The sequence below is a fragment of the Mauremys mutica genome, chromosome 1 (genome assembly GCF_020497125.1).
Source record: "Mauremys mutica isolate MM-2020 ecotype Southern chromosome 1, ASM2049712v1, whole genome shotgun sequence".
NCBI lineage: Eukaryota > Metazoa > Chordata > Testudines > Geoemydidae > Mauremys > Mauremys mutica.
In genome coordinates this window covers 357,943,341-358,014,128 of record NC_059072.1, presented here as the reverse complement: position 1 = coordinate 358,014,128, position 70,788 = coordinate 357,943,341, and the positions used below count along the sequence as shown (strand labels likewise).

The 70,788-nt window shown below is 48.5% G+C and overlaps 3 protein-coding genes across 6 annotated transcripts; all 3 read right to left on the bottom strand.

Annotated features, from left to right (window-relative positions):
• Positions 1–5,824: 5,824 nt before the first annotated feature.
• On the bottom strand, positions 5,825–6,823 carry LOC123373796 (olfactory receptor 52E4-like). The gene has a single exon (XM_045022947.1). It carries the CDS (start codon positions 6,821–6,823, stop codon positions 5,825–5,827), a length of 999 nt encoding a protein of 332 aa, XP_044878882.1.
• Positions 6,824–20,794: 13,971 nt separating this feature from the next.
• LOC123361716 (erythroblast NAD(P)(+)--arginine ADP-ribosyltransferase-like) lies at positions 20,795–32,736 on the bottom strand. Its single transcript, XM_045001842.1, has 5 exons — positions 32,629–32,736; positions 23,479–23,556; positions 22,231–22,987; positions 21,011–21,049; positions 20,795–20,889 (listed from the first exon to the last, which is right to left on the bottom strand). The coding sequence occupies exons 1-5, from the start codon at positions 32,734–32,736 to the stop codon at positions 20,795–20,797; spliced, it is 1,077 nt and encodes a 358-aa protein (XP_044857777.1).
• Positions 32,737–35,785: 3,049 nt separating this feature from the next.
• Positions 35,786–47,580, bottom strand: LOC123374082 (ecto-ADP-ribosyltransferase 5-like). 4 transcript variants are annotated; one of them, XM_045023545.1, is made up of 8 exons: positions 46,334–47,580; positions 44,242–44,439; positions 43,183–43,298; positions 42,007–42,098; positions 40,588–41,311; positions 38,498–38,632; positions 37,105–37,137; positions 35,786–35,916 (listed from the first exon to the last, which is right to left on the bottom strand). In XM_045023545.1, the coding sequence occupies exons 2-8, from the start codon at positions 44,271–44,273 to the stop codon at positions 35,795–35,797; spliced, it is 1,254 nt and encodes a 417-aa protein (XP_044879480.1). In that variant the 5' UTR covers positions 44,274–44,439; positions 46,334–47,580; the 3' UTR covers positions 35,786–35,794. The 4 variants fall into 4 exon arrangements, with proteins under 4 accessions (XP_044879480.1, XP_044879507.1, XP_044879496.1 ...); XM_045023572.1 differs by lacking the exon at positions 44,242–44,439 and having other exon boundaries at positions 46,334–47,577; XM_045023561.1 differs by lacking the exon at positions 38,498–38,632 and having other exon boundaries at positions 46,334–47,568.
• Positions 47,581–70,788: the final 23,208 nt, after the last annotated feature.

Genomic DNA, 70,788 nt, shown 5'->3' with positions numbered 1-70,788 from the left:
AAAGAAAGTAGGTCAGGCATTTATATTTACTCTGTCTCATAACACACGAACAAGGGAACATTCAATTACATTGAAAGTCTGAACATATAACACTGAGAAAAGAAAATTGTTTACATTATCCATATTTGGCCTGTGGAACTCTTTGCCACAGACTTTATTGGGGCAAAGATCATAGCTGAATGGGATTCACAAATGGATTGGCCATTGTAGATGGTGCTGGTGGTTGTCTGACACCTTCAATTAGAAGACCTAATTTTCAGTTGCTTATAAGTTTGCCAAATTTTAACTGTTTGGACTGAAATTTCCCACACTGGGTGTCTGCTTCTGGCTGAATTGTTTTTTTGAAAGTTTCAGGCATAACAAATAAATAATAATTGGAGATATACCTATCTCCTAAAACTGGAAGGGACCCTGAAAGGTCATTGAGTCCAGCCCCTTTGTCTTCATTAGCAGGACCAAATATTGATTTTTGCCTGAGATCTCTAAGTGGCTCCATCAAGGATTGAACTCACAACTCTAGGTTTAGCAGGCTAGTGCTCAAACCACCGAGCTATCACTTGCCCCCAGTTCAAGCAACTTCTTGGATGAAGCCAGGAGAAAAGACGTCTTTCCCATGTTGAAAAATTCATATAATTATTCCAGTGAGGAGCCCTAGCACCTCCATGCTTTCTATCAGAAAGTCAGGTGAGAGCTCCCCCACCCCCCATTAACAGTCAGAGTCCTGAAATGAAAGAGAAGGAGCTGAGAGTCCCTGTGCATTAACTCACACAGAGCTTACTCAGTTCTTCCTCCAAGGGGAGCAAAGAGGGACATTTTGGCCAGTGATATTGGAGCAAACACATCCCCTGTGGCAAGGGCCCTGGCACGTTTAATGGCTCTGCAGAGCAGAAAGGACCACAGACCTATTCTCCATCCCATCACGCCCATGTTGCACTGGGTTTGTCGAGCAGGTGAGTTCCTCAGCAAGAGCTGGGTACCTGTGAATTCTGAGACAGATGTGTCTTACCTGGAAATCCCCGACAGGCAGCCGTTTCCCACACCTTTCTCACCCCAGCATCTGCAGCAGCATCCCACGCTGAAAGCTGACACAGAGGGATGCACCGTTTATAATACAGCTGTGAGCAATCCCAGGGGGGTTTGCTCTGCCTCTAGGGGAGATGCTGCAACTGAATGGAAACAGGCTGGACACAGGAGACACTCAAGACAATGTCTCTCGTTCAATGTTTGCGCTTCTCTGCTATTTATCCAGCTTTAGGAATAAACAGTAATTAAGGATCCTTCCCAAAGGGAGATGAGAACCCTTGGGCTCTCCGCTGAGTCAGAGAGGAATTGGCTGCTCTGTGTATTTGTGTATTTTTTAAAAATAGTTGCTTAGTAAGAAAATTAGGGATAATTCCCAGCTCTCCATAGGGTCTGATACCCTGTAAAGGCCCAGGATTAATGGGCAGATAGTAGACAGAGATATCTGGAGAAAGGTGATTGAGGGGAGAAACGAACACTTTCTGCAGGCACACGGGGAGATCAGTAATTCTCATCAGTAACTATCATCATGCTGTGTAGCAACTTTCATTGAAGGATTTTCAAAACATCTAGCAAAGGAAAGTGACTATGAACATATACCCATTATACTGATAGGTAAAATGAGGTGAAGGAAGATGTGACTTGGTGAAGGTCACACAGAGAATGACAGACAGAACCCAGGAGTCCTGATTTCCCTGCTGTAACCACAGTCTTTCCTTTCATAACTGAGGGCATGACAAGAAGGAAATGGATTCATGGTGTAGCAGGGCTTGTTCGTTAGGCGGATGTGACAGTCTTGCTTAGGATGCAACCTGGAACGGAGGTACTACTGAGCCCTCTGGCAAACCAACCTTGGCTCCCTCTCACACTGTGAGGCTGTGACAAGCTGAAGACCCCTCCAGGTCCTGCACTCACACAAACATTCACAGGCAGGGACACACCCGGATGAGTGACATGAATGCTTTCGCCAGCCACTCATGAACCAACAATAGAGAGGCTCCAGCCAGTTCCCCCCCAGCTCGCCAGCCTAGGACCCCAGAGCTGTACCGTCCTGCCTTGGTCAGAATCCTGAACAGAGTAAGTTTATTACCCAGTCTGCCCCTCCCTCAATGTGGCGAGGACAATGCACCAGACCCTGTTCCTGAGCAGATTTCCCTTTTGCATTTCAAACAACACACTGTATAAGGTGAAAAACATAAATTAGATTTATTAACTACGGAAAGATAGATTTTAAGTGATTATAACTAATAAATGTACAGATCAAAGTAGATTACCTACGATTTCTCCTTTCCAGCCTGGGACCAGCTCCCCAGTCAAAATCTTTTCCCTCTATCTGTGATTTGAGGTTTTGAGTTGTGGGGGAAGTGAAGCCAAGTGATGATGTCACTTCCCCCTTTTATAGCTTCTGCCATGTGGGGGGAACTTCATTGTCCCAAGCAAAGCCCCCAGCACAATTAGTGGAAAACCACAGGCACAAGATGGAGCCCAGTGTCACATGAGCAGGTCAAAAGACTTTGCATGCTTCAGTGAGTCACAGCAGGGGCCGTTACCCATATCCTGGCTAGAACGTCTTCAGGAAAGTCCATGAGGTGGGGATAAGTTTCTTCCATGGCCCACTGTGCTCATTGATGGGCCATCAACATGAATACTCCATTCACAAAGTGCTGGCTAGACTGGATGTAAATTACCTTGTGGGAGTTACCACAGGAGCAAACACAATTGAAATACAGGTCCATAGTCAATATTCATAACTTCAGATACAAAAATGAGACATGCATACAAATAGGATAATCAAGTTCAGCAAACCATAGCTTTTCAGTGACACCTCACATGACAGTTTCTACAAGATTTGTGGCAACTATATAACAGTGGTGAATATGGGGGTGCAAGAGTGTTGCTTTGGGGTACAGCATGTCACAGCAATATATCTATCAACTACAGCTCTCTAAGATCTAATTTTGTGTTTTCATGTAAGACATTCATCCATGTCCTGAAAAAGACTACATTCTGGTCTGTACCACAGGAGAAAACCAAGCCGAGATACAGAGCAAAGGAAAATGAAATAGTGTTTTCGCCGGTACTCAACACACGCGCAATATGTGACCCCCCTGAAAATGTCCCTCTCACTTTCATTGTTCAGCAAGTGTCACCTGCACTTTATGTTTGTCAGACCTCAGCCTTACATACATTGCTGGATCAACCACTCCTCCCTCAATTCCCTCTTCTGGGTAGCTTCCATTCCTTCCAAGCCTACCCCTCAGCAGAGAAGCTGGAGAACACTGGTTTTAGCTAGAATGCAGTTACTCCTTTCTTTTATATGGGTTAGATTTTGTAAGGGCTATTTATACATACATGCCTCTGCCCTATCCTCCTGCCTCTGAGCACAAGAAGCCGGAGCGAAGAGTACAGTAGCACCCAAAGACATAAGGATACAGATGGTTCATACAATCAAACGTGAGTTAATAGCTGTGACACAGGCTCAGAAAGGGTTATGCAACTAGCAGGCTAATTCACCCAAAACGAACCTTTAAAGACATATTAGAGAAGTATATCAATGGTAATTAGGGCCATTCCCTATACATAGCAACCTAGCCATGGTAAATGGACTAGAGCTTTGAAATGCAAACTTGAATTGTTAGAGAATTAGAGGTAATGCCAATTGTATGTGTTTACTTATATTGGGTTAGATGTTAACCATGTAAACAGATGGTTCCTGTCTGTTGGTATATCTGTTGATTCAAAGATCAAAAGAAAATATTAACATTTAAATTAAACTTGGATGTAAAAACATCATTGTCTCTACTTCTCTTTGAAATTTGTAGTAAACTACCTATGAATCGCTTAAGTGATAATTACCTGATGCTGATGAATGGAAGAGTTACCTGGGTATACGTAGGAAATAGGTAATTCTACTTCAAAGCAACTATTCATCATTATAATAGCCTGCCAGTGATCTATAAAAGAATTCTTGGGTCCTGATCCTGTCATCTCAAATGTGCTTAAGCTTCACCAGGGGAAGCTCAAGTCACAAGACTGAGGTCTCCAGTTTCATTCTGGATCACCCTGATATTGGACACTGGCCTGCAACCGAAGGATTAATTCTGAAAGAACTCTTTGCAACTTTAAAGCTCACCATCTCTACCATGAAACTGACTTAAACATTCTCTTAATATCTCTATGTATAGTGATGTCTGGTTACTTCAGGGTGGAGGGAAGCGTTGGATCACCCAACACGACAGCACGTGGCACCAACACCCAACTAAGTTACCTGAGTGCTTTACCTAAACCACTCATGAACCAACAATGGAGGCATCAGCCAATTTCCCAGCTCCCCAGCTTTGCACCCCTACTGGATCAAAAATCCAGAATTAGACCATCTTGTACTGCACAGTGATCTGTACAGCGTAAACTCTTTAAATAGTTTGCTCCCCCCTCGATGGAGGGAAGATATTCACCGGCCTTTGTTAACAGAGCTAAGATTCCCAAACAATTGACTCAAAAATGCGCTGGTTAAGATAAAACATAAAACAGGTTTATTAACAACAGATGGACAGATGTTAAGTGATTATAAGAGATAACAAACTGATCAAAGCAGGTTACCAAGGAAATCAAACAAATTTGCAATCTATGAGTTGTACACACTAGATAGGATTTGAATCAGCAATAGCTCACCCTGACTGATGGTACAAGGAGTCTTACAGATTCTTGAGGCACAGGCTGCATCACCTTTGCAGCCTGGGTTCCTCTCCCCCATTCAAAGTCCTTGGTCTTCCTGAGCTTCTTGCAGGTGCTGAGTTGTGGGGGAGTGAAGGCAAATGATGATGTCACTACCCATCTTTTATAGTTTCTTCCAGATTGCTGGAAAGTCTATGTATGTGACGTGTGTGTGTGTGTCCCCATTGGCCAAACATTCTCCATTGTCTCCGTACTCCCTCTGAGAAGGCTTTCTTATACAGACTTCCTGTGCTAGTGGATTCTTCCCTGGATGAGTGTTGACAACAGCAATTAACACTGTCTGGCTACTCCTTTGACATACCTGAAAGGCTGGTTTTGGTGTTTCCAGCCTCACATCACACTTTAGTAACTCACACATAGCAAGATTTCATAGCTTGACATACAATGACAGCGCATACAACCCAAGGGGATATCAATGTTTAACAGATCAAGACTTTTAGAATGATACCTCACAGGGCATACTTTGTACAAAACATACCATAATTACATCACCATGGTAAATAGGAGGTGCTTTGGAGTGCAGAGTGTCAGGGATGATCCAGAGAGTGACAGGGGGTGGGAAGGAGAGGAGTGAGTGAGGGGCGGAGCCTTTAGGGGAAAAGGCAGAGCAGGGGCAGAACCTGGGGGAAGAGGCAGAGCACTGGGGTGGGGCCTGAGGATCCCAGTTATCAGCAATTAGAAAGGTGGCAACCCTATGAGTCGTACATAGGCAGATTCCCCAGTTTGTCCCACTGACACATCACACTAAGGTCAGGAAAGGATTTAATGGCTCTTTTATCAGCCAGTCAGTGATTCAGGGAAGACGACCCAGCACCATGTCACCAGTCAGAGCTGAGAATGAAGTACATCTGGGTGAGGCAGGCACTGAAATTGATCTTCCTGGAATAGAACCAGAAGATGCTCAGCATTTTGGGCACGATGGATGTAGACAGGACCAGGTCAGTGGTGGCCAGCATGCAGAGGAAATAATACGTGAAGTTCCCAAAGACGGCTATGGTGTACATTGTACAGAAGGGGATGGACATCTGCATAGAGCTCAATCTGAGAGCCGGAGAACCAGGAGAAAACTTTAGGTCCCTTTATGAGCAAAGAGCTGGAGCAGCCTATCCCGGATCTGTTGGATCCTCACCCCATAGATGATGGGGTTTAGCATGGGGGGCACCAGGAGGTAGATGTTGGCCATGAGAACGCGCAAATGCAGGGGCACATTGTGCCCAAACCGTTGTGTGAGGGCAGCAAAGAGATGTGGGATGTAAAAGGCTAAGATGACACAGAGGTGGGAGCCGCAGGTCCCAAAAGTCTTGAGCCGGGCATCCTTTGTTGGGAGTCTGAAGATGGCCCTGAGGATCTGGGTATAGGACAAGGCGATAAAAAACACATCCAGACTGATCACGAAGAATGCCACAGAGAGGCTGTAGTAACTACTGACGCTGATGTCGGTGCAGGCCAGCTTCACCACAGCTATGTGCTCACAGTACGTGTTTGGAATGATGTTGGTTCTGCAATATGGCCACCTCCTCGCCAGGAAAGGATAGGGCAGTATGAGCATGATGCCACGCAGCACCATGGCCAGGGAAATTTTGGCAACCATAGTGTTTGTCAGGGTGGTGGAATGTCTCAGGGGATCGCAGATGGCCACATAGCGATCAAAAGCCATGGCCACGAGGATCCCAGACTGTATCAAAAAGAAGCTGAGAATGAAGTACATCTGGGTGAGGCAGGCACTGAAATTGATCTCCCTGGAATTGAACCAGAAGATGCTCAGCATTTTGGGCACGATGGATGTAGACAGGACCAGGTCGGTGATGGCCAGCATGCAGAGGAAATAGTACATGGGCCCATGGAGGCTTGGCTCCGTCTTTACAATGAACAGTATGGTGAAGTTCCCCAAGACGGCTATGGTGTACATGGTGCAGAAGGGGATGGACATCCAGACATTGTCTGTCTCCAGGCCAGGAATGCCCAGCAGGATGAAGGTTGTGGGGTTTGTGAAGTCAGTTGAGTTGGAGTCTGACATGGTGTAGGAGAGAATGTTTCCAACGCTGAGGCAGAACGGTGTTTCCTGCATGAACCGTACTTTCCCCTGACTTCCTGTATGTGCCCAGGATCTAGAGTGATGGTCGCAGGACAAATACCTGGATGGAGGGAAAATATTAATATGGGACACTACATGCACTACTGGAGGCTGTTCTCATGGATGAAGCATATTGGTCTCTCTTCACACACTGAAAAATGACATTTTCATTATTCAGATAAATGAATTATGAACAACCCATCCTCCAATGCCAATTCCATATTTTATGGTGCTCCCTTCGTCAATAATTCCTACACATCGTGCTGTGGGAAACCTTAACAGGCACCAGCAGGAAACACAAGTGTATACTGGTTATCCCTTATTGTTCTCTAGGCCTTGTCTACACTGTCAAGTTTTTTCTCCAAAAGGCAGCATTTGGTGATGATATACTGGAGGTGTAAAGACTATAAAGCCACTTTCAATTATGGAACTGCTCAGTTTCAGTGACATAATAAATCCCCTTGATGAGTGTTGGAAGCTTTTTTCACCAAAGTACCAGTGTAGACACCGTACTTGATTTTATCACGGTAATTGGCCCATTGCTTTTCTTCCACGCGCACCCTGGGAACACTCACCATACTTCCAGTGTTCTCCAGCATGTGTGCTTGTCAAGGATCAGCGGGAAAGTGACTGGTGTGTTACCAGCAGTGTATCTTAATATAGTGTTTCAATGCTGTATGTGTACTTAACAATAATGCTTCTGTTTATTCTTACTTGTGCTTCTCCAGATATGTCCTTGTAAGGAGGCACCCCCTCCACTCCAGCCGAGTGTCTCCGCCGGATAAGAAAGTGCTCAAGACGGAGCAAGGAAGATATGTTCTGGGAGTTGCTGCAGTACTCTGCTGCAGACAAGACAGAATGGAGGCAGTAGAGGGAAAGTGACAAGCAGGAAAGAAAAGAAAATGAGGCATACACTAGGGATGCAATGGAGAGGCTGATAAAAGTTTTGGAATGGCAGAACAACATACTGCAGTCCCTCCTGATGCTTCAGATTGAGCAGATGGGTGCCCACCCTCCCCTTCAGCACATTCAGAACTCTTTCCCATGTCTTCCCCAAACTTCACCCGCACATTCCTTTCCAATTACTGGAACTTCTCACTTTACTGTTCACTCCACCTCCACAGACAGCTTTTCAAATGAAAGCTGGACTTAAGCTCAGCTGTGTGTGTGTGTGTCGTGTTTTGGGGGTTTGGGAAATAAAAGGAAATGTATTTGAATAATAAGCACTCGTTATTTGTTTCTGTTGAAGTTATGATAGCAGGTGTCATCAGCAAACAGCAAGCCATTTCATCATTTCCTTACATTGAATCCTGGGCCTGAACAATCACAACTGCTTCGTACCGTGCCAAAACTGGACTTCATTATGCATTATAATCCCATGCATAGCAATAAACATTACTCGTTATCATTTTCAGTGTTGCCACAAAGCCTCCCTGATTTGAATTGCTCCCCATTGTGCCCTCTAATAGCCTTGGTATCTGGGTGCTCAAAATCAGCAGCCACGTGTTGTCTCTGAGCAGGGCACCCCTGAGCAAACTTTTCGCCATAGCTTCTGTCATAAACATACAGCTAAGGGTAGCCTAAAATCCCTCTTTACTCTGTAAAGGGTTAATTCCTCTTTTACCTGTAAAGGGTTAAGAAGCTTTGATAATCTAGGGGCACTTGACCAAAAGGACCAATAAGGGGACAAGATACTTTCAAATCTGTGGGGGAAGGTTTTTGGTCTGCAGCTGTCGGAACCAGCCAGGAAACAGGGCAGGGGGAAAAAAGCATCTAGTCTTGCAGAAATAGTTAAGTAATAGCAGAAAAGAAATGTGTTAGATTACCTTATGGTTTAGCTTGTGAATTTTCCCCTGTGCTAAGAAGGAGGTATCCCTGTTTTGTAACTTTAAGGTTTTGCCTAGAGGGGAAATCCTCTGTGTTCTTGAGTCTCTTGTTATTCTGTAAAGTACTTACCATCCTGATTTTACAGAGGTGATTCTTTTACCTTTTCTTTAATTAAAATTCTTCTTTTAAGAACCTAATTGATTTTTCATTGTTCTTAAGATCAAAGGGTTTGGGTCTGTGTTCACCTGTAGCGATTGGTGAGGATATTATTCTCAAGCCTCCCCAGGAAAGGGGGTGTAGGGGCTTGAGGGGATATTTGGGGAAGGTAGGGCTCCAAGTGGCCCTCCCTGAATGTTTGTTTAAATCACTTGTTGGTGGCAGCATATTGTGCAAGGTAGAATTTGTGCCTTGGGAAAGTTTTAACCTAAGCTGGTAAAAATAAACTTAGGGGGTCTTTCATGTGGGTGCCCACATCTGTACCCCAGAGTTCAGAGTGGGGAAGGAACCCTGACACCTTCACAAATATTATACAAGGTGCAACACATGGCTACAACCATGGGAATATTTTCTTCATTGAGATCTAACCGATCAAAAAGGCATCGCCAACGCGCTTTTAATCTGCCAAATGCACATTCCATGGTCCTCCTGCTCCTACTCAGCCTATTGTTGAAATGCTCCTTACCGCTATCCAGGTTTCACTTCTACAGCTTCATGAGCCCTGGCATTGAGGGGTATGCCAGGTCTTCCAGGATCACTATTGGCATTTCAAGATCCCCTGTGGGGATCTTCTGGTCTGGAAAGAAAGTCCCCGCTTTCAGCTTTCTGTAAAGGCTGTTGTTACTAAAGATTCATGCGTCATGCACTTTTCTGGGCCACCCTGCACTGATGTCAATGAAACGCCCATAGTGATCCTCGAGTGCCCGCAGCAGTGTGGAGAAGTACCCCTTCCGATAGATATATTCCATCAAAAGGCATCCGATGACAAAATTGGAATATGCGTGCTATCTATCGCCCCTCCACAGTTGGGGAAATCCATTTCTGCAAAGCCATTCACAATGTCATGCACGTTGCCAAAAGTTATGGTCTTGCACAGAAGGATGTGATTAATGGCCCTGCATACTTGGGTTAATGCAGCCCCAACAGTCGACTTCCCAGCTTCAAACTGATTTGCAACCGACCAGTAGCAGCCTGGAGTCACCAGCTTCCACAGTGTGATCGCCATGCGCTTCTCCACTGACAGTGCAGCTCTCATACGGCTGGAGTGAGACACTACTTACAGCGACAGTAGAGGTTCTCCTGTCAGCGTAGGTAATTCACCTCCCCGAGAGGTGATAGTGAGGTTGATGGAAGAATTGTTCCATCGACCTCATGCAGTTTACACCGGGGTTAGGTAGATATAGCGACAGCTGTCAGGGGTGTGGATTATTTTGCTGTTGCAAAAAAAAGGAAATGCAGGTTTGGGTTGCATTAACAGAGGCATAGTGCACAAGTCATGGTAGGTGATAGTACGGCTCTACTCAGCACTGGTTAGGTCTCAGTTGGAGTGCTGTGTGCAATATTGGTCACCGCTGTCTGGAAAGGATGTAGAGAAACTGGAAAGGATCCAGAGGTGAGCAAACAAGATGATCCAAGGGATGGAATGCAAACCACATGAGCAAAGGCTGAAGGAACTGGGTATGTTTAGGTTGGAAAAGAGGCGATTAAGGAGGGACATGATAGAGGACTTCAAGTATTTGAAAGGCTGCCATAAAAAAGATGGAGAAAATTTGTTCTCTCTTGAGACAGAGGGCAGGACAAAAGGCAATGGGTTCAAACTACCTGTACCAATGCTGCCCATGGGAGGCAGCTTAGATCACTCAATTAGGGTGAACTGCAGAAAAAACAGAGCAGCCAAACCCCAAATGCTGGTGGATATTCCAATATTGAGATTTACCAAGGAAGCCCAAAACAACCTCACTGGTTACTCAGAAGTCCAAACAATGAAGTTCCCTTAAAAGTGCCCAGGCTCAGGCCTCCATCCAGACACACACGTCAAACATATGATGATAAATTCTGAAAATCTTAATTTGTCATATAAAACAAAAGGTTCTTCCAATCCCAAAGGATCAGCCACTCACTCAGGTCCAGTTATAATTTAGATCGTACCCAGAATACACGCTTATAGTCAATTCCTGTTAACTAAACTAAAATGTATTTAAAAAGAAAAGAGAGAATGTTGGTTAAAAGATCAAAATACATACAGATTTGAATTCAATTTTTGAGGTTCAGATACATAGCAGAGATTAGCTTGTATTTGCCAAAAGTCCTTTTAGAAATAGTCTACAGGTTATAGTCCAATGTTCATATTCAGAGTGACTCCAGTCAGTGACTGGGGACCTCAGTTCTTATGGCTGAGGGTTTCCCCTTCTTGAAAGCCCAAGCTGATCTGAGATGAAGAAGGATCTTGTCCCAGGGTTTTTACACATTTCCAGAAGCCTTTTGGCCTGAGAAAACAATAGGCTTAACTTTTCTTCTCCCAAACATCAAGGAAATTAGCACAGGGTCATTTATCCATTAAATAGTTCAGATACGGGTTACCACAACCTTCAAAGAGACATATGGACAATAATACTATTTCACTCAAGTGTCTTCCTAAATATTAATACTCCTATTTTTTTTATCTTTGAATCAAAGCCATAGTAATAGACAACACTTGTTTGCTTACGTCACAAGACCTGAGCAAACATGTACCCTTCTATCTCTAACAACGCAGGCTTGCATTTCAAAACTCTATTCATTTACATTTCTTCCTAACAAGTCTTTAAAGTTCGGCCATGGGTCATGTCAGTCTCTGAGTCAATTAACTTTTTCTGGCCCTGTGTCACCTTTCAATGAGATATTATATTACACTTATAACATCACACTACAGCAGAGCAGATTTAGATTAAATCTCAGGAAAAACTCCCTAACTGTAGGAACAGTAGGACAATGGAACAGTCACCTAGGCAGGTTGTGGAAGCTCCTTCACTGGAGGTTTTCCAAAGGTGGCTGGAGTCATCTGTCCTGGATAGTTTAGACACAACAAACCCTGCATCTTGGCAGGGGGTTAGACTAGCTGACTCTTGCAGGTCCCTTCTCACCCTGTGGCTCTATGATTCTACAATGTCAAATCCTAGTGTAGACCAGGTCTTTGTTAAACACAAGTTTTGGAGCTACATACAGGGTAACTGGGTTAAATTTAATGGCTTGTGTTATACAGGAGGTCAGACATGATGATCTTAAACCCTATGAATCTATTGATAAAGAAAGTAGGTCAGGCATTTATATTTACTCTGTCTCACAACACACGAACAAGGGAACATTCAATTACATTGAAAGTCAGAACATATAACATTGAGAAAAGAAAATTGTTTACATTATCCATATGTGGCCAGTGGAACTCCTTGCCACAGACATTATTGGAGCAAAGAGCATAGCTGAATGGGATTTACAAGTGGATTGGCCAATGCAGGTGGTGCTGGTGGCTCCACCACTACTTTAGGCTGTCTGACACCTTCAGTTAGGAGACCTCATTTTCAGTTGCTTATAAGTTTGCCAAATTTTAACCGTTTGCACTGAAATTTCCCACACTGGGTGTCTGCTTCTGGCTCAATTGTTTTTTGAAAGTTTCAGGCATAACAGTTCAGCCGACTTCTCGAATGAAGCCAGGAGAAAAGACATCTTGCCCATGTTGAAAAATTCATATAATTATTCCAGTGAGGAACCCTAGCACCTCCATACTTTCTATCAGAAAGTCAAGAGAGAACCCTCCTTCCCCCTGTTAAGAGCCAGAGCCCTGAAATGCAAGAGGAGGAGGTGAGAGTCCCTGTGCATTAACTCACATACAGCTGGCTCCTGAGGTCTTCGCTCAGTTCTTACTCCAAGGGGAGTTTTGCCTCAGTGGGGCTTGAGAACATACGGGCAACGGCCTCAGAATTTGGCCTTGTATTGTCCATCTACTAACACCTTTCATCCTGAAGGATCCCCTGTGCCACTGAAATGCAGCCACCTTGGGGCTGGAGCCCATCAGCCAGGGGCAGAGCAAAGAGGGACATTTTGGCCAGTGATGTTGGAGCAAACACATCCCCTGTGGCGAGGGCCCCGGCATGTTTAATGGCCCTGCAGGGCAGAAAGGACCACAGACCTATTCTCCAACCCATCACGCCCACATTGCACTGGGTTTGTCGAGCAGGTGAGCTCCTCAGCAAGAGCTGGGTACCTGTGAATTCTGAGACAGACGTGTCTTCCCTGGGAATCCCCCACAGGCAGCCGTTTCTCACACCTCTCTCACCCCAGCATCTGCAGCAGCATCCCATGCTGAGAGCTGACACAGGGGTGTGCACCGTTTATAATATAGCTGTGAGCAATCCCGGGGGACGGGGGTCGCTCAGCCTCTAGGGGAGAAGCTGCAACTGAATGGAAACTGACTGGAGACCGGAGACACTCTAGTCAATGTCTCTCTTTCCTTGTCTGCGCTTCTGTGCTATTTATCCAGCTTTAGGAGTAAACAGTAATTACGGGACCTTCCCAAAGGGAGATGAGAACCCTCGGGCTCTCTGCTGAGTCAGAGAGGAATTGGATGCTCTGTGTATTTGTGTATTTTTTAAAAGTAGTTGCTTAGTAAGAAAACTAGGGACAATTCCCAGCTCTCCATAGGGTCTGATACCCTGTAAATGCGCAGTATTAATGGGTAGATAGTAGACAGAGGGATCTGGAGAAAAGTGACTGAGGGAAGATAGGAACACTTTCTGCAGGCACAGAGAGCTATTGCTAAGGGATCAGAGATCAGTAATTCTCTTCAATAACTATCATCATACTGTGAAGTATCTTTCATTGAAGGATCTTCAAAACACCTGTTAAAGGAAAGTCACTATGAACATATCCCCATTATACAGATAGGAAAGTGAGGCCCAGGGAGAGGTGACTTGGCCAAGGTCACACAGAGACTGAGTGGCAGGATGACAGATAGAACCCAGGAGTCTTGACTTCCCTGCCATAATGACAGTCTTTCCGTCACACCAAGAGGGAAATGGACTCCCACTCTGGCAGGGCCTGTTCATTGGGTGGGATGCAGAGGAAAGGTGGGAAAAGGGAGACGGAGCTTTTGCCATCCTCTCAAGGTGAATCTGAGGTTTTCAAAACTAGCAGGAGTTTGTGAGCTTCCCGCTTCTGTGAGGTGTGAACTCTGTTCCCACTCAGAAACTTCTGCTTCCACTCAGAAACCTGCCAACGCATAACAGTCACTGGGGCCGTTTTGTGGGAACAGACTTAGGAAAAGCAACACCAACAGAATACTCCTGTGGACAGAGAGCTGCCAGGGGCCTGTCCTGGGGACAGAGGCCTTGCCTCCCGCCCCCACAGCTGCTGTGATACAAAGGGGCCCTATAGGCATGATAGAGACTGGATTAGTGTTTGCATTGGATTCGTTCTCTTCCTCTTGGTTCATTTCCTCCCAGTGTCTCCCAGATGGAATTGAAATCGAATGTCCCAGGCTGAGTCAGACTTTCCAGGAGTGTCCCGGCTGGAGGGCGCTTGGATTCTCACAGCTGAATCTCTGCCTGCTCATCTGGCCCGTTGGGGTATTTCTCCAGTGCGGAGCACCTGGGTTTTTAAGCCTTGGAATGAGACTGAACGAATTCTACTCTCCGAGCCCAGCAGGGGCGCCATGTCCACCTGTATACAAGTTACTAACACTCCGTAGCTGGCCAGCGTGGTTTGACCTTTGTCTGTAGCTAAAGGCAAAGGGGGGCTGGGCCCTGATTTGGCTGCATTACTGTGTTTATAATTTATTATTGTTATTTGTGTTGTGGAAACCTCCAGAGGCCCTGCTCCAGTTCAGGGACCCCTGTGCTGGGCCCTTTGCAAACACCGAAGGAGAAACAGCTGCTGCCCCATGATGCTTAGAAATCAAATTAAGACAAGACAAAATTACTGTGTGTAGCAAACCAGAAATGGAGTACGGGGGGAGATGGAGGAGTAACAGCACTAACACTGGGTAGTTATTTAGGCTGCTGGGTGGGCGCGAGACAGCTCAACGGCACAGCCCTGCCCTGGCTGTGAGAAGTGTGTCCTGGGCCTTTCAGATCAGAGCACATGTTCGGTGGAACTAGATTGGGGCTAGCGAGAACGGGCCATTGGCTGGCAGACACACAGCTGGGAGCGCGTGACTCTCCGTTAGCTTTTGTAACTGCTTTAGTGCTAATCACCCCTCCCTTCTCAGAGGCCACAACCCCTGGTACCAGAGGAGAGGGCAGAGAACAGAGGCTGTGGTGCACAACAAAGGAGTCATCATGGAGAGGGAACAGTTGAAAGCCCCCAAAGAGTTGAAACTCTCCGGTAATGCAGTAGACTCCGGGAAGGCATTGAGGCAGAGTTTTGAGATAGATCTATGCAAGCAGCTGGGTTTGATGATAAAGGAGACCAGCAGAAAGTTGCAATCTTCTTAACCATTACAGGACTTGAGGCAGTGGGCGTCTTTACTGTCATGTAACTCAGGCTTTGTCTACACTAGCACTTCTGTCGGTAAAACTTTTGTCAGTCAGGGGTGTGAAAAAACACCCCCTGACTGACAGAAGTGCCGGTGTGCACAGTGCTCTGAGAGTGGGAGAATGCTCATTGAGGGGTGGTTTAATCATTCAGGCAGGAGAGCTCTCTTCCATAGGCATAGATCGTCTACACGGGAGACCTTACAGCGGCACAGCTGCAGTGGCACAGCTGTAAGGTGTGTAGTGTAGACATAGCCCCAGTCAGGCAGAGAGAGCAGGTTATTACACACTTTTCCAGATATTTGAAGAGCCTTGCGTACCGCAAAAGAGTGAAACATTTGAAGGGTAAAAGTTTCACCTTAGAAGAGAAAAGTAAGGCGAGTCCTTTGAACAGATGTAAGCAGGGGAACAGTCCCACTCTTGTGGGGAACTTTTCTGGCTTATACACCACCCTGGTGAAATGGGCTAGCAAAAGGATCTGAATCCTCACTCCCACTCCCTTTACCCAGATGCCTGCCTGACCTCGAGGACTCCCTTTCCACTCTCCTCTAATTTATTAAAGAAACATCTACAAAATATAGCCGCAAATACAGGTTTCCACACAGCTCAGTCTTCAGCCTTGTCTTGCTTGTTTACCAGGGACCACACACTGCCTGGAACTCTACACAGTGCATAGAGCCCAACAATGTGCTGCAAGGAACCAAATCAGTGCAGCATGTGACTCTACGGCCCTGATTAGGGTCTTTCGGTAGCAGCACACTAGAAATAATAAAGAATAATCTCCATTTAATGCATGGAGAGGCTGTGCCCAAGGTCATCCAGCGAATCTGTGGCAGAGGTCGGCCTCTCTGCTCCCAGCTCCCTGATCTCTAGTGATGTTTTATCTCTAGTTAAATGACTTGGACCAAATCCTCTGCTGGTGTAAGTGGGTGCAGCCCCACTGAAATCGGGGGAGATCCCCTGCACTAGAGAAACCAGTGGAAAGAGAGCACCAGGATTCTGTGCTGCTGCATGGACCATACAAACCCGGTCTGAGAGAGACTAAGCCCTTCCTGTTGCCTCAGTTTCCCCATCTGTAAAAGGGGTATACCTCCTGGGCGTACTAAGCAATAGTCTGTGAAGCACCTATCAACAGTCAACTGTGTGACCATGTGTCATGGTGCCTCAGTGGGACATAGCTGAGGATGCCAAATTCAGTATAAACTGCTGAGAAATATTTCAGAGCGGTAGCCATGTTAGTCTGTATCAGCAAAAACAATGAGGAGTCCTTGGGGCACCTTAGGGACTAACAAACTTATGTGGGCAAATATATGCCCTAATAAATGTGTTAGTCTCCAAGGTGCCCCAAGGGCTCCTCGTTGTTTTTGCTGAGAACTAGGGCAGACTCACCCCAAACCGTGGTTATTCTATCATTAGATTATACCAAACCAGTAACAAAAGTAAACTTCTGTCTCACCACACTGGGAAACAAGAAGCCCAAAATGCAGTGTCTTGAGACACTGGACTGTATGATGAGGGGTTACTGAAAACCAGTTTAATCAGATACAGGGTCTTTCCAATCCCAAGAGATCAGCCACATAGCCAACCCTGTCTATAACTCAGATCTTACCCAATCATCACGCTGCTCCCAATCCTTTAGCAATTAAAAACCAATGGTTTAATAATAAAAGAAAAGGAGAAGAGATATAAATGATTAATACATCTGCTACATACAAGTGGTTTTTCAGTGTTCAGAGAGCAGGATCACAGCAGCGAGGGAATAAACTGCTAGTTTGTAAACGTCTCTCTGGAATCATTCAGACAGGTTGGAGATCATCGTTTATTGTTCAGAACTTCCTTGTTAGAAATCCAGTCCAGAGAAATGAAGCGGGAAATGAAAACAAGATGGAGCTGTCTCGGGGTCCTTTTATATCCTCTGCCCTGTGCATGGAATTTTACTGTCCCGAACAAAGCCCACAGCATCTGTTTGTGGAAAGTTACTGGCCCAAGTTGGAGTCCAGGGTCACATGAGCATGTCACATGTCCTCACATGCTTTGATGACTCACAAGGGCAGCCATTGCCCATATTCTTCCTGAGGCGTGTTTCTTTTCTGGCCCATTGTGAGAGCTAAGTGTCCTGGAAGGGCCATCAACTCATAGCTGTCTGGCCTTAATGCAAATTCTACCTGAGGGGTGTTACCCAAGCATACAACACTTGTATAAGATACAAGTCCATGGACAATAATCATAACTTCAGATACAAAGATGATACATGCACATAAACAGGATAATCATACTTAGCAAATCGTAACTTCCCCATTGACATGACATACTTTGTACAAGAGTTGTTGCAATTGTATAAACAATGATAAAAATGGTCATATTCAATCGGACAGTATCACACCATGTTCTCGTCCCATGACGGAGCTACAGCTATTAGCCACCTAAGGAAGGGGCATTGCCCGGGTTTTAGCGGGGTAAGCAGCTGGGACTAGAGCCAGAAGGATGGGAAGAGCAGATAAAAACCTCTGTTAACCTCTGTTACAAAGAAAAGAGGAAAGAATTCTTTAAAAGTGAGAGGTGGATGTCTGTGAACTTGGCTGTTTCTGCCAAGCGTCACCATCCAGCCCCCTTGGCTCTGAACAACCTGCCAAGCCAAGGGGCCTTTTGAGAGCCCCTGTGTTTTCTGGGACTAGCCCAAGGACAGAACTCCCGGGATGGGGTCCCCAGGGTGCAATGTGGACTGGAAGCACTGAGCCCTCTGTCTCACCAACCTGGGGTGTTCCTCTCACACTGTGATGCTGAGTCAAGCCACAAACCTCTGGCAGGTCCTGCACTGACACAGCCATCCACAGGCAGGGACACACCCAGCTGAGTTACATGAATGCTTCTCCCAACCACTCATGAACTAACAACGGGGAGGCTCCAGACAATTCCCCAGCCTTGCACCCCAGAGCTATACTGTCCTGCCCTGATCCGAAGCCTGGCCAGTGTAAGTTCGTTACCCAGTCTGCCCCTCCCTCGTAGGGGAGAGGACACACACTAACCTTTGTAACCTGGTGGAGATTTCCCAAGCACATCAACCAAAACACACTGTTTTAGGTAAAATATAAAACAAATTTATTAACTACAGAATGATAGATTTGAAGTGATTATAAGTAGCTGGCCTAGAGATCAGAGTTGGTTACGTAAGAAGCAAAAATAAAATGCAAAATAAAAGATAACGTTTATTTACACAAAGCGGTACAGCTCCACCCAGAGAGACTGAGAGCCCCATCCAAAATAGCCATTTGCCTGGTGCTCAGGGCACTCACGTGGGACATGGGAAATCTGTGTTTAAGTCCCTGCTCCAAATCAGGTAGAGAAGAGATCTTGAATCTGGGTCTCTCGTGTCTCTCTCAGGCCTGGATGCCTAAATAATAAGATGGGTGAACTAGAGTGCCTCGTATTAAATGAGGCTATTAATATAATAGGCATCACAGAAACTTGGTGGAATGAGGATAATCAATGGGATGCAATAATACCAGGGTCCAAAATCTATCGGAAGGACAGAACAGGTCGTGCTGGTGGGGGAATGGCACTATCTGGGAAAGAAAGCATAGAATCAAATGAAGTAAAAATCTTAAATGAACCGATTTGTACCATAGACTCTCTATCGATAGTAATTCCATGCTCGAATAATGAGAATATAGCAGTGGGGGGTATACTACCAACCATCTGACCAGGATGGTGATAATGGCTGTAAAATGATCAGAGAGATTAGAGAGCCTAAAATAAAAAAAACTCAGTAAAAATGGGGGATTTCAACTATCCTTAAGTTGATTGGGTACATGTCACCTCAGGACGGGATGCAGAGATAAAGCCTTAAATGACTGCTTCTTGGAGCAGCTAGTCCTGGAACCCACAAGAGAAGAAGCAATTCTTGATTTAGTCAGGATCTGGTCCAAGAAGTGAATATAGCTGGACTGCTTGGTAATAGTGACCATAATATAATTAAATTTAACATCCCTGTGGCGGGGAAAACACCACAGCAGCCCAACACTTTAGCATTTAATTTCAGAAAGGGGAACTACACAAAAATGAGGAGGTTCGTTAAACAGAAATTAAAGGGTACAGCGCCAAAAGTGAAGTCCTTGCAAGCTGCATGGAAACTTTTTAAAGACACCATAATGGAGGCTCAACTTAAATGTATTCCGCAAATTAAAAAACATAACGAGAGAACCAAAAAAGTGCCACTGTGGCTAAACAACCAAGTAAAAGAAGCAGTGAGAGGCAAAAAGGCATCCTTTAAAAAGTGGAAGTTAAATCCTGTTAAGGGAAATAGAAAGGAGCATAAACACTGGCAAATGAAGTGTAAAAATACAATTAGAGAGGCCAAAAAAAGAATTTGAGGAACAGTTAGCCAAAGACTCCAAAAGTAATAGCAAAAATTTTTTAGGTACATCAGAAGCAGGAAGCTGCTAAACAACCCATTGGGCCACTGGACGATGGAGGTGCTAAAGGAGCACTCACGGATGATAAGGCCGTTGCAGAGAAACTAAATGAATTCTCTGTGTCTGTCTTCATGGCTGAGGCTGTGAGGGAGATTCCCAAACCTGAGCCATTATTTTTAGGTGACAAATCCGAGGAACTGTCCCAGATGGAGGTGTCAATAGAGGAGTTTTTGGAACAAATTGATAAATTAAACATTAACAAGTCACCAGGACCAGATGGGATTCACCCAAGAGTTCTGAAGGAACTCAAATGTGAAATTGCAAAAGTACTGACTGTGGTTTGTAACCTGTCCTTTAAATCGGCCTCTGTACCAGATGACTGGAGGGTAGCTAATGTGACACCAATTTTTAAAAAGGGCTCCAGAGGTGATCCTAGCAATTACAGGCCAGTAAGCCTGACTTCAGTACTGGGCAAACTGGTTGAAACTATAGTAAATTACAGAATTATCAGACACAGAGATTAACATAATTTGTTGGGGAAGAGTCAATATGGTTTATGTAAAAGGACCTCATCTGCAAGATACTCAGTGGCCCGGGGACTCTCAGACCCTAAAGTTCCAGCAACTGCGTTTCTCTGGCACAATGGGACTCTCGACAGCAGGGGTAAAGCTCATTGTGCAGGAGACAGAACTTTCTCTGGGGACCAGCGCAAGGCTGACCCAGGAACTCGATGAGCTCAGTTTCTTAACAAGGAGAAGGCTATGGAGTGACGTGATTGCCTTCTATCAGCACTTATAATAGGGAACAGGAACTTGATAAGAGTGGGCTCTTAAAGCTAGCAGGCAAAGGTCAAACAAGACTCGTTGAAGGTAGACAACTTGGGACTAGAGACTAAATAGAAATTTTTAACGCTGAGGGTAACTGACCATTGGAACAATTTAGCAAGGATCAGGGTGTGTCTCCATCACTTGCCACGTTTCAATTGAGATGGGATTTTTTTCTCAAAGATCTGCTCTAGTTCAAACAGAAATTAATCTCAGGCAGGTCTAGGGCCTGCACGATGCAGGAGGTCAGGGCAGATGATCACAATGGTCTCTTCTGGCCTGAGACACCAGCAGATGGGCTCCAGGGTTTCTTTCTTCTCCGTGTCCTTTTTCCTCAAAGCAATTTCTACAGAGTTTTAATGATGGCTCAGGGAGAGAGCGAGCATGCTGACTAGGACATCAAAGGAAGTCAGGTGTTCCCAAAGCACTTGGCACCAGAAGAACTCCACCGAGGAGGTACAGGCACTGTATGCCGGAGGAGAAACTGCTCATTCCTGAAGATGCCAAGAAAGAGAATAAGAAAGAATTACAGTGGGGGAAGGGTGGTGGGGGCAGGGGTGGATGTAAGATCTGTGCTGCCCCCTAGAAGCATCAGATTGTCATGAATGTTCTTACCGGAGCTGAAAACGCATCTCCGGGTCTTGCATCTTTTCTCTGCCAAAGAAACCAACAACATTAAAACAAAAACAACCCAGCATGTCACTTTCACCTCCTTCGCCATGCCAGGCCAGGTGGCTCTGGCATAGGGACCTCATGGGGTTATGGGTATGGTGCCACCATGCAGACATACGGATGACCCCAGAAGAACTGGGCTGGGTGGAGAACCAGCGGTGGTTGGGAAAGGAAAGGGCCAATCTGCTGGGCATCAGGGCTCCTTCCCCTGGGGGAGCTGTTTGGATTGAATTCTCCCATGCTAAGCTGCCTCTTTTCAGACCTCACTGGGGGTGGCACGGAGGGACAATGCAGGGAGGGTCACGTGGAAGAAGAAAGCGTTTCCATCCCTTGCTCTGGGCCATAACTACATCATTCTCCTGGAGCTCTGCGGGAGGTACAAGCTCAGGACCCACCAGGCCATGGGGGTCAGTGAATTTCTCGTCCACCGGGCATGCTATTATTTGTATTGCGGTAGAACCTAAAAGCCCCCAATCAAGATCAGGGCCCCATTGTGCTGAGTAGGGCTCAGACGCCGTCCCTGGCCCAAAGAGCTCAGCCTTTCAATAGCCTACGAGAGGGAGAAAGGAATTGCTCGTATCCCCCTGTTACAGGCGGGGAGTTGCTCAGAGACATGAACTCACTCGCCCAAGGTTGTACAGGGCGTCCACAGTGGTATAGGGCCATGAGCTCAAGCCTTCGGAGTCCTAGTTCGGTGCCTTGCCTACATGACTGTCTGGAGGCTCTGGGATAAGACCATCATCTCACATTGGACTGACCACCCATAGCCAGCTTATCTCAGAGGCAGCTGCCCTCACCCCCTCCCAACTGGCGCTAAGCAAAATGGCATCAGCTTCATCCTGGTCCCACTTGAGGCCCAACTGAAACCACAGAACTGGAGTTGGCCTGGGCCTGCGGCTCAGCTGGTGTTGCCTTGGAGCCAGTTCACACCAGTTGGAGATCTGGCCCTGTTTCCACCCGCAGACTCTTGTCTCTGACTCTCCTTCCACAGACTGAAACCCCAGCTCCAAACAGCTCTGACAGCAGAGGGAGTTTGGAGCGTATAATTCGGCCAAACCATCCCCCCAGTTCTTAATGCCCTCCAGGCCGGTGGGAAGCTCAGACCAGGATCCCCGAGAGGCCACAGGGAGTGGGAGGCTGCTATCCCTGTGGGTAGACATTACCTTTCACATACTCGCAGTTGTAGTTGCTGTAGCTGTCCAGGGACAGGAGCTGGATGAAGGTTCTGTCCTGAGACCTGGTCAAGTTGGTGACCTTGAATTTCTCGAAGGGGGGGATCAGCACTTCATCCTCGCCGGGGAAGAAGGAGAAGTTCTTGATGTTGACCCCGTAGCAGGTCTTTATGGAGAAGAACGTGTCCTGCCCGAAATGCAGGGCGCTCTCGTTCTTCAGGGACGTGGAAGTGAAGTGGCCGAACCGGACGGGCTTGCGACTCTCGGCTTTGAAGCGGATGCCCCGGACTCCGCGGTACACCTGGTGGCACTTGGTGGGCTCGGAGGCCTTTAGGATGTGAAGGGCTCTGGTTAGGAGGAAGTGCAGGGTCTTGAAGTTGAAGTTGTTGAGGTAAAAGTCCCGGGTGCGGCCTGCCTCTCTCACGGCTGCATTGAACTCCTGGTGAAGGGGCTGTTTGTGCAGGGGCCCCTGGCTGGTGTAGGCCAAGATGGCGATGGCGTATTCGGGCTTGAAGTCCCGTGGCAGGTAGCTCTTGTCCTTCATCTCTTTCCAGCTGGAGGCTGCCTCCAGCCAGGTCTCGGCGTAGTTCCTGTTGTTGGCCAACTCGGTGCGGTTCAGCTCCCCCAGCTCGGCCTCCATCATGCTGACGCAGTCCTTGTACTGGTCGTCGAAGGAGCTGACGGCCATGTCCAGTGGTGACTCTCTGACGGAGAAGAGGTCTCTCTTGCGGAGGGAGAAACACTGGACCTGAGGGCAGCAGGAGAACAAGGTGGCAGGTGCTGGCAACAGATGGTGGAGCAGGTCTTAGCCAGGCTAGAGGGACAGCAATAGCCAAGTGACAGATGTAAAGTGTTGGGGGAAGGGAGCATGAGGGGAAGGGTGGTCCAGTGGTTAGGGTGGTAGCCTGGGATGCTACCTACTCTGCCATAGACTCCCCGTGGGAGCCTTGGTCAAGTCCCTTGGTCTGTCTGGGCCTCAGGTCTCCATCTGTATAATGGGGATACAACTCGTCCCTGCTGCCCGGGGTGTGCAAGGGTAAAGGGTCAGATCCTCAGCAGTTGTCAATGAGCCACAGAAGTCAATGGAGTTAGGCTGACTTATGGCAGCTGGGGATCTAGCCCATAGAATTAGCCCTACACCCCTGCTCATCTCAATGGAGTGTTAATGCTGAACCCTAATGATGACAACATTAACTGTTTAACTGCAGCGTGTTTTTAGCAGAGCCACCCAGGACGTACCTGAGGGCTTTCCATGAAGATCTCAGCCAGCAGCAGGACAAAGACTGGTCTGAGACGCTCCATCTTCGCCATCCACGTCTGGAAAAAAAATACACTCAGTCCACAGCCAGTACAGACCGCGGCGAATCAGTAAGCGACTTACTCATACCAAGCTCCAGTCTGTGCAAGAGACAGGGGAAGAGCCACAAAACACCTGGGAGATAGTGGGAAGCGGTGGGGAGGTGGAGGCACACCTGTCCAGCCCATTGTTTTCTCCTGCAGACTACAGATTTCTGGCCCTTTCTACAGGGATACTAGAGCACTCTTGTTTTTCACTGTGAGGCCCCATGCAAGACTGCAGCTTCTGTGTGCTAGGTGCTGTACGTACACACAAAGCAAGAGAGAGATCCCGCCCTGGGGAACTTCCAGTCTCAAGACACAAGGCCAGAAGAGTGGAATTATCTATATTTTACAGATGGGAAACTGTGGCTCAGAGAGACTCAGTGAGAAGATCCCACGGGACATGTGAGGCTGAGATTGCAGTTGATCACAGATCTTCCCAGTCCTAGCCCGGCGCTTTAACCATAAAGCCGTCATCTTCTGCTAGGAGCCTGCTCAGAATTCATTGCTATGGGAACAGCACTGAAGCCAAGAGTCTGGGACCAGGGATACCTTTGGTCCCACAACAGTTGGTTCTTTTACTCTCTCTCTGTTTCCAATCATGCCAACCAATCAAGAGAAGCAAATCTGGAACCAAGAGAGGGAACAGCACCCTTCACTGGGTCCCGCATGACAGCAGAAATACTCAGGGATAGCTGAGCCACTTTGAGCAACACAGGAAGCAACGTGGCTATTCACCTAGACCGCAATTTAGGCCACTTAGAGCAGCCTCAATGTGCAGCCACCAACTCTTGCTCGTGGCTGCTCTGACAATTTTTCCTAAAATCAGCAGGTCTGAATGAGCTCTCCCCTGACATCTGTGCTTCTGTTTGTCTTTATCTCCATTCAAGGGAGTTAGACTAGATGACCCTGGCGGTCCCTTCTGACCCTGTGGCTCTATGATTCTGTGATCGAGTGATGCACGGGGGGAAAAGACTTCAGGAGCAGACCGTATGTGCACAGACACACCCACTCTGCCTAGGTGTTCAGCAGGCAACCTGCTTTGTCAAATTGATCTGTTTTGGTTGGTTTTGGATTACAATTCGCTTTGAATAAGAACTTAAAAATGGCCTCACTGGGTCAGACCAATGGTCCATCTAGCCCAGGGTCCTGTTTTTCAACAGTGGCCGGTGCCAGGTGCTTCAGAGCGAATGAACAGAACAGGGCAATTATCCAGTGCTCCATCCCATTGTCCACTCCCAGCTTCTGGCACTCAGAGGCTAGGGACATTTCAGAGCATGGTTTTGCATCCCTGCCCATCCTGATTAATAGCCATTGATGGACCTATCCTCCATGAATTTATCTAATTCTTTTTTGAACCCCATTATAGTTTTGCCCTTCACAACAGACCCTGGCAAGAAGTTCCACAGGTTGACTGTGGGTTCGTAGAATCATAGACTCATAGAATCATAGAATCTCAGGGTTGGAAGGGATCTCAGGAGGTCATCTAGTCCAACCCAGTGCTCAAAGCAGGACCAGTCGCCTGTGTGTGAAGAAATACTTGTTGTGTGAAGAAACACTTCCTTATGTTTGTTTTAAACCTGCTGCCTATTCATTTCATTTGGTGCCCCCTGGTTCTTGTGTTGTGAGAAGGAGTAAATAACACTTCCTGATTCACTTTCTCCACACCAGTCATGATTTTATAGACCTCTCTTATATCGCCCCTTAGTTATCTCTTTGCCAACCTGAACAGTTCCAGTCTTTTTTAATCTCTCCTCCTATGGAAGCTGTTCCATGCCCCTAATAATTTTTGTTGCCCCTTTCTGTACTTTTCCCAATTCTAATATATCTTTTTTGAGATGGGGCGACCACATCTGCCCGCAGTATTCAAGATGTGGGCGTACCATGGATTTATATAGAGGCAACATGATATGTTCTATTATCTATCTCTTTCCTAATGGTTCCCAGCATTCTGTTCGCTTTTTTGACTGCCACTGCACATTGAGTGGGTGTTTTCAGAGAACTATCCACAATGACCCCAAGATCTCTTTCTTGAGTGGTAACAGCTAATTTAGCCCCTATCACTTTGTATGTATAGCTGGGATTATGTGTAAGCAGGGGTGATGAGATGTTGTTGGCCTTACTGTATGAGTAAAGGGCAGCTGAACTGGGCTTAGCCTGCCCTGCTTGAGAGGGTGACTCTAAACTTAACCTCACTTGTTGAGCCAGGGGTAGGGATGCGAAATCCCATTGAGGATAGGAAGGGGGCAGGGACAGGTGTTCCTATCTGACAGGGTGGAAGCTGTCTGAAGAGTTTCAGATACCCTCTGATTCTTTCCTCGACAGCATTTAAAGTGTCAGCATTCCCTCTCCATTCTGAACTCTGGGGTACAAATGTGAGGACCTGCATGAAAGAACCCCTAAGATTATTCCTAGCAGCTTAGGTTAAAAACTTCCCCAAGGCACAAATTCCTCCTTGTCCTTGGATGCTATTGCTTCCACCACCAAGTGAGTTAGACAAAGATTCAGGAAAAGGACCACCTGGAGTTCCTGTTTCCCCAAAATATCCCCCCAAGCACCTTCACCCTCTTTCCTGGGGAGGCTTGAGAGTAATATACCAACCAAATAAGTAACCAAGCTGCGCACAGGCCAGACCCTTGGGTTTTTAGGACTCTAAAAACTAATCAGGTTTTTAAAAGAAGAACTTTATTATTGAAAAAAAAGAAGCACCTCTGTAAAATCAGGATGGAAGGTAATTTTATAGGGTAATAAAAAGACTTAAAACAGAGGATTCCCCCCTTTAGGCTCAACTTTAAAGTTACAAAACAGGAATAAACCTCCCTCTTGGCATAGGGAAAATTCACAAGCTAAAAAAAAAGATAATCTAATGCATTTCCTTGCTATTACTTACGATTTCTGTAATTTTATATGTATTATTCAGGATCTTTTAAGGAGATGTTTTTTCCTGCCCTGGTCCTCTCTCTGTCTCAAGAGGGAACACACACACACAAGAGAGCAAACAAAGCCCCTCTCAGGATTTGAAAGTATCTTCTTTCCTCATTGGTCCTTCCGGTCAGGTGCCAACTAGGTTAATTGAACTGATTACCCCTTACAGGTAAGTGATTCTGTACCCCTGGCCAAGAGGGATTTTATATTACTGCATACATAAAGGTTGTTACCCTTCCCTTTATATTTATGACATGAAGACAGAGCTGACTAGACTCAATGGAGGGTCCTTGTTACTCTTCAGTGATTCCTGGAGCTGCTGTCACTGATGGGCAGATCTAGGGACCGAGCCCGTCCACCTGGTATGGGGATGGTGCTGGAGTGAGAGATGACTAAGAGGCAGTAGCACAGACGTTCCCCACTGCCCAGCGAAATCCCAAAGTGCTGGGCTGGGTGGAGGAGCTGCGGAACGTGGCATTGCTGAAGAGGCAGCAAGCAGCAGCAGAGGTAAGAGCAGCAGCCGTGAGTCAGTTGCAGAGGAGGCGAGAGCAGGAATGGCTTTGCTCTATATCCCCTTTACAGGGGCGGGAGGCGGAGCCATGTGAACGCACCTCTGGGTCTTCATGCAGGACAACCAGCTGTGACCGGGGTGCAGCGGAGGGAGAGGGGAGTGACGTGTTCAAGGGACATTCATTCGTCAGACTTTCCCAGCACAAGGGTGGGAAACCGAGGCACAGGACCCCGCCCAGTGTGCTGAGGGGTGGGTGTTTGCTTATGATCACATGGAATGCGTGGGTGGCGTTGTCCCAAATTAATGCTCCGTTCCCTTTCCCTGTTAATAAAAGCTCTCTCTAGTAGTGCACTTGTAACACCGACAGACCCCGGGTTGTCAGTGGGCAGGAAGGATCGAATCTGGGACCTCTGGAGCTTAGTGCATGAGCTGCTACAGCATGAGCTAAAAGCCAACTGGCTGTTAGCTAAGGCTGTCAAGCAGACTCGTGTAACTCTCTCTAAGTGGTCTCAGTGCCCTAGATGGGACAGAGCACTGCACCCAGGACGTGTGTTGGTTACACACTGACGTGCAAGAGGGGAAGTCTTGCCTCTTGGAGGTGCCCAGGGTTGTATTTAGTTTTCCCAGATTCCTTAGCTGGTTGCGCTTTGTATTGTGAAGAGGAACCCCCTAGTCACTGAACCAGGCCCTGGTTGCTGCCGACTCCACCCGGGAAAAGGGCAACATCACCCGGGGGCAGCCCCAAGGGAAATGTTCAGGAACGAAGCCTCACACAGGGTACGTTTGAGCTGGGAGGTGAGTCCCAGCCGGCGTAGATGTACCTGGGTACCCCTTGGACATAGCCGTGTGCCTGTGCTGGCAGGGGCAGCAGCTAGGGCTGGCTGCCTGAATACATACCCCGGGGTCGGGTGGGATTGTACTCAGGGCGGCTAGTCTGAGCTGCTGCGAACATGCTGCTATTTTTAGAGGCTGGCTGAACCAGAGCTAGCGCAGGTATGTCTAGGCCAGCTGGCAATCGCGCTGCCCAGCGCCATGTGTCCATAGCAAAGGCCGTAGCATGTACCACACTTTACTTGCACGCTTCATCACAGGTAAAGTTTGGGGCTTGGCCCTGAGTCCCCAGCCCCCACCCTGAGGAGTCTGATCCCCTTCTCCTGGCTGCGGATGGTTCTCAGTTTCAGCAATGGACTTGATTGCCAAGTGTTTTCCTGCTGGGCCTCTCTTTGTCTTTAGCACTTCAGTGCAGACAGTTATTCACCCCCTCCACCCCCCCCCCCCGCGGCACGGCCTGTGTGTTCACAGACGGCAGTGCAGTGCTTAGAGGGGCTGGGTGAGGTGTGGGGCAGGCTGGTGGGGCAGGCACGGGGCTGCCGGAGAGGAAGCTCAGCTTCTCCTCCCAGCTTTGCCAAACTCTTCTCTGTAGCCTTGGATAACTCACTCCCTGTGCCTGTTTCCTAACCAGTAATGTGGAGAGAGAACAGCACTACCCCAGCTCAAGGGGCTGCTGTGAGGGTCAGATCCTCAGCTGTACCTGCCTTGACAAGCACAGAGCATCGTTCGCTCCACTATAACGCACCTGGCTGCAGCAGCGATGCTGCTCAATGCCTAAGGTGCGTCTGCCCTGGGTACCAGGTGAGCACAGGCTGTACAAATCCACCTGCAACCCTGGGTAATTCCTCGCCTGGCCAGCCTGTGCTGCCGCCGCTTCTCTGCTCTGAGTTGGCTAGATTCAAACTGGCTCAGGTGCTGGGGCAGCAGGTTTGTATAATTTTTGGTGGTGCCCAGAACAAGTCCAAGTCCCACCCCCCCCACACACCTGCTTTATAAGCCAATATATATTTTTTAAATAATGTAAAAATGTGAGGGCTCTGGGGTGGGGCTTGTGATGAGAGGTTTGGGGTGTGGGAGCGGCTCAGGCAGAGGGTTGGGGTGTGGGCTGAGGGCTGTAGGGTGGGGTTGGGGATGAGGAGTTCACAATGCAGGAGGGGGCTCAAGGCTGGGGCAGAGGGTTAGGGTGCAGGGGGATGAGGGCTCTGGCTGGGGATGAGGGGTTTGGGGTGTTGGATGGGCTCAGGGCTGGGGTATAGGGTTGGGGTCGCGGGGGCGGGTGAGGGCTCTGGGGTGGGGCTGAGGATGAGGAGTTCAAACTTTGGGGTGCAGCAGGCAGGCTGCCCCGGGGCTGGGGCCAGAGAGAAGGGCTCCCCCCAGCCCTCTCCTGTAGCGGGGTGGTCACCCCGCTCCTGCCCCGAGCCTTGGGGAGGGCTGGGGCTGAGAGAAAAACCTAGGCTGACTGGGGAAGCAGCCTCAGCTGGGGCCATGCCCCAATCAGGCCGCAGCTGGCCCTATAAAGGGGCTGCTGGGCTGGAGCTCAGAGAGTCTCTCTCTAGAGGTTGAGAGGGACGGACCTGGCTGCTGGGAGCTTAGCAGGGGGCCTAGCCTGGAGCAGGGCTGGGGGAAGGCCAGAGGAGCTGGGGAGCTCCGGCCTGGAAAACCCCCAGGCTGCGGCCTTGTTAAAGGCCCAGAAAAGGTACTGGGGTTGCAGGGGGCAGCCCAAGGGTGGGCAGAGGCAGCAGGTCCAAACCCTCCTTGCCGATGATGAGTGGCAATTACACTGCAGTCCGCCCCAGTGAGCGGGGGCTAGACGGCACTGGCAGTAGCCAAGGACTGAGGCAAGGTGGGGAGAGGGGGCTGGGGGTTCCTCCGAGAGGGGAGACCCAGCGAGACTGTGGGGTACTGCAGGGGGCAGAACCCTGAGAGAAGGGGCACCGGGGTCCAAGAGGGACACCGGGACCAGCGGCAAGCTGAGACATCGGCCTGCAGAGGGCGCTCCGGAGGCTGGCAAGCTAATTCCCTGGATGACCAGCAGGAGGCACCACACCGGTGACTTGGCGCACCGCTACATCTCCCCACCGGCAGCAACGAGCTCTGGGGCAGGGGCCCTCCTCTCCCTCCCCCACCGCACCACACTCACCTCGCACCCCTGTCACTGCACGTGCTCCTAGGGCCCCCTCAGGTCCAGGAAGTCCCCTCGCCTCCCCTGCAGTGGGTGCCGGGGCGGGGGCTGCCATCACATGTGCGCCTCTATCCCTGCTGCTGCCCCTCACTGGGGGCGAGGGGTGGGGCTGCCCCTTGCCCAGCGTGGGGCAGGAGCGGCGACTGTGGGCGGGCGGGGGGGCCCCTGTGCTGCTGGAGGGTCCCGTCGGAAAAGGGAAGGGTCTGAGGCGGAAGGGCAGGGTCAGGTTCAGCCTGCCCTGGCACTAGTGGTTGGGGGGCACTAGGACCCTGCAGTTGATGCCAGGAGCTAGCAGAGCGGAGCGCAGCCCGGCACTTCGGGGGCAGCCGCCCGCTTGAGACAGGGACGCTCCGGGGCCCGGGGGAGGCAGGCAGGGCCCAGGGAGAGACCGGGCACCCAACATTGGTGAAGGCTTCAATGGCCCATATAACTCACCACCCCACACGAGCTGCGGTCGCTCCCTGGGATCACAGTGTAGGCGTCCCCTGAGGACAAGAAAACAAACAACCGCTGCTGCATTCCAGGCAAACTAAATAATAATAACTGGAGATATGCCAATCTCCTAGAACTGGAAGGGACCTTGAAAGGTCATCAAGTCCAGCCCGCTGCCTTCACTAGCAGAACCAATTTTTGTCCCAGATCCCTAAGTGGCCTCCTCAAGGATTGAACTCACAACCCTGAATTTAGCAGGCCAATGCTCAAACCACTGAACTATCCCTCCCAGAGACAAGGTGAGAGAGGGAATATCTGTTATTGGACCAACTTCTGCTGGGGAGAGAGACCAGCTTTGGAGCTCCACGGAGCTCTTCAGCAGGTCTGGGAAAGGAACTCCCAGCATCACCGCTGAACGCAAGGTGGAAGGGCTTGTTTAGCATAAAGAGTTAATGCATGTTGTAAGGATCTGTTAACTCTCCTGCAGTCACAGGACAACAAAGAGGGGTTGAGGGGCGGTGGGGGCGGGGGGTTAGTGGGTTACAAATTGTTGTAATAAACCCTAAACCCACTGTCTCTGCTCAGTCCCCGACCACTATGCTCTCAAATGAACTCGCTCAGGAAAAGGAACAAAGACAAAATCACCCGATCTATCACCTGTGGCCAACACTCTTCACAAAGACCAGAGAAGAGCAACAAAAATGATTCAAGGTCTAGAAAACGTCACCTAGGAGGGAAGATTGAAAACATTGGGTTTGTTCTGTCTGGAGAAGAGAAGACTGAGGGGGGACATGATAACAGTTTTCAAGTACATAAAAGGTTGTTACAAGGAGGAGGGAGGAAAAAATGTTCTTGTTAACAGATAAAGGTAGGACAAGAAGCAACGGGCTTAAATTGCAGCAAGGGAGGTTTAGGTTGGACATTAGGAAAAACTTCCTAACTGTCAGGATGGTTAAGCACTGGAATAAATTGCCCAGGGAGGTGGTGGAATCTCCATCATTGGGGATTTTTAAGAGCAGGATAGACAAACACCTGTCAGGGATGGTCTAGATAATACTTGATCCTGCCTTGAGTGCAGGGGACTGGACTAGACGACCTCTCGAGGTCCCTTCCAGTCCTACGATTCTGTGATTCTATCACTCTCTAGCTGACCTTTCAGTCCTTATCCTCAAAGGAAACCTGCACAACACTTTCAAAAGACAAGCCTGGGAGCTTAAATTCATTACTCTGCTAGACACTAAAACTCATGGCCTGAGCAGAGATGCTGGATTTATGGCTTATTACAACAGTCTGTAGCCCGCTCACCCCCTCTTTGTCCTGTGACTGCAGAGGTGTTAACGGGCCATTGCACCTTGAACGGGGCCTTCCACTGTGTGCTAACTACTGCAACCTTTCCACCTGCTGTGACACGCTGAGGACCCTTCCCAGCCCTGAAGATCTGTGTAGCTGGAAAGCTTGTCTCATCAACAGAAGTTGGTCCAATAAAAGATATGACCTCACTCAGCGTGTCTCTTTAATACCCGGGGTCAGCATAGCTACAACTACACTGCGTACAGGAAAACTCCCATGCCTTTGCGTCTCCTGCACACATTCTATTGTACAGCCCCTTCGTTTAGAAAACTCCGGTTTTACAAGTGTGTTTGGGCGTTCTCCAAGACTCTGATCAAATTGATGTCCATCTGCATTAAACACTTCCATGCAAGACAGACACATTTCCTCAGCTAGTGCACAACTGTACTTCATTGGGCTGCGAAGTGCGTGGGCCCTGTGCAACCGCGATATTTGCGTGGCACACAAACAGTCAGCAAGTTGGAATACAAATATTCCACTTGCGGAAAGAGAGAGATGCAGCAGCAGAGTGCTCCGAGAGCCTCTCCATAGAGATTAAAACCCTTATCATGTCACGCTCCCCTGCGACCCTAAATAACACCCTGGCAGGTACGGAACAGTCGGAACAACCGACAGGTTGATTTCTGTCTTAGCTGGCCCAGGAAATACTTACAACAGTTTCTTGGACAAGTGGAGTCATAAAATTAAAGCCCTCATTTAATACTGTCCCTCCCCGGCCGTTAACAAGTTCACTTTTGGCAGGGCGCTGCCCTCTGCTGGGGTTGAAATTGACAAGATTTCTGGTCTGGCCGGCTGAGTTGGAAGAAGTGAGAACTTTTACCTGGGTTCTCCTTGCCCCAGAAGCAGGCGGGGAATAATTGGGGCGTCTCTGCTTCCCCCAGCTCCTGTGGAGTAGCGGCTGCTCTTCACTCTGGGGCCTTGTGAACATGACAGCTGAGAAGCAGCTGGTTTTTCTTTTTATGGCAATCACCAACTGCATTAGCCCAGGTCTGGAGCTGATCCACCCCTTCTGCTAGGCTATTTATATCCCTGCATGGGCTTCACGAATAAGGTTTGTTGACATATTGTGTCTCTAAGTGGGCTGGGATAATACGGCCAGGCAATGCCCTTGCACAAACCGAATGCGCTCTAATGGGCTTAAGGATCCCCAGCTGCGTGGTTTAGCCAGCAGATGAGCGGCAGTCACAGTCATCTCCCTGAGATTAGGCGAGGCAGCCCTGCCTTTTGCTGGGGAAGAGAGCAATTATCCCTCCCCCTGCAAACTGGCTTCTTTTCGAACCAGCGATGTCTCCTGACTTGGTGTTAATGCTAATAGGGATCCCACACACCAGTCACATCCCCTGTCACAGCTGCCATGTATATTATATGTATTACGGTAGCGCTCGGAGGCCCTCAGTTGAGATCAGGGCCCTGTTATGTCGGAAGCCGTATCTGGTGCATGCTGTAAGCGACAGTCCCTGGCCCACCGTGCTCGTGATCTAACTAGGCCCCGGCAATGCTATCCCCATTACACAGCTTGGGAACATTGTGGACCTTGCCCAAGAACGTCCCTGGCGGCTGGGGCAGAACATTCAGACCATTAGCCCCCCCAGTCTGACCTGCTGCGAAGCACTGGCCAGAGACCCTCACCCAGTGACCCCGACATGGGTTAAACTAAAGCATTTCAGTCCTCCGGAGACTAAACTGTTGTAGCTGCAGGTAGCAAACAGGAGGTACTGAGGGACCACCACTGCCAATCAGATGAGAGATGCCCAGATAATCCCTGCAGGTGACCAGCAGCCCAGGTCCCCGCCAATCTGACCTGGTGGAAAATTCCTTTCTGACGCCAAATCTGGTGACTAGTTAGATCCTGAACACGAGCCAGACCAACTAGCCAGGCATTTAAGAAAGAGGATTCTCTATACCACCCTAGGGCACTGGTCTGCCCTGTCTAGTATCCCTTCTCCAGCTGTGGCCAATCCCTGAAGCTTCAGAGGAAAGTGAAACACATCCTGCCCAGAATACATCTGGTACATTAGGCAAGAGAGATGAGGAGGAGGAAGAAGATGGAATTCCTTCCTGACCCTGCAGGTTGTTGGCTGAAGCCCTGAAGCACGAGATTTGATTATAGTCATTGTCTTAATGCAGAGCTGCTAGTGTTATCGTATGCTGATGCTAATGCAGGCCATCCTGTTCTCCCCTCAACCTAGGAAGGAAGGGGATGAACAAGGGATTTACAGATTCCAAGGCCAGAAGGTGCCACATTAGTGGTTCATAGAGCTCCTCAGCCAGTTTCTTTATGAGCCTTGGGTATAAATTTTCCAGGCCTGTTGATTTGAAAGTGTTTAATATGAGCAGATGCTGCCACACATCCACTTTGGTTACAGATGGTAAATGTTCTATTCCAGCCACATCATCATCTGGGATGGATACATCCACCTACTTCTTTCCAAACACAGATCAGAAATACCTACTGAACATTTCTGTATTTTTAACCTTGTTTACCATCTGTATCTAGCAATGGACATATGCCTGTCCTCAGGTTCCTTTTGTTCCTAATATGTTTAAGAAATACCTCAATATTATCTTTAACTCTTGGCCATTGAGAGGTCACTGATTTCTTTAGCTTCCCTTATCAGTCACCTACATTTTTGAACTTACCATTTGTTTCCACTTTTTTCTATCCTTTATATCTATATAGTTCATTGCCATTTCTTCAGCTCCTTTAAACCAGGATGGCTTCTTGCCCAGTTTTTCATGTGTGTGTAATTGTGGATTTTTTGGGTATCTTTTAGGATATTTTGAACAATGCCCAGTTTTCAGCAACATTTCCCACTTTGAATTTATGTTCTTAGTCAGTTATGCCAGCAATGGATTTAAACTTAGGAAAATTGGCCTTTTAAAGTTGCAAATGTACAAATGACTTGTAAGTGCCGCTTTCCATTTGCACAAGGTAAATGCAACCAGATCATAATTACTGGTACCTAGGCAACTGCTAATTTTTAGGTCAGCAATTAACTCTTCTTTGTCAGAATGAGATCCAGTATTGAGTTACTCCATGCTGGGTGCAAGACTTTCTGTGTTAAGAAATCATTATCTATTATGTTTAGAAATTCCAAGGAAGTTTTGTTACTGGCTGCAGTAGGTGTCCAGTGAGTGGCCTCCAGATTGAAGTCCCCATGATAAAATAGTCATCTCCTGAACCCAGAACCCAGTATAGTGTCTCAACCATACAACCACCCTATCTGAGCCTGTGTATTCCTTATTGCTGGTCTCATCTCACATGGATTTATCCAGCAAGGGGTGTTATGCATCACATCCTTGAGGGGGACTCTGTGCACATTCCCAGCATCACTAAGTTGTAGAGATCTTCCTGAAGCTTTATGATGTAGATTTGCCCCTAGTTTTAGAATTAATAATTGCGGGAGAAAATACACCCAGGGCTCACGCAGGACCTGAGTGGTTTCTGGGCCTCTGTACAGGGGGAAACTTCACCCATAAAGCTCTGCACAGTCCTGGATCCTCCTTCATATGGCAAGAGGAAAGGAACTCAAAGATTCCAACCTGACCACAGCCAGTTGTTGCAAATAATGGACAGCCCAATGTCTCAGTTAGGATGTGTTCGGATCGTATAATAAAAAACCAAGCACAATTCAGAGACGCTTAACAGACAGGTTCCTATGGAACTTTAACAGTGCAAATTCTATAACCTTTTGTAAATGGTAGGAATGTCCAACTTAAAAGGGGACACAGAATGGAACACTAAACTGTACGATACTGTTCAGCCACTAGATGGCGCCACATGAGACCAGCCCGCCTGGCAGCAAAGTCACTTAAAGGGGCTTCCTCTGTAATGGAAGCTGTGGGTCCAGTCCAAACCTGGTACAGAAGCCTGACCTGCGAGTAGCAGCCCTGCTACCCACCGTGTTCAAGGAGCACACAGCACAGCGTCCAGTAAAGGACCCCACCTCCATTTATTTTTATGAGACATTTTTTTAATTTGTTTTTTACAAAGTCAAGATGAGTTTGAAATTGGCGAAGAGTTTCGGAGCAGCAATGTTGACCAGGACAATTCCACCAACGAACACAGGGCTCATGTTGCTGGACACCCTGACACTCCTTCCTGCAACTAAGGAAAGAAAATACGTGAGCTAGTGCATTGAATAACCTTTCAGAGTCCAGGAGAATATTCACAGGCCTGGTCTACACTAAAAAGGGGGTTCGAATTAGGGTACGCAAATTCAGCTACGGGAATAGCGTAGCTGAATTCAAAGTACCCTAATTCGAACTACTCACCCGTCCAGACGCGGCGCAGTCGAACTCCGCGGCTCCCCCGTCGACTCCACCACCGCCGTTTGCAGTGGTGGAGTACCGGAGTCGACCGCGGCGCTTCTGGAGTTCAAACTATCGTGTCTAGATCAGACGCGATAGTTCGAACTCCGAAAAGTTGAACTCACCGCTTCGACCGGGAAGGTAAGTGTAAACGTACCCTCAGTGGTGACCCAATGGATGCTAAGGATGCTCAGCACCTCTAAAAACCAGGCTTCTTATTTACCTAGGTGCTGATAAGCTTATCAAGTATGAAGAAATCATATAAATATCAGGCTTGAAGGGAGCCCGCGAGGTCATCAAGCCCAGCCCCCTGTGCAGAGGCAGGGCCAAGTAAATCAACCAGCCCAACAGGTGTTTGTCCAACCTGTTCTTGAATACCTCCAGTGAGGGGATCCCTTGGAAGCCTATTGCAGAGCTTAACTACCTTGAAAGTTAGAAAGTTTTTCCTCATATGTAACCTGAATCTCCCTTCCTGCAGATTAAGCCCATTACTTCTTGTCCTGCCTGCAGTGGACATGGAGAACAATGGATCACTGTTCTCTTTATAACAGCCATTAACATATCTGAAGACTGTTACCAGGTCCCCCTCAGTCCTCTTTTCTGAAGACTAAACGTGCCCAGTTTTTTTAACTTTTCCTTCCAGCTCAGGTTTTCTAAACCTTTGATCATTTTTGTTGCTCTCCTCTGGACTCTTTCCAATTGGTTCACATCTTCCCCAAAGTGTGACGTCCAGAATTGGATACAGTACTCCAGCTGGGGCCTCACCATTGCCAACTTAGCAGGACCATTGCCTGCCTTGTATTACATATGGCACTCCTGATAATAGATGCCAGAAGGATATTAGCTTTTTTTGCACCCGCATCACTTGCTGACTCATATTTAATTTGTGATCCACGGTCAGATGTTTCAAGTAATGTATCAAACTAAAAGCATCTGGCCTCTCCCTGGGTCTACCAGAGATCAGAGTGGAAAGGAGAATTCTTACCTATGTTGTCAACACATTCTGGAGACTTCTCTCCTAAAACACAAACAGAGACTTCCGTTAAACAGCTGTCTCCTCCAGGGGGAAATTTTCCAAGACTGGCATGGACAAACATCAGCTTTGCATCTTCGTTGGAATTGTTCAAACTCACAAAACAGAAAGCTAGACCCAGCTGCGATGTTTGCATTTAGGTCTAGATTTTTAAAAGTATTGAGATGCCTAAAAATGCAGTTAAGCACCTTGTGGGATTTTCAAAGGTGCCAGCCACATTTGAAAATCCCACAAGCTGCTTAGCTGCATTTTTAAGCACCCAAATGCATTTAAAAATGTGGTATTTATGCCTGAGGCCGGCCTATAATAGGTGCTAGATCTCTAGGGGATTCCATGTCCCTAGTTCAGAGAAGGTATCAGAACAGCCCTGCTGAGCAACTCCCATGAAATCTATACAAGCAAGAGTTTATCTGCACACCACAGACAGTTGGCAAGGGCCTGCCAGCACTCCAGAGTAGATCTAGAAAAAGGAGAGGGAGGAATTACTTATCTGTCTCGTAAAATAGCTTTTACACCCTACATTGCCCTTCCAGCCCTGATCACAGGGACAGCAAGAGGGTCACAACTATCAAGAAGGCCAAGGGTCTGTCTTTCTGGCTGGTACCACGCCTCAGCTGGGACAGTGTAACAGTGAGGCAAACAAGGAGCAATGGCCTCAAGTTGCAGTGGGGGAGGTTTAGGTTGGATATTAGGAAACATTATTTCACTAGGAGGGTGGTGAAGCACTGGAATGGGTTACCTAGGGAGATGGTGGAATCTCCTTTCTTAGAGGTTTTTAAGGCCTGGCTTGACAAAGCCCTGGCTGGGATGATTTAGTTGGGGTTGGTCCTGCTTTGAGCAGGGGGTTGGACTAGATACCTCCTGAGGTCCCTTCCAACCCTGATATTCTATGATTCAAACTATTGTATTGTTCTAATGCAATGCTCAGGGCTGCCAGTAGATGTCGCCGGAACCTGCATCTTATTAGACTTAGGGAAGGGTCCTGTTAGAGAGAGGGACGTGTGTCAGGGAACTGAAGTGGGTTATGTGCCTGTGGGCCCCATTCTGCTCTCATTTACACCTGTGTGAATCAGGAGTGACTCCTCAGTGGAATCTCTATCCCGTCAGACATCAGCTGCTTGTCTTCGCTTTGAAGGCCTGTCATGGTCGACCCATCATCTCTCATTCACTATGGAGGTGTCAGCTCCCCTCTCTGGTCAGCCCATGAACCCAGCCTCCGTCGTTACATTTTCAAACCAGCCCCTTCCTGCTTTCTCCCCTGCTCCCTTCACGACTGGGCGGAGCTTCCCCTCAACACCCACAAAACGACCCCATCATCCTGCTTCAAATCCCTCCTTAAACTCACCCTTGCCATGACGGCTGCAAAGAACCAGAGCTCTGCTAGGCTGCCGGGGCGCTGAGCCCCTGCTTGATCCCGCTGACCGCACTGTCTCGTTGTTTCCTTGGGCTCCTCTGCCCGTCTCTTTCCATCTGTAAGCTCCTGGGGGCAGGGAACGTGTTTGTCCAGCGCCTACACCAGGCCCCTGGGCCGTGCCTGGGGCTAACAGGTAGGCAATACGAACAACAACTAATGAGCGCTCAGAACCAGGCCAGGCGTGTCTGAACAAAGGCTAGAGGGAGGACGCTCTCTCGGACTCCTTGACCGGATTCTCCAGCGTGGTGCGGTTGCTGTGCACTGCAGAAGGTGGCCCTAAAGCCAGCGTATCCAGCCCCCAGAGGGGCAAAGGAGTGGTGGTCCTCTGGTAGCCTATGAGCTCCTGCTTTGCTCTGTCACTCCCCCTCCCCGCTGCTGGCGGAGCAAGGAAAAGAGGGTGCAGCCAGGACAGACCTGCATCTTGCTGCTCCTCTGCTGTGTTTTCAGCCCCTTGGGGTAAATGACAGCAACCCTCAGGCTGCTCCAACATGGCCCAGGGGAAGCTGGCCCTGCACAGAGACTGCAGCAAGCTCGGAGAGTACACAGGTGGGCTTTGCACACCCCTGTCCTGACTTGTGTAGTCTGTGCTTTGACCGTAGTTGCGGTTTGGTCCCTTATTCCTAGTGCCTTGGCCTCATATTTGATTATGCATTTGTAGGGAGAGATGAACAGAGTGCAATCCCCCAAACTAGCACTAAGCTGAACGCAAGGAAACTGAGAATGCCCCAGTTCTCTTCCAATGAGGAGACTGTCTCTAACCAGGAGAAGCAAAAAAAGATTATGACTCATGAGGCTAATTCTGATCTCACTACCACCAGTTTCGGGAACTGATGTCACTTGAGTTGCAGCAGCGTAAACAAAGTCAGAATGAGGCCCCCACAATCAACTTTAACTCTCAAGTTTGTTTGGTAGGAAGACAACTTGGCCTGCGGAAATGCATGGCAATGCATTGCATCAAAAGGATCCATACGAGAGAACGGCCCAGCCGTGCAAAGACTGGCGTGGTTATAGATCAGCATTACAATCCAGCCACCAGTTTTAAGACAATCTCAGGGCAAATTTAAAAACTACATTTCATTGGATGCCAAGGAAGGGAAAGAAAAGAGAATCGGTAATTAACATGCAGGAGCTAGAGAGGCACGGAAAACTAAAACCAAAGAAGCAAAATTATCCATAAATTAAGCCCGTGAGGATTATGCTGCTGCTAAACTGCACTGTTGAGTCTCCAAGCTGCTCAGGCCTGGGGCTTTGGGGAACATTGAGATCCTTGTGTTCCGAGGACATCGTAAACCCAAACTGGGGGCAGCTGTTCAGAAGGTATTTGGAAAGGTTTCAGGCAGTGCCCCTGGCATGAGCCATAGATTCCCCGGCCAGGAGCGACTGTTGTGATCACCAGTCTGACCCGCATAGCACAGGCCAGAGGATGTGACCCAGCCACTCCTGCATCGAGGCCGATAACTTGGGTTTGTCTGCAGACCGGGCAAATGACGAGGGGGAGGGAAGGAGATATTCTCGGTGACCAGACTGGGCTCCTGTCAGAAGGACTGTTTAATGCTGCCGGGGTGATGCTAAGGGGCAGGGCGCCTACCGCTTGTATTAGGGAGCCTTAAAAACGATTTAAAAGGAAGTAAAAAATTACCCTTCCAAGCTTCCGTAGGCTTCTCGGCTTCCTTATTGGGGGCCCAAGTCTGCAACCCTTGCCCACCTGGGATGAAGCCCCCTGGGCAAAGGGGCCAGCAAAAGCCCGAGGACATGACTTAATTCCCACGTAAGCCCTATGGCTTTACGGATGAGCACTGAATAGCAATAATGGGCTTATGTGGGACTGAAGCCGTGCAGAGGGCTTGGTGCCGGCCCAACGCACAGGACCGAATTTCACCCTTAGAAAATAAATTAGATTAACCTAAGATGTGGGTCACATGTGAGCCACCCATTTAAAGGCTTCCTCTGCGATTGGATTGTCCCCGTTCCGCGGTGGCCGAGCCTGGCTTGCTCCCGTTCCAACGCGGGCCAGCACTCACCCCCAAGGTAGGCGCAGTTGTAATGGCTGCAGGTCCGGTTCATGCTGTGCAGGAGGAAGACGCTGCGGTTCCCCTCCCGGGAGAAGCTGGAGACGTTGAACACTTCGCTCATGGGGATCAGCACTTCTCGCTCGGCAGGGATGGCGGAGAACGCCTCGATGTGGACGCCGAAGCAGGAGCGCAGGGTGAAGAAGGTGGCGTTGCCGTAACTCCGAGCTAAAGCCAGGTCCAGCGAGGAAGAGGTGAACTGTCCGAACCGGAACACACCTGCCCCGCTGGGCTCGAAGCGGATGGATGGGACTCCCCGGAACAGCTGGCGTCTGAACAGGTGGCCACAGTCAGCCCGTAAGAGCTGCAGGGCTCTCGTCAGATAGTAATGAAGAGCTTTGAAGTGGAAATTGCTCATGTAGTTATCTCGGGAGACCCCAGCCTCTCTCACTGCCTTGTTCAACTCCCAGTACAGTGGCTTAGAGGAATCAGTGTAGACCAGGATGGCTATGCCATGTTCATCCCTAAAACCCTCGGGCACAGAAAGCCTTTTCTTCTTAATTGCCCAAACAGCCGATAGGTTTCCCCACATCGAGCCCAGCAGCGGATGTCTGGCTTTTTCCTCCTCTAGCAGGCAAGGTGCAATATCCGTTTCCATTTCTTCAGTGCAGCCGGTGTATTGGTCATCGAAGGAGTCGGGTGCCATTCCCAGCTGCATAGACTGCTGGCATCTCACCTGGAGGGAGACAAAACAGGTTGCTAAGGGAGTGGTTGGGGGGTAGCCAGGTCTGACTGGCAGCTCACCCCTCAGCCATCCTGCCCTGCAGTGGCAGAGTAGTTCTCATGCTGAGCCATGCAGCCAGCAATGCTCCCGCCCCATAGCTCCTGGGCACAATTTTACCCAATGGAGGGAACTGTTCTTCAGTGACACTGGGCTCCAACTGGATAACCGCATAGTTCTGCAGACATCACCGTGGTTCACTGGCTAGAGAACTGGACTAGAACTCAGGAGAGCTGGGTGTTCATCCCACCTTTAGAAAGTCACGTCCCCTCTCTCTGCCTCAGTTTCCCTGTGTGAAATGAGGGAAATGATTTTTCTCGTGCTTTGGAGTCTGGAGCAAAGCATTCTAGTACTTAGAGTGCCTTCCCATCCGAGGGGTGTGTTCTACTGACTGGCAGTCACATCATGGCAGCCACATCTCCATCGGGACTCCACCACAGATTACAGGATATTCCCCACCTGTACACAGCAGCACTAATACTTACACAGTGAACAAACAGCCACAGTCGCGGGGTGGCTCTCTACAGATGGGCCCTCCTCTCTCCTCCCACTGGCTGTGACCCTCTGAGACGCCATGTACCTGAGCTGCTGGGACAGAGACAGGTTACGGGAAGACGCCGGAGAGAATTCAGCTGGAGGAATTCAGTTACCTGAGAAGTTTCCAGCAAGGCGAGAGCCCAAAGAGAAGCCAAGGAGAGAACCACAGACCTCAACGTCTTCATTTCCCAGCTCACCTGCAAGGCTGAAGACAAATCCAATGTGCAGATCAGTGGATGTCGGCCAGATTTCGACATCACGCGCAGGGGGATGTAGCCTCCCCAGTCAATGGGTGCACCGTGCTGATCTGCTGGGAGGGTACCACTCTCCACCCTGGCACCAGCACCCTAATGCCAGCCTGGTGTGGAGGACAGGCCTGTGGGGGCACAAGGATGTTTGGGGAGCCAGCCCACCCCACGCTCACCCTGCAGCGGTGGCTCTGTCCCACAGGTCTAGGCCTCACTTCTAACTCAGGGCATAGGGCCACCGGGAGCTGGTGCGGCATCCCCCCATCATGATGGAGCAGGGAGCCAGGCTCAGCCAATGTGGCAGTCTTGTTCTCCACACCCTCCCTAGGCCTCCTCCTTTCCCACAGCAGGCTGGGAGAAGTGTAGGTTTGCCTGGCTTTGCCCCTTTGGTGCCACAATTTCTGTGGGTGCAACTGACCCCACGAACCTACGCTGCCATCACCCATAACTGCCAACCGTCTCACGTCAGTCTCGACACAGCTCCCGCAGTGAGGACATCCCGTGCGCACGGCAAGGTTTCAGAGGACAGAATTCCTGAAGCAGAGGAAGCCCGGCCCTGAAGACAGGTTGTTGACTATCTGGTATATTTTTAGTAACCCTAATTTCTACAGGAGCCAGCTGGACAAGGCAGGGTTCGGTCACAGTCCAGAGGACGTGGCTAATAATAAAGGAACGGAGCTTTGCATGGAGACACTGTCTATGGCTCACAGGGCAGACACATCAGCAGAGACCGCGGATTTCTCAGCCGACAGCCTTTAGGCCTAGAATCATGCAGGAAGTGAGAGATTTTAGTGGGGGTTTCCCGGAATGTAAATTAATCATGCAGAAGGTGAAGTGTTCCACTCCAGGGACGCTGCGCGTGGTTTCAATTTCAGACGGCGTCCCAGCAACCCACCGCCAGACGCCTGCAGACCCGGTGCACGGACAGGGACAGATGGCATTTGTACCAAGGCCAAAAATCACAGGGAAGGAAGCAGCTTCCAAGAGTTACGTAGGAGCACTGTTCACAACAAACACAAGCACGGGGAGAGGGGGCTGTACCTGATTTCCCCAAACAGATCACTGTTCCCGGCAGGCAGAATCCCAAACCACACGTCTTATGTTGAAGGGTCCAGCTGATTCCCTGATCCCACTGGGGCTTCTTCAAAGAAAAAACTCTACGGGGAAAAACATATTTCCAAGCCCTTTCCCTCCCTGCAGGAAACAGCTGAAACTAAGTTACAACACGACACTCAGTCCAGTTTATCTTCGTTATTTCCATATATTTGACCGGAGATCCCAGAAAGCAGAGCACAGCCAGTGCCGTGTAGGCTACATACAGCTCTCAGGTGCCCAAACACTGCACGTGTAGCCACTCATCTAGCAAGGGATCAGCTGACCCGCATTCAGTTCCCGTAAGTCGAATCAAGCTGGAGATACCTTCGCCCTGCCCAGATCTGTTTACACAGTGGAGAGATTTTGGTTCTAAGCCATGACCTTTGCTGACTGAGATAAACAAAGCTAAAACTCCAGCTAAACTGCCCAGCACATGGGCCAAGAACTGCCTCTGGCTCACAGTTTTTCTTCATTCCAGAAATAACTAGGGGCAAGAAGGAGAAATCGCCTGTAAGTGTAACCCATCTGCCAGGGGGCGAGGGCAGGGACAGGGGCCGGGTCCAATATCTAGGGGTTCCTCTTTACAATACAAAACAGGCCTGGCTGATGGCCCACCCAGTAACCAGAGAACACGAACCACTGCCCCTGGGGGCCTCTGAAGAGGTAATACTGCCCCTTGAGTTACACACAACCTCACAAGCACCGAGTCTGTGTGGAACAAGAGAAAACTGTTATTAAAGGAGAGAAGGAACTCCCTGCAACACCACTGCAACAACGAGTCAAAAGCATGTAAACCATAAGTACATCCCCACCCCCAGAGCACGTTGGGCAGTGTCCTTTGCCTCAGTTTCCCACCTTGCGGTGTGAAAATCCAATGGACGAATGTCTCTTTAAGACCCCGCTCCCCTTTCCCTCTGCTGCCCTCCACTCACAGCTGGTGATTCAGAGCCTGGAAGTGTGGGGGAGGAACAAGCCTCTCCCACCACTCAGCACTGCCACGGTTACCTCTGCCACCACTTGCCACTGCAATGCTGCATTCTGAGAGTCTCCTACTTGGTGATTTCAGCTGCTAATGATTTCACCGGGCAGGGAGGAACCTCACAGCTGCTGCAGCCTCTCCCCTGTTTTTCACTGCAAGACTGTCCCAACACCAGGTCTAGGTCCAAACCTGCTTATCAGTGGCAGCAGCGAGTCTCATAACCACTGAAGAGAAACAAGAACTCTGCATCAAGTTTAGTCAGCACTGTCACGAAGCACTGGGGAAGAGAAAGAGGCTTAAATGCTACCTAGGAGTTTCGGAAACAGCACCCACAAAATAGGAACTTATCTCCCCCCCCCCCCCCGGCTTTCATTTGGCAGTGGACACACAATATTCTCTGCTTAGTGGGTGACATTCAGTTTAGGGTGACCTCTCATTCAGAGCAGATTACACATGGTTCTTCTGCCCATTACTCATGCAATAGGAATAACACTATTTCATGACCCCGGCACTCAGTACAACTCAAGTGAATTGTAACCCAAAGGGATCGCTTTGGCAACGCAGGTCTGGCTGTTGCTCACTTAGGCACAGGAGGTGTGTCTATGCAAATATGGCCAGCTCCTAAAGTCTATTCCTCCAGTTCATCACTAGATGTTGTGGTGGGGGCAGCTCATTCTGGCCCTGCTTACATCAGCACCGGCCCAGGGCCAATGATCAGGGAGAGAGGTGTGTGATACCTGTGCTCCAGCAGCACCCCGGCCCTGCACCCAGAGGCCAGGATCCCCAGGCCCACCTTGCAGCACTCAAGCAGGGCAGCCTATGGAGGTGGAAAGTGGGGTTCTTATTGCAATAGGGTGGGGACAGGGACAAAAGAGGATGGCTGCCTGCCTGCTTGCTCTGGGGTAGCCAGGTCAGCTGTGGTCAGCACTGAGAGCATGTACCCCACCCAGCCAGCCTGCCCTGGCACAGAATTTCAGGCCAGATCTCTTGTCTTTGATGGACTCATCCAGCCATGTAGGAGGGTCCTGGCCCAGGTAGACTCCTCCAAATGCCACTGGCTCCTGGTATTTGACCCTAATTCTGTGCTGCCTTAGGACCCTGGTGAAAGCCCAGTGTGGTCAGTGGGACTGAGCAGGTGGGGGGGTCTATACCAGATCACTCAAGGGCTCCTCACGTAGGTATGAAATTGCAAGGTTCATGCTCCTGTGCCTCCTTTGTAGCCTAGCTAGTCCACGGGGACCACAACCGGAGCATGCCCATTGCTAGCGGCATGCAGGGTTCCTCCTCCCCAGCCCACCTAAGGAGCAGGTGGGGAGAGCAGAGACTGTCAGCTGGGCCAGGGGAGATTGAAGACCCTGTGGGAAGGAGATGCAGCCGAGCAGGGAGAGGTTGGGGAAAGGCCTGGCTGGCAGCACATTGTAGATCCCAGGCTGGAGTGTGCTCATCCTCTGATGAAGTGAAGATAGTCCCTGCACCTTCCCTTGTCTCCATGTTTATTGCTATGAAAACAGAAGGGCCAGTGAGCCGGGACAGCTTCTTTACTGCACCAAGGAACCCACAGTGTGTATGTGCTTTCACGGGTCTAACTGCACCTCTGCACGCCCAGGGTGGGTTTAGAAGAACTCTGCTACTCTCCGAGGGCCAGATTCCAGGCTCGCGTAGCTTCAGTGTGCTTGCGGGACTGGGATCCAGGGCAGAAATCAGGATCCTGGACATCCTCTGAGGGGACCCTGAGCTCAGTCCAAGGAATGCACCAGAGTGTGAGCAAACTGAGACAGGGAAATACATGCAGGGTTTATTCTTTTTGTCGAGATCTGTATATTTCTTGTGCTAGTAAAGAGCAATGGTGGTTTAGAATCCTGTGCAAAGTGTGTGTGTGTATCAAATGCCCCTGAAGAGTTAAACTTTAAACCCAGAGCTTCCACATGTCTGGGAAGGGTGTGCATAAGCTACAGTGGAGTCTGAGGGGTCAGCACTAATCCAGGAGCTGGGCAGTTGGACCACAAGAGCTCAGCTCTCAGGCCTGGTCTACACTGGGGGAAGGGGATCGATCTAAGTTATGCAATTTCAGCTACATGAATCGACTTAGATCGCATAACTGAAGTTAGATCTACTTACCGTGATGTCTTCACTGCAGTGAGTCAACTGCTGCTGCTCTCGTGGTGCAGGAGTACAGGAGTCGATGGGAGAGTGCCTGGGGATTGATTTGTCGCATCTTCACTAGACGTGATAAATGGATCCCTGCTGGATCAATCGCTGCCTGCCGATCCGGCGAGTAGTGTAAACATACTCTCAGGAAAAGCTTCTAGAAGGAGGATCTGCATAACACGACTGTGCCCAGAGACCTCAAGCCAGGGGCAGTGCCTGAACTGTCTGCAGACTCCAGAGTCCTAAATCACTCAGGCCTGCTTGTGACAAGAGACTTTGCCTCAGTTGCCTGAAAAACCTTATAACACTTTAAATTGAAGATTTGCAAAAGAACCTCGGGAAGGGGTCTAAAATCGGGAAAATGATAACTTGCTTAATTGGATATAAAACAAATGGTGGCAGTGTCAGGACACTTTGGAATGCTTAGACTAGCAATTAGGTTCCCGAATAAGGCTTTAATTAAACAGAAATGAATAGTAGTTTAAATTAGGAAAATCCAGTAATGGCAGCTAAAGGGTGATGTAATGTAGTGGAAGATTCCATTTCTAAGGCACAGAGGAGTCCATTGCCTCTGATGTAATAATTCCACTTCCTGGGATGCAATGGTAAATTCCACTTCCCCTGGGGAATGACTCCGAAAATCCTATAGCGATACACTGTAGCCCATAGGAATACATGGGACTTTCAAACAGGAACTAGCTAGGGTTCATCCAAAGGTCAGCTGAAGAACTCCATAGGGATACATTTAGCCCATAGAGAAAGATGGATGTTCCTGTACACGTGACAAATTAGCATATCATCAACATATGCTAATCTCTGGAAACTCTGATCTTGAGTGTCACGTCGATACCCATGACATAAATTAGCATATGCTAATCCCTGAAGGCTGATTGGCTGAATGATGATAATAAATTATAGCTACTGAGCTGCAAATTGTATATAAAGGTGACAGCCAGCAGGCTAAACCTGGTAGGGGACTGGGGACCTTGATGAGAGAAGGACCCTGGAAAAGAAGATGCCTACGGAGCAACAGCATCAATGAAACTCTGCTAGGTAAGAAAACTAACCAAACCCAGCTATGACCTTACAGCAGCAGAACAGCTAGTAACTAGCATCAGACAGTGCTCACACACATCAGACATTAGCATCAGACAGTGCTCGCTAGCATCAGACAGTGCTCAATGGCACCTGAGAAGAAGCCATCTAAGCAGCAGCACCATACAATTCTACGGTCACCACAGCTACGGCTCTTGTGAGTAGCCCAGCTAAGGGCACTTTTACCCCAGCAGCTACAAGCACTAGCTACCTCAGTAGCAGTAGCAGCAGTCCACCCAGGGTCTGAGGCTGCCCCGGGTAATGGCTGTTTCCAGCCAGCAGGAAAGCACCAGAGCAGCTACCAAGCGGGATTCTGACTCTCCTGCCTGAGGAACCACTTTACCTCAGGAGAAGGCAACAGAGCCGCACCACACTCAGCAGCACAGCACAACAGCTAGCCAAGCATCGCCGCACAACGCTCACGAGCTTCAGGCAGAGCAGAAGGACCTTTGAGACAGTCTCAGAGGGAATTTAAAGAAGCTTTTTGTGGGTGTAATTTCCTTGTGCTTAACATCCTAGAGCGTATCGGTTGCGATTGTAAATAAAGATGAGGGACTGAAGTCTGAGTGAGATCTTTCGCTACCCATTTAGTAACCGCCCGGCCAGTGCTTACTGGATGTTTAGCTTGAAGTGGTTAATATTGAATGTTTAATTGATATATTGTTATGAGGTATAAGGTATTGAGTGAATCGTTATATTGTTCTCTGTTATGGAGTTAATTGAAATTATTATTGTAGGGTTGCATCTTTATTTGCCGCGCCGCTTCATTCCCTTTTCAACTGTAACCCTATTATCTCTATCTCTACCCTTTTACTGTAACTACTCGCTTCTAAATAAGTATTATTATTGTTTTCAAAGTTTCAAATATTGTTTTGTCAATGTGGTGGGATTTTTAGCCTCATTCTGAGACCTCCAAGAACAAACTCCTGTGAGCACTGGGCAGCTCACCCTGCCTAGACATGGCACCGCAAATTAATGGGGTTATAATCAAGGAATACTGGAATTAGCACAATCTAGTTGATGGGCCAGACTTTAAAAAAAAAAGACAGATTCTTGGAGAGAAATGCCAAGTGCTTCCAGTGAACGACGAACTGCATTGGGCACCTACATTGCATTTAAAGGTCTCTTGGCGTTTTCATGATAAACCATCGGCTCCTCTCCAGCAGGGATTCTCAGCACTGTGCAGTTTAACAGCAATTATAGTAAACACAGCAACACTATGGATCATATTTCTACCCACCCACCCCCCAAGTCTTTTGGGTAAATATAATCACCATGAAGTGAAAGCAGGATTCCACACAACTACTCTGCACCCCCCCCCTCCAGCTGAAAATTGTATTCCAGAGTCAAACCTGCCTCTCTCATAGTCAGGCTGCAATCCGTGAGAGAGCAATTCCTGCCTGGGAAATCCCAGTTACTGAAATAGGAACAACGGATCACAGTGAAACAATGGGGAGGATGTTTGGTTTTGATGTGTTCTTTCCCCCCAAATCTCCACTGACGTTCCTAATGGATTCTCCTACAGCTGCACAGGGGAAGTTGGAATCATGATGAAGCCTCTGCTGATCCTCTTAAAATTCTTCCATCTTCAAACCTTGCTGGAAATCCATGAGGTAAACACTTGAGCCTTGCCAGTTAAGCACTCTGTATTTTCTGCTCAAGGCTATGCATGCAGCCCTATTGTTTTAGGATCCTAGAAATGTCGAGCTGAAAGGGATCTCAAAAGGTCATCTGGTCCAGCTCTCTGGATTGTGAATGTTGATAGGGCCGCCCAGAGGGGGGGCCAAGTGGGGGGCAAGTGGAGCAATTTGCCCCGGGCCCCGGGCTCCGCAGGGGCCCCCAAGAAAACAGCTGAGGCTCCTGCCTCCGCCCCTCTCCTGGAGCCTTAGCGCATCAAACGGAGTCCTCAGACAGTGCCACAGCGTGCCTCCGGCGGTGCCCCTGAGCCCCGCCCCGCTCCGAGACGCATGGTGAGGGGGCGGGACTGCAAGCTCGGCGAGGAGCTCGCAGCCCCGCCCCCTCCCCACGCGGCTCGGAGCGGGGCGGAGCTCAGGCCCCGCCGGACACACGCTGCTGCTGTTCAGCGAGGTGCTGAGGCTCCAGGTGAGGGGGGAGCCGGGGGGGGGTTGGCTAAGGGGCAGGGATTCCTGGGGACAGTCAGGGCACAGGGAGGGGGCAGAGGTTGGGGGGCCGGTCAGGGGGCAGGGACTGGGGGGGTTGGATTGTGGGTGTTCTGGGGGGGGTCTGTCAGGACTCGGGGGGGTGGATAGGGGTTGGGGCAGACAGGGAGCAGGGATGGGGTCCCGGGGTGGTGGGGGGTGGGTCTCTGGGGGACGGTGAGGGGACAAGGAGCAGGATGGGTTGGGGATTCTGAGGGGGGCAGTCGGGGGGCAGGAAGTGGGTGGGGGTCGGATAGGGGGCAGGGCCAGGCTGTTTGGCAGGCACAGCCTTCCCTACCCTGAAGCTCATTCAGCAGTTTGAGGCTTGCAGAAGAGCCAAGCTGTGAGCTTTTCCATTAGGGCTCCCATCCCTTTCACTTCTCAAATGCCAAATTATAGTCTACATGTAATTTCAGTGCCATAGGGAGATTCATGTCAGGGGAGGGTAGTAGCTTCATTTAAAATTAGCCACTGAGGGGAGGGATCACATGAGAAGAGCAATATCCTACACCACCTACCTCCTTCCCAACCCTACCAAGGGAGACCCCCCCTCCCCTGCATTCCCTGAGGCTCCAGAGGGGTTAATTCAGTGGTTCTCAAACTTTTGTCCTGGTGACCCTTTCACATAGCAAACCTCTGAGTGCAACCCCCCCCCTTATAAATTGAAAACACTTTTTTATATATTTAACACTATTATAAATGCTGGAGGCAAAGCAGGGTTTGAGGTGGAGGCTGACAGCTCACGACCCCCAGTAATAACCTCGTGACCCCCTGAGGGGTCCTGACCTCCAGTTTGAGAACCCCTGGGGTAATTTAATTTTAGCACCCTGTGTCCATTCACGTGCATGTGCTATTTTGAGCATTTCAGTTTTGACAACATAGGCTCATCCCAGATTCTGGAACAAGCTCAAATGCTCAGTTCGTGGAGTATGTACATAAGCTATACTAAAGACAAACCCACAGTAACCGTCTCCAGTTTGTGAGGGACCCCATGGAGCCAGTCTCTATGAAACAGATACATTCATGGAGGTTAAGTCCATTAATGGCTATTAGCGAGGATGGGTAAGGAATGGTGTCCCTGGCCTCCGTTTCTCAGAGGTGGAGATGGATGGCAGGAGAGAGATCTCTTGATCATTACCTGTTATGTTCACTCCCTCTGGGGCACTTGGCATTGGCCATTGTCAGTAGACAGGATACTGGGCAGGATGGCCTTTGGTTTGACCCAGTATGGCTGTTCTTATGTTCTAACCTAAATGAACCCAAAAGTTATGGAGACAGATATGAGTCAAGGAAGCCAGCAGAGTATTAGAAACCTGGAAAAATCTCTGCCTGGATGGGCTCAGGTGTTTGGTTACAAGCTGAGGTGGTTCAAAAGTTTTGGATTTTTTTTAAGCAGAATTTTTTTATTGTTTCTTTAAACAATCAAACACAGCAAGCAGCAAATATTTGGCCGCACACTTCTGAAACCTCAAACCATGTTCAGGTTTTGGCAGACTAATTTCAGCTTTTCAAGTAAAAAAAACAACAAATTTTGAAGGAAAGCAGACATCGTCCGTGATTTTTTTCTGCTTTTTAAACCCCCCTAGTTTTTGATCCAGAAAAAATTTTGATGGAAAATATTTGTCCAACCATTTTAATGAGCTTTAGTGTCTTTTAGCACTAACTGATGCTGAGAACCAGTGATACCTTGTAAAGAAGTTTTCTCAAAACTGGGTTTGTGCTGAAATGCGGAACGTTTATTTTTCCCAGGGGCGCGTGTGGGGGGGAGCATGTGGGGCAATTTGCTGTGGGCCCCGCAAGGGCCCTCAGGAGAATATAGTATTGCAATTTTTTTATAGAAGGGGCCCCCAAAATTTCTTTGCCCCAGGCTCCCTGAATTCTCTGGGCGGCCCTGAATGTCGATTCCACGAGCCCCTTTGGAACCCTATTGCAGCGCTTAACTGCTCTTATAGTTAGAAAGTTTGTCCTAGTATTTAACCTAACCCTTGTGGCAGATTAAGCCCATTACTACTTTTCCTACCTTCAGGGGACATGGAGAACAATTGATCACTGTCCTCTTTATAACAGCCATTCACATTCACTATTTTTGTGTTCACCCTTAGTCTTCTTTTCTCAAGACTAAATATGTCCCAAGCCTCTGATAATTTTTGTTGCTCTTCTCTGGACTCTCTCCAATTTGTCCACATCTTTCTTAAAGTGTGGAGCCCAGAACTGGACACAGTACTCCAGTTGAGGCCTCACCAGTGCTGAGTAGAGTGGGACAATTATCTCCCATGTGTTGCAAAGGACACTTCTATTAATACACCCCAGAATGATATCAGCCTTTTTCATAACTGCATCACTTTGTTGGCTCATATGTTAGAGATTCATAGTTTCTAAGGCCAAAGGGACCATTCTGTTAATTTAGTTTGACCTCCTGTATAGCCTAGGCCAGAGAACTTCTCCAAAATAATTCCTAGGTCATGTCATTTAGAAAAACTTGTGCTGAAGTAACTTCAGTGCTGAGTCTAAAGATTTTAGTTTCCTTACTCTTGGTGTCAGGGCTTTTTTGACCAGCGTCCTCATTTACTAACATGCCCTTTTCACAGTTAGTGTCACCATGTGCATTTTTGGTACCAATCCATCCTTGAACTTAATTCTATTCTGCTGACTACCACTTAGTGTTCTGCTAAAGTTATACTTTGAACCAACTCATGTGCGTTACTTAGGACCGAGTCGAGAGCCGCCTCTCCTCTCGCGGGCTCTAGAACTAGCTGTTCCAACAAGCAATTGTTTACGGTTGTACAAGAGTTGACTCACGGCTGGAGCGCCCCCTTACGGCTGGGCATGGTGTAGCAGCTCTTTCCTGTCTAGCGCCTCCTGTCATGGTCTCTTGGGTCCCACAGTAGTTTCAATTCTCATCACTAGGCCCTCCAGCCAGGCTACATTTTTAGTCCCACCCCTTGCAGCATTGACTTCAATCCTCATCCTTGTATTCAGTCCCATCAAGTGGGGTTCGCTCTATTAATCCTCTCCCTGCAGAGTGCTCTGTTCAGTGCCATATCCTCTATCACATCACGTGCTCACATGATGTCCCACCACTTCTTCCTGGGTCTGGTTTTCTCTTTCAATCCTGACCTGTTGGACTCTTACCCACATAGTTGTCAGGACTGACCAAACCATCGGAGGCAGTGCTCCCGCGTCTTTTCATTTATGGGTGTTACTTTGAGCATGTCTCAAAGATACACATTCCTCTAGTGGCCTTTCTCGGCTGCGTCACTTTTCTATCTCAACTCTTGCATTGCTGTGGAAAACAACGTTTGCTCATGTTTCTTCTTTGTTGCTCCACACTCAGAGCTGTGCACTAAAACTGAACAGACCCTCGACTTGTAGACTTTCCTTTTTTAATCTTCTGAGTATCTTCCTATCGCATTCCACCATTTGAGCCAGGTGCTTAATTTCCTAGCTCTCATTTTATCCTCCATTTTCCCGGATTCTGGAACCCAGAGATTTGACACTGCATTTTTAGTATCGTCTGCCCATCTGAAGATAATTCTTCAGTGTTCCCACTGAGATTACGTACCATATGCAGTGTTGTCGTCAATGTCCTGGCCAAATTCCAAGCTAGTAATTAGCCTCGATAACAAACCTTAATTCATGTTGCAGTTTCATATGTCTACAACACTGACTTCCATCTCGTCCTAAACCTGAATTTCTTCTTAAAGCTGCTCCAGTTCAGTGTTGGATGAAAACCGTCTCTCATCAGGGCTTGTGATGTTTGCATTCATAGTTATAAAGTGCTTTGAGATCATGTTATGAAAGATGCTGTGGAAGAGCGAGCAGGGTCCTAAAACCTCAGCTTCTCCAATGGATGATCTAATAACATGAAAACTGGCCGCTGGGTTTGTGATCATAAGGGTCCCTTGTCATAATTACATAAGAATGGCCACAGTGGTTCAGACCAATGGTCCATCTTGCCCAGTATCCTGTCTCCCGACAATGACCTGCGCCAGATACTTCAGCAGGAATGAACAGAACAGGGCAATTATCCAGTGATCCACCCCATGTTGTCCAGTTCCAGCTTCCAGATAGAAAATGTCATGAATCATTACTAGGCCTGTTTGTCAAACGATGTAAGCTCTGGCTGTCGCACCCTCTTCTGGTTTGTCCTGTGCTCTCTATCATCCCACCTGCTTGGGATGGAGCGAAGGCAGGAGGAGATGGGGTGGGGCCATAGGAGAAGGGGTGGAGTGGGTGCGGGGCCTGGGGCAGAGTGGGGTGTCAAGCAACCCACAACTAGGGGGGAAGTTGGTGCCTATGCCCTCAGCCCCAGCCTGGAGCCCCCACCTGCACCCCAACCCTCATCCTCAGACCCACCCTAGAGCCTGCACCCCCAGCTGGAGCCCTCAACTCCCCCCCTCCACACACTGCAACCCCCTGCCGGTGAAAATGAGCGAGTGAGCAAGGGTGGAGGAAAGCAAGCGACGGGGGGGGGGTGTGGAATGGGTGGGGGGAGGGGTCTCAGAGAAGGGGTGGGGCCTTGATGCAGGGGTGGGGCTGGGGGGCGGGACAAGGATATTCTGTTTTCTGCAATTAGAAAGTTGGCAACCCCAGCTCACGCTTCCAGGATGAGCGTCAGGTGCTACCCAGCTGGGAAGGGGCAGTGCTGGCTAAGAGTCCCCCCAACCCAGCCCCAGCCGTCTCCCTGCCCAGGCCTCAGACATCAGTGATGAATTTCTGATCAGCAAAATGCTCTTCAGCTCCTGTTGAGCTTCCAGCTTCTGCTCTGCCTCAGCAAGAGCCTAGATGGTGCCACTGGCTCCCAGTATCCCTGTGACCCCTCAGTACCCCCAGCCCTGCGTCACCCCGTGCTCCCCAGCCATTGCCCCTGGTGCTCTGCAACCTCCCGCTGCTGAGCAGGATGAGGGGGTGGGTCCCTGCCTCCCCTGTCTGCAGTGTGCAGAGGACCCAGAGCGGGGCAGCCTCACACCCATGTTGACTCCTGCTCCCGGACTGAGTCCCTCAGGGCGCGGTTGTGCGTTGAGGCCTCTCTGCGCCATTTGTCCTGTCCAGGGCCATCCTTAGCAGTGCCCCATGCCCTGGTGCCCCTATGCCCGACAGCAGCCTGGGCTCAGAGCTCAGGCAGGGAGGAATGAGGCAGCAAAGGATACCGAGCCGCCCGGTCCGCCTCACAGTGGCAGAGACCCATGTACCCTCTCCCTCATGCAGAATGTGCAGCGCTGGCACATTCAGCTCTGTGAATACGGCCCCTGCCTAAGGAGACTGCAGCGTGCGCTGGGTGGGCAGGAGCCGACCTGCTCTTACCTGCTGTCATGGGCGGTGGGTGAAGCTGCCGCTTGGGGAGGGTAGCGCCCCAGCCCACCTCTTCTACCTGTGGCCTCACCCATACTCCACCCCTGCTCCACCCCAAGGCCCGCCCTCCCTCCTTTTCCCTTCCCCACCCTGCTCACCCCCTTCCAGCCAAATCCCCGAACCCAAACGAAGCAAATGACATTTGAAAAAGAACATTCTTCTGCAATTTCTTTCTAAAGAAAATGGAGCATGTTTTCCACAGCACACCAGATGGGTGAAGACTGGACATGCAGAAGGTACCTAATTAAAAGCACTAAACTTGGAAATAAAAAATGTCAGTCACGGGTTTTTTGATATCTCCTGAAGTTTGTCAGAGATTTATTTGCAAAAACTTTGTAGTAAGGGCAAGTCATCTGTCTTGCTGATTCCAACATTAAATATTATGGAATACATGATGCAGCTCTTCTCTGTTTTACATTTTCTTAATCAGTATTTCTAAGCTGATTTAATATTTTAAATGTACTCTTAAGATTTCATAAAGTAATGATTCCAGCTTACTACATATTTCACTCACTGAAACAAAGACATTATTTTAAATTAATCAGTCATAGAGGTATAGTGTGTTCATAATAATGCTTTTGGAAAAAGGGAACACTAATTTACTTGGTGTGATCTCCATAACAACAGACACGTTTATGAAATGTCACCAACTTTAAAAAATATGTTTCCAAAGATTTTAGGCATAACAAAGCATTTTATATCTTACTAGGTACTGATTTTGCTGGAGGGTTCACTTAAAACTAGTTAATCAGATAGTCAGAAGTAAAGAAAGGGAAACTCTTTGTCCAGTTATCTGGAAGGAAAGGGGTGTTGTCCTTAAAGGGCTCTCTTCAAGGGGAAAAGGGGGGCGAAGGGAGAAAGGGATGGACAGAAAGGACAGGAAGACTTTAGGAGCAAGTTCTTTTTACCCTAGTAGTTAAAATTAAAATGTGTATTTTAGATAAGGGTGGTAACAACTCAGCTGCACTGATTTACCTTTTCAGCACAGCCTGCGGGGACTCAACCTGCAGGCATGTGGCAGCAGCCTATCCCTGACCAGAGCCCAGGTCAGAGACTCCCAGGCTCAGGTATTTACCCAACCCTGCCAGAGCTGCAAGTCACTGTGTGAACAGCACCACCTGGCCAGGAACCCTCCTGCCTCCCAGTGTCACAGACTCTCTAGCCTCCCAGTCTGCTCTTGGTCTGGTTCCTGTTCCTGCACCTGCCTTGCCCGAGCCCTGTTCCAGCTGCGCCAGACTTGTCCCTGCCCTATTCTGGCCTTGCTCCAGCCCTCTTACTGACCAGCTCCCGCCCTGTCTCCGCCTTCTGGCCCCTCTCCTGGACCCTTGGACACTTACCGCCCAACCTTGACCTTTGGCCTGTAGCTGGACTCCGGCTAGGATATTGCTTTGGCTTGTCCATGGACTCTGATCTCGGTTCTGGTCCTGGCCTGACCCTGAACCCTGGTTCCATGGCTGCCCTTCGCCTAGTCCTGACCCTACCACCAGCTTCTCATAACACAAGAACCAGGGGTCACCCAATGAAATGAATCGGCAGCAGGTTTAAAACAAGCAAAAGGAAGTATTTCTTCACACAAGGTACAGTCAATCTGTGGGACTCTTTGCCAGAGGATGTTGTGAGGGACAAGACTGTAACAGGGTTCAAGAAAGAACTGGCTACATTCATGGAGGATAGATCTGTGACTGGGGCTCCAGGGGGGCACACTGAGGTTAATCAATTAGAGCAAACTGCCAAGAATCAATCCCTAAAACTGATGGTCATTCCAGTACTTAGATCTCTGAATCAATAGCTATAGTAATAGACAGGAACTGTGTTTACATGGCTAACATCTAACAAGATATAGGTAAACACACAATTAGTGTCACCTCTCATTTTCTAACAATACAGATTTGCATTTCAAAGTTCTAGCCTATCTAACATGGAATGGCCCTAATTACCATTTATGTACTTTTCTAACATGTCTCTAAAGATTGAAACTGGGTCATTTAGCCTGCAAGCTACTTAACTCTTTCTGGCCATGTGTCACAAGGTCCATCAATGGCTATTAGCCAGGATGGACAGGGGTGGTGTCCCTAGCCTCTGTTTACCAGAAGCTGGGAATGGGCAACAGGGGATGGATCACTTGATGATTCCCTGTTCTGTTTATTCCCTCTGGGGCACCTGGCACTGGCCACTGTCAGAAGACAGGACACTGGGTTAGATGGACCTTTGGTTTGACCCAGTGTGGCTATTCTTATGTTCTTATGACCTTCACTGCAGCCACTAGGCTAGACTACCAGGAACCAGTTCCTGACACAGACAAAGGCTCAAAGAACCACAGTAACTAAGGTAAGCAACCGTTCTTTTCTTCCAACATTCCCTCTCTGTCCTAACAGCTAAATCTCTCTTCCATGCTTTGATCATCTGTTTAGATGACTTCTCTTTCTCCATCACTGTACCTCCTTTGCCACCCAGCTCATACATTAAGGCAAAAGATCATTGCATTTTAGCAGCACATTTTCCAGGCCAGTTACCCTAACACTTGCTCTGCTGGCTGAACGTCAGTCTACAGGCACACCTGTGTGATGGGAGTCTGAGACTCAGGGAGGCGGCAGCGAATAAAGAGGCTGTTGCAGAGACACTTCACAGATTTTGTGCATCATTTCTCTTTGCAAAGCTAAGTGCAAACAGACAGCAAGACTGGTTCTGGCAGAACTAGCTTGCAGAACTGGGCCATCTCTATGCTAAGGGTGAAATGTTTGCTCCAGGGGAAGAAAAAAAAGTCTAGAGTAACTAACAGAAGTAACAGGAGAGGATCATGGGTTGGTGTGAATCTCCCAGGAGATATTCGTCCAGTTGAGTACCTGGAAACCGCTTAAAAGTTTTCATATCTCTATATCTCAGCCACAAGATACAGAGCTTGTTTGTCACAATGCACAGGAAGGGAACAGAGAAACCAAAGACTTCTGTTATTTAAGTGTGTGATCTGCACTTCCTCTGCACCCTGCTTAACCTATTACATCTGATCCCTAAGGTACAGGAAGTTTCTGTCCTATGCACAGTTGGGCTGGTGAGATGTCTCTTCTTATACATTCACTTGGCTAGCCACAGATCTGCCCCCCATTAGACTCCCGATCCATCCAACCCCCCCGGTCCTTGTCCCCTGACTGCCCCCTCCCAGGACCCCCAGGACCCCACCCCCTATCAAACCCCCCCCCCCCGACTCCCTGTCCCCTGATGTGGACTTTTGTAAGGTGTTTGCAGGGAATTCTGATTTAAAACTAGCACTGTACAAAATCAATGGCACATATTCAATGGGTAAAAATCTGGCTAACTGATAGATCTCAAAATGTAATTGTTAACAGTGGTAAATCATAAATGTGATGGGGTGTTTATAGTGGGGTCCTGCAGGGACCATGTTTTCAGCCCAACATTGTAAATTATTTTAATCCATGGTCTGGAAGAAAATACAAAATCTTTACTGTTAAAGTTTGCAGATGACATAAACGTTGGTTGGATGATAAACAACAAATAACAGAGACAGTGATACAGAGTTATATGGATCCTTTGGTAAGCTTGGCACAGTCTAATAATGCACAGTTTAACCAGTCAAATGCAAGGGTATATGTCTAGACCAGGGGTTCTCAATATACCTGTTTATGGAATTAGTGAGACCATTACTGGCTTTGTAAAGGGACCACACGGTGCAAAAGAAACACAGTTTACTTACAGCACTGCAGGCTGGGCCTGTCCTGATTCACTACATAACAAACAGAGTGTGGAAAAACACCCAGCAACTTAACACCATCCAGGCCAGGGCCTTAAGATGAAGCCCCTACTCCCAGCTGGGAGTATCTGGGCAAAGTGCTCTGGTAGGATTTTTTCAGCCACTTGGACCCCATCCTGGCTTCTGGTTTGAGGTACCAGTAGCAGGAGTCCTTCAGTTTCTGTAATACACCCAAGGGCTGGGCTCAGAGGGGATACATCTGTTCCTGGAGGTGCTGGCAGAAGGTCTTTTCAGAGATCACTAAATAGTCCAAAATGGCAACTTAGATTTGTAGATAATTCTGCGCTGCTTCAGGATCCAGGCTACCATGGTTGACCTGGGCTGCCCCAGTCAATTATGGGGCCACCAGGACCACCCAGTGTTCTGGCAGCCATTGCATTACTACCACTGCCCATTCAAACATCTCAAGTAAGGCGTCTGGGTCATCTTCGGAACTCATCTTCATTGGAGCAGTATGGCTGAAGTCACCAGAGCTACATCCATCGGACCCCAGCACAAGACCCAGTCATTGTGGGAGGTCGCAAAAGGGCCACCATGTTGTGTATGAGCTGCTATTGCTGGACAGACCGTTCCTGGGTCAGCTGCTGGCTGGGCATTATTTGTAACAACTGCGGCTGCTGGAGCTGGGGGGGCGTGTTCTGCTACCCATTTCAACATGTTCTCTGGATCCATAATGTTGGGAGAAAGCTTCTTTATTCCTTTGGAAGGGTTATTTTTCCTCTCCCCTAATTCTCAACCTGCTCCCTTCTGGAATTCTAATTCATTTGCACTTTTATTCAACCCAATCAAATCCAACCTTTTAATACCAGTGTTTAAAACTTTCAATTGATGGCACCGTCACCCTTTACAGAGCATGGTGTATGCGCTGATGAGTTCTTTGATGGCTGCCGAGACTGATGTGCGAGTGACAATCCCTTTCACAGGTGGGGCACCCCCACGCACTAGCAAGGCTCTGAATCCGAGCAGCTGATTCTTTCCTCCTCTGACACCAGTCATCACAAAGCTTGATCCAGTCTGTCTCGCAAATCCTCGCTCCATCTACAAGCTGACCCCGCCAACTAGAGCAGTATTCTGCACTCCTTCCCCAATCATCCGCAGAGATTCCAAAGGATACTAAGTCATCTTTGCAAGCATCCCCAAGTCTGCGCAGTCATCTGCCTCTCTTTCTACACCTTCCGCGAGCTTCAGAGTACAGCAAACTCTTTGGGATCCTGTAATGTGGCATTCGCTTGACATGTCCAGGCCACCTGAGTTTCCATTGACTTCAGTGGGATTTAGCTCAGGCCCTTATTTCCTAAAAAAACCCAAACAACCAGGGCCGGCTCCAGATCCCAGTGTGCCAAGCCTGTGGATGCTCCACCGGAGCCGCGGGACCAGCGGACCCTCCGCAGGCACGTCTGCAGGAGATCCACTGGAGCTGCGGGACCGGAGACCACCAGAGCACCCCCCGCGCCGTGCCGCCATGCTTGGGGCGGCGAAATTGCTAGAGCCGCCCCTGCAAACAACATTAGTTGCGAAAGTGAAAGTCTGCAGGGAGGTTTGTCAGCTAAAGTCAAACTATTTCCTGTGTTATAAACACTGCAGATTAAGTTCTACAACTGCAGCCAGCTCTTGCTCAGGTCAGCAGCCTGCCAGGGACTCAGACACACTTGGGAAAGTCACATCATTCAATTCTTACTCTTCATTATCCTAATTACAGACACAGCTGCTGAATTCATCTCTAGACAACAGGTCACACAGTGGTTTAGACAATGATACAAATCTGCCTGCAGTTACATCTGTCCAGTACCTGTGTGACCTGAGGGGGAGGGTGGGGCCAGTGGATGAGGCAGCTGGCTGGGAGTGAGGAGATCAAGGCTTTCATCCCAGCTCTGCCCCTGGCCTGCTGTGTGTGACAACGGGCAAGTCACTCTACCTCTCTTTCTCCTACCAGCCTTTGTCTGCTCTAGATTGTAAGCTCTGGGGGATAGGCACAGCCTCCCTATGTACAACCCCTAGCACAACGGGGCCACAATCTGGGTTGGGAGCTCTAGGCACTTTTGTTATGCAAATTGTAATATCAGAGGGTAGAATCTGGGGGGCGGGGTTTGCACAGAATGAAAAGTCCAATATTTTCTGTTGAGTTGATTTTAGAGCTTTAATTTGTTATAAAATTATAAAAGCTTTTGGGATGGGTAAACTACCGAAATATTTAAAACTCTATGTAGTGAAAACAAAAAAAAAATCTGCCTCTGTTTGTACCGTTGGAGAGAAGAGCCAAACATGTGTTTACAACTCTGGTAAGACAGAATCTTTTTCTTTACATTGTTTTGAAAATGACTTGCCCTTTGTATTGAAGTGCAGAGCCAAGAGCAATCCCACCAGGCAAACATGTTACATGAAACCAGTTGATAAATAAGTGGGTTTAACTGTAGATTCTGTCTATTTATCCAATTTCTCATATGTCCCTCATGACTAGTATCTGAGCACCTTCAGGTCTCAATGAATTCTAAGTGTAGTTGATTTCAGAAAAGAAAATGTAGGGGAATTACTCCTTAAAGCATTAAAGAATCATCTTCAGTGTTCTGAACTATAAGCTGAACACACATCCATGACCCTACAACACAAGTGTGTCTCCATCTCCTTCCTCTCATAACTAGACCCATTCTATCCCCGGTGGAGCTACATCCTCCCAAAGAACTAAAGATCGGAGAAATCTCAATGAAACATTTCCTCATTGCAATTTGACAATAGGACTGCCTAAGAATCATGGACCCCAGGACTTCCAGTGCCCCCGACCCTGGGACAACCTTCTTGGTGGACTGCCCCAGAGCCAACGCTCCGTTCCCTTGTGTGGAGAATTTCAAAGTTTTGGTTTTCCATTTCAAATCAGAACAAAACAAAATTTTGAAATATCAAAATCCTCCACAAAATGGAATGACCCTTCTCTGCCCTGCTCTACATTTTCCCTAAAGCCAATAAAAAATCCAACAGAAATGGTGTTACTGGTGTCTGTGGCCAGTTTCCACAGACTCATGACTTTATTACTCACAACTGGAATACACTTATGCGGCAGATAAGAAACTCTAACCAGAGCCTCTGGGACTGGCTTGGGTGAAAGGTGCTCACTAATGATTGATACCAAAGGAACAAGCAGGCTGAGGAGGGAGGAAGCAGATTAAATATATCTACAGTGAGGTTAATGTCCCACGTAAATCCCAGGCTGGGTTGTCCTGCTGAGGGGAAATGGAATAATGTTTTCCCTCTGGCATACGCAGGTTCCAGTGGCGGGTGAGCAGGGTACACGTGTGGAGCTGTAAGGATCTCTGTCAGTGTGAAATAATTTCCTATTAATTCTTTGATCTGCTTTTTCCTATTAACAGCTACCACTGGTGGCCTGGAGTTCCCCAGTGAGCTGAGCCCTCCACTGTTTGGAGGATCCGTCATCCTGGTCCATGTTGCTGCTCTGAAGCTGTTTGCTGGTTTCTCAATTGTCCTATTTGTGTTACTCACGTTTTCTCTCTAACACAAATCATGGTGAGGGGACTTGCCAGATCCAAAGCTGTCCTGCTATTCTGCCAGCGTTCCAAAGGGAAACCAGGAACATGGAGGGAGTGTCGCTGGTACCTGCTTGGGCAAGCTTTGATTATACATTACCAATGAGTAGGTCAAAATGGAAGCTCATAGTTCTATTCCAGGTCGGATTTGTCTTACAGTGGTAGAGCTTTAAATGGGTGCATGTTAGATAAATAATTACTTGTATTCCTCTCATGCCAGTACTTTTGTACCGACTTTTGATGACTTCAGTAAAAGACTTTTAAGAAATGAACTAAGTTGGAGTATTTTCATTAATACACTTGATGGATTAAATCTGTGTCTCGGCCAGGTGAATCTGTAAGAGCGCAGTTTGGGGGTCAGAAGATGATATTTCTAACTGGTGAAATCAAAGGTCCAATTTTATATGCCCACTGACTATATTGGGATTGCATGGGGCTAATCAGTAACAGCATGGAGGTAGGCCTGACTGCTACCATAGCAACTGACATATTCCAGCAAGGAGCAAGGTGTGTGTATGGATATTCTGAATAGCCACATTGGGCCATCAGAAGTGTACCAGGACTGGACACCGTATCAGTAATGGTCTCGCCAATGCCTTATACAGAGGTAGTACCACATCCCTGCTCCTATTCTATATTCCAGTCCCTTATCTTGTAAATTTGAGCGACAATCTTTGCTCTGTGTTATTTTAGATGTATCAAAATATCTGTTACTTAAATTAGCCCTCTTTACCAAATACCTAGATCACTTTGATCAGTATAACTGACCGGTCCCTATCTATTATTATTTACCACTCCACCAATTTTTGTATCATCTGCAAATTTGACCAGCAATGATTTTATATTTTGTTCCAGCTCCTTGATAAACATATTGAAAGCTACTTGGCCAAGAAGAGATCCCTAAAGGACCCCAATACAAATACCCCCATTGGATGATGAGTCCCAGTTTACAATTACTTTTTGTGACATATCAATTAGTCAGTTTTGATGCCACTAAATATGGTCTACGCTGATTTTATATAGTGCTGATTTTTTATCCGGATGTTGTGTGGGACTATGTTACATGCCGTACAGAAATGTAACTCTATTATACCAAACCAGTCCTGCTGCTCTTGAATCACACAACAAGGATAACTACCCTTTAGTATCCCTGCCCCAATAACAACGTGACTTGTGGTCCAACACCAGCCAAACGTGCTTCTTTGGCAAAGCAGTCCCATCATGCTGAGCACCTAGGCAGCGTGGGGGTGCCCGTGGAAACAGGGCCGGCTCTTCCCCAGCTCACCACTAGATGTCAGGGGAGAGCTCATTCAGCCCCTGCTTACAAAAACACACTCGGCCCCTGCATGCGATGGGAACTCAGACCCAACTCCAGCTCCAGCCCCATCACGTCCAGGCATGGGGAGAAGAAATAGAGGGACACGCACACAAACACACAGAGCCAGACAAGATGACCCCTGCCCATCATGTGGGGAGAACAGCCCCTCTCTTTAAAACACGGGAGAGGGGAGGCCGTGAGGAAACACACGGCCAGGCAGGGAGAGGAGGACAGGGGGACAGAGATGGCAGGACACATGGCCAGATGGGGGGGAACAGAGACGGTCTATAAATTACAGGTCCTTCTGCTATTTTGTACTTTTTGTCTCTCCTGTCCAGAGGTCAGAGCTGCAAGGAAAGAGATGCAATCAGCACGTCCCGCAGGGACTACAGCGCGGCCATCAGGAATATCGCAGCCCCTCCGCCCCAGCCCACGCCGGGCACTGTGTGGCTGTGGGGAAGGAGGCTGCACAAGCCACTTACCCTGCTGGTTTGTGCCCAGCCACTACTAAGTGGGGATGTGCTGCTGAGCTGGGGCTCTGCTGACTCTGCCTGGGTCCCAGGCTCAGCCGTGCAGTGGCCGGAGCCGCTCCCTGCCAGGTCCCTGCTGCCCTCGGTTTGCCCCAGACCACTGCCCTGGGGGAGGGGGCTCCCACTCTCCATTCTGGCCCATCCAGGGGATTTCATGGTGCTGCAGGGAGGAAGCCCAGGGGATGGGGGAGATCCCAGCCCCGGGGGCACCCTGAGAAAGACCCATTGACAGCTCCTCTGGGGCCAGCTGCTCCAGAATGGGGGAGGGGCTGGGAGGCCATCCCAGAAGGTTGTGCGTTCACATTGGAGAGCAGGGTGTCTGGGCAGCTCCCAGTTCTCTCGGCAGGGAGAGCAGCTGCCAGTTCCCTTCCATATGGGAGGGGTGTTCACAGGTCGCCATACCCCTAAGGGCAGATAATCATCAACAGGAGCCCTTGCCCAGAGTCCCTCTGCTTGGGCTGCAGTGGGTTTCAATGGCCTGGGCTCTTAGCTACCAACTGGGGGTGCCTCCACCTGACTGTTTCAGGGACTCAGGAGCCTACCGTACCTCCTGATGTGGCCTGAACTATCCCTGACCTCGTACTTACCCCTATGACCAGCCTGATACCTCGTCCTTACACTCTTTTGATGCCGCTGTAATGGCTGACCCAACAATCAATGTGCACTTTACTTACAAGGGGAAAGATGGGCTCCGTAATGTGGCGGAACACGGACCCTGATGAGGGGTGCAGGCCTGAAGGTGCTCGACTACAGCATGGCCAGGAAGGTGAAAATCTGCCCAGGAGCTGAACTCTCTGTGGCAGCAATAGGCATTACTCACCATGGAAAAAGTCCCCTGTTGTCAGAGCGGTACCGGTGTGGTGCTCTGCTTTCTCCTTGTTGATATCACTCGGCTGCGTGTGTGAGTTCCCTCTGTGTGCTGCCCCAGCTCTGCAGATAGCTGACACAGCAGACCCGACGAGAATCCCCAATGACCACAGAGTCCAGTAAGATGCAAAGCCACGTCGGCTAGGTTTATTGCGACCTCGGACACAATTGCAGTTCCCTGTAGGTTTCTTAGCCTAACTTAGGGCATACTACGAGAAAGTGCCTCTTGGCAAGGACCCGGCTTAGTGGCGGGACTTTTCACTCCCCCTACGGCCGGACAAAGGCACCTCCCCAGGGATGCATTCTTATACACCGATACAAACAAGTTACACATCACACCTGACGTATTGAGGTACAACCTCTCTACGTAGCAAGTTACAACCCTTCTACGTATTAAGGTGCCGCCTTCTACCTTGTACATGTTGGTTCGAACAAAACAACTCTATTCATCATTTTACCCTTTTGCCCCTGTCATTGGGATGGGTCGGCCTGTCCTCCTGTTATCTATGGAATGTTTTAGTATAATATGTTCTAGTACTATGTTTATTTTTTGGTATGCTAGGTGAATATGTATTTCAGCATCAGCCCTTTTCGTGCCAGCTTCTGTGAACCAAGCCGGCCTCTGGCTCACAGCTTAACTTTGCTTTTTGTTAGCAAAGTCTTGTTCATTACTTCAGTTCAGGCCTCAGGCCTCATACTAGGCCTTTATCAGGGCCTGCACTTACTACATCCCCATGGTGGAGGGTCCCTACTGGGTGTATCTAAATCCAGTTGCTCTCTTCCAGAGTAGCTCAGCAAAGCCCTTTCAGGGTAAAATAGGAAACACCTCAGGCAGGAGGAGACAGGAGATCGCTGGCACTTCACTGAGGTAGAGACAGTCAGGGGATCGCCCATGCTCCCTTCCAGCAGGGGGAGACAGGCAAGGGACACTTGGATATGCCTTGTAATCTGTTAGTGGACTCACGTATATCTGATTCCAAGAGGGAACGTCTGTGACTTCAGCCTGCGTGACTTCTGCGACCACCATGAAAAAAATCACGAGGGAGCCAAGAGGGAGCAGGTGATTCAGTAAACAATGACTGGATAGTTGCCACAGTCGGCCCTGTCTCCCTTTTTGAAAATGGTGATGATGTTAACATTATGTAAGTTTTCAGGGATTTCTTTGGTGCACCAGATTCTGAGGAGCAGCAAATGAAGCTTGTTAGTCAGTGTTTCTCCCTCTTTCCTGATGAATTGTATTTTCTAAGGGACAGCCTAGCCTCATCTCTCAAATACTGAGGGATAAGCTTCACTCATTGCTATATTTGCTTTCCACAACCAACTCTCTATAACTTGTCATGAGTGATGTACCCGAATATTTGGATACTAATATCTAAACTGGATCATTAGATTTATTAATCTAAATTTAGGTTATTGCTGATTATGTACTTTATGTATTGTATAACTTTTAAACCAACCTTTGCACTTTTAGGTAATTTAAGCACTATACCCAGACATACAGACACTCTTTCCTTAACCTGTCTATTATATAATTTTAAGATTAGCTTTAATAAAATGTTTGATCTGGTAATGTAGCAGGCCCTTTCAGGATCAGAAGAACATTTAGTACAGTGAGCAAAATTTTAAATAACTTCTCACCTTACTGGACCTATGTGCTGAGTGGGGGCAAGAGAACTGGAATGCAATAAAGGGGGCTGTGTGATTTCTTTTCTTTGCTTCTCAATAACCAGTGTGGGGGGATCAGGAGCACAGTTTGTGACTGGTTGGTGAATCTAACTACAGTGTTGACCACCAGGTTGGGGATAATCTGCCCTCCTTTTCGCAGCCTGCCCTGACCTTGGCATTTTCAGTGTGGGCTACCCGAGACACCTGGGGTCACATAATCATGTTGCTTCTTTTAAACATTTTTCTTCTCTTTTGTTTTCATCTAGTACCCGCACTTGAGTAGCGACAGTTGGCACACGAATTCATGATTTGCAAATTAGCCTAGGAGGAGCAGTTAGACTATGTCTGACGGTAGCACGCACAGCATGAGCCAGCACACAGTGGTAGGCACATTAATTTACTGAGTCAGGTTGCAGCTTGAGTGCATTGTGTTCATCTAAAACCAGTCAGGTGCCATGTGAAAGATCCTCTAACCTTTTCAAGGAAAAGGGTGTCAAGTTTTATTAAATAAAAATGTAAAATTGTGACGAGTATTTCCTCCTCTTACAGTGATGTACACAGGACACATATATGTTTAGGGGCTTGTAATAAAACAATGGAAGATGAAATATGTAAGATCATTAAGGGCCCATTCATTTTCTGGGCCCAGGGCCTTTAATATGGCCCTGTTCCAGAGCACAGACAGAGGGAGGCTTTGAGCTTCCTGACCTGTGGGTAAGCAGCAGAACTGGAATTATCTTTATTAGTATTTCAGTGATCTAGTCTGATCTCCTATATAATACAGGCCATAGCTAAGGCTATGATTTTTTCATGGTGGTCGCAGAAGTCACAGAATTGGTGACTTCCAGTGACCTCTGTGACTTCAGCCTGCAGTGACTGAGAGCTGTGGGGTCCCCCTGCTGCCCGGTGGGGCTACCCCACGGCTCCCAGCCACCACAGGAGATGCGGAGACCTGTAGCTCCTGGCTGCCATGAGCAGCGGGGGGACCACAGATCTCTTGACCAGCACTGGCAGTGGGGGACCCTGGAGTTCCCAGAGGGCCTCCACAGTAGCATAGGTGCTGTGAGTGGTGTGGGAACCCCGCAGCCGAGCTCCCCATTTTGTCATGAGTATTTTTAGTAAAAAAGTCACTGACGGGTCACAGGCTTCCGTGAATTTTCCTTTATTGCCAGTGACCTGTACTAAAAATATCCATGACAAAATCTTAGCCTTAGCCATAGCACTTCCCTGAATATCAGACTTCCTTGAACTGAGACCATGGCCCCATTGTGCCAGGTGCTGTACATACACCTAACGAGGGACAGTCCCTACCTTAAAGAACTTAGACTGTGCAACCCATTTGCAACTAAACCGGTGTCGCCCAGTGCCAAGCCCGACCCAGGCTTCTCTGTTAAAAATGGGATACTTCTATTCAAAGGCCACATTTATGCTCTCAAAAGCCAGCCACCTCTCACAATTCTCAGAATATGCCACAACCTTTAGCCGGCCCTTCTGGACATTGGGAGACCATAAAACTGATCACACGACATTTCTGGTGGCCCCAGTTACATGCCTCCGTGAGATCATACATTGACTCATGCAAAGTTTGTTGCCATAGCAAGGTTCTCCATACTAATCCCTTAGCTGCCTTGATTCCCTCTGCCTCCTCCTTCCCGACCCTAGGAATCCATATCACTGGATTCTATCGCAGAGCTCCATAACTCCCAGAGCCACATCACCATATTAGTGGCTGTAAACCTTCCATGAAGATGCCCCACTTCGTGCCCAGCTGCGAGATCTGCACTGCAGAAGTGACAGCCCTTCTCTTCTTCGATCATGGTTTCACACTTCAAGGGTTACCTCCCAATATTACATCACACTGCAGACCACCTCCCACTTTTGGCAGGCACTCTTCTGCCTTTTAAACACTGCCCTGTGTCTCTCCACCACCTATCATCCCCAAACGGACAGGCAGTGGAAATGGGTGAATCCAGTTTTAGAACAGTACCCGCACTGTTTTATTACTTTCCATCATGACGAGTGGGTCCAACTTCTAACCTTCACAGACGTCACCGACAAACAACTCTGCATGTAAGTCCACCCAGCAGAGCCCCTTTTTGTCTAACTATGGTTTCCATCCCTGGTTCCACCCATTCCTCCCTTCAACTTCCCATATCTGTGCCACCTCTGACCTGGCCCAACACCTCTATCATATCCAGGAAGAACTAAGAGCCCAGCTGGACACCACCAAGGCAGACTACCAGCAAGTTACTGACTACCACTGGCAGGCTAATCCTCCCCTCCCCATAGGGCATAAGCTGTGGCTCTCCACAAAACACATGGACACCTCCCATCCTTCCAGCAAATTTACTACCTTGGTCCCTTCATCCTCACCCAGCCAATTAACCCAGTCACTTTCCATCTCCAGCTATCCCACACAATGTGAGTACCAGCAAACCCACACCCAAACCAGGGCTGCTCACCCAACTGCCCCTCCAACAGTCATCCCTCAGGCATGCAGCAACAACTCAGCTGCACTGATTTACCTTTTCAGCACAGCCTGCGGGGACTCACATGCAGGCATGCGGCAGCAGCCTATCCCTGATCAGAGCCCGGGTCAGAATCTCCCAGGCTCAGGTATTTTCCCAACCCTGCCAGAGCTGCAAGTCACTGTGTGAACACATGGCCAGGAACCCTCCTGCCTCCCAGTGTCACAGACTCCCTAACCGCCCAGTCTGCTCTTGGTCTGGTTCCTGTTCCTGTTCCTGCACCAGCCTTGCCTGAGCCCTGTTCCAGCTGCTCCAGACTTGTCCCTGCCCTAGTCTGGCCTTGCTCCAGCCCTGTTACTGACCAGCTCCCACCCTGTCTCTGCCTTCTGGCCCCTCTCCTGGACCCTTGGACACTTACCGCCCAACCTTGACCTTTGGCCTGTATCTGGACTCCGGCTAGGATATTGCTTTGGCTTGTCCATGGACTCTGATCTCGGTTCTGGTCCTGGCCTGACCCCGAACCCTGGTTCTATGGCTGCCCTTGGCCTAGTCCTGACCCTACCACCAGCTTCTCATAACACAAGAACTAGGGGTCACCAAATGAAATTAATAGGCAGCAGGTTTAACACAAACCAAAGGAAGTATTTCTTCACACAACGCACAGTCTGTGGAACTCTTTGCCAGAGGATGTTGTGAAGGACAAGACTGTAACAGGGTTCAAAAAAGAACTGGATACATTCATGGAGGATAGATCTGTGACTGGGGCTCCAGGGGGCCACACTGAAGTTACTCAATTTGGGCAAACTGCAAAGAACGGGGCAGACAATCCCCAGAACTGATGGTCATTCCAGTACTTAGATCCACCAAGCTAGCCTCAAAATAGCTTCTGCAATACCTTCCTGTTACCCAGAAACCAAAACACAGATCCCTTATAGCAACCAGCCTTAGGCCTGTAACCAGACACCCAAATCAAATTTGATGACGATTACTGAAAATCTTATTCACCACAGAAGAAAGTTCTACCAATCCCAAAGGATCAGACACATTACCTCCCAGGTCAATGAATATTTCACATTTTACCCAAACACACGCATACCAGCAATCCTTATTAACTAAACTAAAATTTATTAAAAATTAAAAGAATGTATTGGTTAAAAGATGAGTATACATACAGACATGAGTACAGTTCTGAGATCAGATTTATAGTAGAGATGGTGAGCTTCGTAGCTGCAAAGAGTTCTTTCAGAATTAGTCCATAGGTTATAGTCCTATCTCCATATTCAGGATGATCCAAATGGACTGGAGATCTCAGTCTTACAACTCAAGCTTCCCCTGAGTAAAGCATCAAGCAGAGCTGAGATAAAAGGATCAGCTCCCAAGAGTTTTTATACAGTTTTCTGGCAGCCTCTTGACCATACAGTCCTGGGTGAACAATAGGCTTTTGATGTAACCTTCTGTTTCCCAAACATCACCAGTAATTAACTACATGGATTAACTTAAACTGCTTAATGGATAAATTACCTTATCACAGACTTTAAAGAGACTTATAGACAATAACATTATTTCACCCAAGATTCATCTAAATGTTAATATTCCCTTTTGATCTCTGAATCAATAGCTATAGTAATAGACAGGAACTGTCTGTTTACATGGCTAACATTTAACAAGC

Excerpts from the sequence above, each read along its gene's own strand:
- LOC123373796 (XM_045022947.1), bottom strand. The coding sequence starts at position 6,823 with ATGCAGGAAACACCGTTCTGCCTCAGCGTTGGAAACATTCTCTCCTAC.
- LOC123361716 (XM_045001842.1), bottom strand. The coding sequence starts at position 32,736 with ATGTTCACAAGGCCCCAGAGTGAAGAGCAGCCGCTACTCCACAGGAGC. Across the intron at positions 23,557-32,628 it reads CTGGGGCAAGGAGAACCCAG|ACGTGGATGGCGAAGATGGA; the intron begins GTAAAAGTTCTC and ends TTTTTTTTCCAG. Across the intron at positions 22,988-23,478 it reads TCTTCATGGAAAGCCCTCAG|GTCCAGTGTTTCTCCCTCCG; the intron begins GTACGTCCTGGG and ends TGCTGCCCTCAG.
- LOC123374082 (XM_045023545.1), bottom strand. The coding sequence starts at position 44,273 with ATGCAGCATTGCAGTGGCAAGTGGTGGCAGAG. Across the intron at positions 42,099-43,182 it reads GATCTGTTTGGGGAAATCAG|CCTTGCAGGTGAGCTGGGAA; the intron begins GTACAGCCCCCT and ends ATTTGTCTTCAG. Across the intron at positions 41,312-42,006 it reads CCTTGCTGGAAACTTCTCAG|GTGAGATGCCAGCAGTCTAT; the intron begins GTAACTGAATTC and ends GTCTCCCTCCAG.